This window comes from Schistocerca nitens, chromosome 5 (genome assembly GCF_023898315.1).
Source record: "Schistocerca nitens isolate TAMUIC-IGC-003100 chromosome 5, iqSchNite1.1, whole genome shotgun sequence".
Classification (NCBI taxonomy): Eukaryota; Metazoa; Arthropoda; class Insecta; order Orthoptera; family Acrididae; genus Schistocerca; species Schistocerca nitens.
Window position 1 is genome coordinate 27,483,332 of NC_064618.1, and position 72,089 is coordinate 27,555,420.

Sequence of the window (72,089 nt, forward strand, 5' to 3'; positions counted from 1 at the left end):
TTAAATGTAATGATGCACTATTCCATGTCTTTACTTACAAACTATCTGGAACTGTCATTTAAGAGTTCAACAGAAAGACCTTCATAACTTTAAATCTAATATGAAACTATTTATATAAATCTAATATCATGTTTTTTTAATGCTTGCAACTTGATCCACTACCATTTTAAAACAATATTACTTCTAGCATAGGTTCACTCCCTACCTTCAGATTCATGCAATATGGTCCCAGCTTATTCACTGCCATAAGATATTTTATATGGCCTTAAGACTGACAATTCATATTTATCCTCTGGGCAAAAGATGGAACCACTACTCTTAACTTGAATAATAGCATTATAAAAATGAGGGGCAATGTCATCTCATCAACACATACACTTTCATCATCTACCACAATAGTTCATGGAACGAAGGAAAACAGGGGAAAACATTCATGTAGTCACAAATGTATAGAAGACAATAGAATACAATCTTTATTTGCCTTTCAGAATGTTTTCCATACAATTGGCATCGTCAGTGTGTTCAATACATTTTCTTTAAATTACAATAATTATTATTGTACATAATTGTGCCTATGCAGGGCAAGCAGATATACATGCTAAAGTAATATTGATAATACAACAATTATTCATCCACAATAGTAATAATAATAATAATAATAATAAGAAGAAGAAGAATAAGAATAATAATAATAATACATCATAACAATTAAATATACAATAGTATCAAGATATAATTATGGTACATCTTACGTGTTCATGTAAAAGTCTTTGTTGGTACATTACTGTCACAAACTTTTTTTTTTTAACTCATCAAGTGAGTAATATGGCGTAAATTTGAGCCCAACGTCTATTGTTTGCTTAAAGTTATTCATCAGTAGTTCGATCACAGCCTTTGACAGTTTGTTATAAAATTTCAAGCTAAAGTGTTTATGGCTCTCTTGTGTTAATGTCAGCCTGGTGTATGGTAGGTCTATTTTACTGTTATTTCAAGTATTATGAACATGCACTTCAGATCTTAAATTAAAGTTCTTTACATTCTCTTTAGCATATATCAAACAATTATAAATGTATATACTAGGTAGTGTCGTTATCTTTAGTTCTTTAAAATGATTTTTGCAACTTTGTCTTGGTGCTAGTCCTAAAATGCACCTAACTGCTTTCTTCTGCCACTTGAAGATGGTACTTGAACCCACTGAGTTACCCCAAAGAAGTACCTCATATTGCAGTTGTGAATGGAAAAAAGTAAAGTATGTGGAGATTAGCAGATTTTAATGTGTCTCAGCTTGTGTAATAGAAAGAGAGTTTGAGCAAGTTTCCCACATAGATAATTTGTCTGTCTGTCCCTGTAAGTTTTTGATCTATATGTAGACCTAGTAACTTGACATTTTTTGTGTTCTGTTCAACTGGTTTCAGGGTGAAGTAAATTTCTTCAGTTTTCAATTTGTTTATTGGTTAAAGGTTGGCTCTGCACCAGTCACTGCTCATTTCAGTTACTACTTTGTTGTATTCTATGACATCTTGCAGATTTTTTTCCATCTGTTATTAGTGTCATATCATCAGCATATAGCATTGTATTGTATTGTATTGTATTGCATTGTATTTTTTATTGGTCCTGTTGTCTACATAGCAGCTTATGCATAAGACATTGGACAAGTCAAAGTTATAAATATACAGACTGAAAGTCATTACAAGGCATACATATTTAAGGTTACAATAATACACTTTACACGTAAGTATTTATATAACACATTTCATAAATTTAAATATTCTTCAATGGAGTAAAAGAAGTGATGCTGTAAATATGACTTTAGAGATTTTCCAAATGTATTGACCTCAGTCATAGCTTTTATGCTTTCAGGAAGTTTGTTATAAAGCTTAACTCCCATGTGAAAAGTACCTTTTTGGCACAGTGCTGTGCTGATTTGAGTCATATATAAGTTTCTGTTTTGTCTGGTAAAGTGCTCATGTATTTCACAGTTTTTTTGCAGTCTCCGGTCCTTGCCTATTACATTTAATTTAAAGAACAAAAGGGTTTCCATAATGTATACACATGGTAATGGAGGAATACCAGATTTCTTAAACAGGGGTTTAGAAGAGTCTCTAGGCTTGCACCCAAACAAGGTTCTAATGGCCCTTTTTTGTAGTTTAAAAGTGCTATTAGCTGTTTTAGAGTTTCCCCAGCAGGCGACCACATATCTAAGATGAGAATGAAAGTACGCATGATATGCATTCAATACTGTTTTCTCACTACGTACATTGTTGCATGGCATATAATTTGAGACGTCATTGATGTAAACAATGAACAGGAAAGGGCCAAGCACTCAGCCTTGTGGAATTCCTCTCTTTACTTTCATGACTTTTGATAGTTTGTTTTCACTAATTGTACCCTATTGCTTAAGTATGATTGAAAACATTGTAACGGTTTATCTACAATACCATAATGTTCTAGTTTTTTTTATCATTATTTCATGTGTGACTGAGTCAAAAACTTTTGTTAAATCCAACAGTGTAGCACAAGTGAGTTTCTTGTTTTCATATCCTTCATATATATTACTAAGGAGGCATTCAACTGCTTTGGTTGTCGATAGTTCAGATCGAAAGCTAAACTGATTCTTACTCAATAATTTATTACTTTCAAAATAATTGTAAATTTGGATATGTATGCAGTTTTCTATTACTTTTGATATAATGGGAACAACTGATATAGGTGTATAATTTTTGGCATTTTTCTGTCACCTTTCTTATAGATTGGGAGTGTAACTGTCATTTTCAGACATTCAGGGAATACTCCTACTTCAAGTATGCGATTCATCAGATATGTTAGTGGCATTAAGATTGCAGTGGCTATGTGTTTAACAATTCTGTTACTAAGCCCATAATAGTCCTCTGTTTTTGAGTTTTTAAGTTTCTTTATAGATTTGATAATGTGGCCGGAGGTGATTTTTGACCAAGATAATTTCTTGGTTGCTGGTGCTTGTTGTTTAAGAAGGGTTACAGCAGCTGAAATATTATCAGAATTATTTTTACCAAAAGAAGAAGAAGAAGAATGAGAGCTGGCACAATTTATAAAATATTCGTTAAGGATGTTGCAATCTATAGGCACTGTGGCTTCCTGTTTGCTCATATTGATTTCACTTTTTATTATATTCCAAGCTGCTTGACAGGCATTTTTTGAGCCTGCAATATATTCATCATTTACTTTACATTTAGCTGATTTTATTTCATATCTACACAACTTCTTAAGGGTCACATAGTGTTTCCTGGCTTCGTCATTTTTATCACTATTATTTTTTAGTATAAGTAGCAGTGTGCTCATTTGCTTGAGCTCTGGAGTGTACCACTTGTTAGAGTACTGAGGTTTTTTTCTGTTGTTAGGGGTGCATTTTTTGTGATAAGTGGACAGTGACTATCCACTGCATTTTTAATGATATATAAAAACATAGAGAAACATTCATTAAGACTTTTTATATTGTGTAGAGTATTTGACCAATCTACCACCTTCAGTCCCCCCCATGAACCATGGACCTTGCCGTTGGTGGGGAGGCTTGCGTGCCTCAGCGATACAGATAGCCGTACCATAGGTACAACCACAACGGAGGGGTATCTGTTGAGAGGCCAGACAAATGTGTGGTTCCTGAAGAGGGGCAGCAGCCTTTTCAGTAGTTGCAAGGGCAACAGTCTGGATGATTGACTGATCTGGCCTTGTAACAATAACCAAAACGACCTTGCTGTGCTGGTACTGCGAACGGCTGAAAGCAAGGGGAAACTACGGCCGTAATTTTTCCCGAGGGCATGCAGCTTTATTGTATGATTAAATGATGATGGCGTCCTCTTGGGTAAAATATTCCGGAGGTAAAATAGTCCCCCATTCGGATCTCCGGGCGGGGACTACTCAAGAGGATGTCGTTATCAGCAGAAAGAAAACTGGCGTTCTACGGATCGGAGTGTGGAATGTCAGGTCCCTTAATCGGGCAGGTAGGTTAGAAAATTTGAAAAGGGAAATGGATAGGTTGAAGTTAGATATAGTGGGAATTAGTGAAGTTCGGTGGCAGGAGGAACAAGACTTATGATCAGGCGACTACAGGGTTATAAACACAAAGTCAAATAGGGGTAATGCAGGAGTAGGTTTAATAATGAATAGGAAAATAGGAACGCGGGTAAGCTACTACAAACAGCTTAGTGAACGCATTATTGTGGCCAAGATAGATACGAAGCCCACACCTACTACAGTAGGACAAGTTTATATGCCAACTAGCTCTGCAGATGATGAAGAAATTGATGAAATGTATGATGAAATAAAAGAAACTATTCAGATAGTGAAGGGAGACGAAAATTTAATAGTCATGGGTGACTGGAATTCGAGTGTAGGAAAAGGGAGAGAAGGAAACGTAGTAGGTGAATATGGATTGGGGGTAAGAAATGAAAGAGGAAGCCGCCTTGTAGAATTTTGCACAGAGCACAACTTAATCATAGCTAACACTTGGTTCAAGAATCATAAAAGAAGGTTGTATACCTGGAAGAATCCTTGAGATACTAAAAGGTATCAGATAGGTTATATAATGGTAAGAGAGAGATTTAGGAACCAGGTTTTAAATTGTAAGACATTTCCAGGGGCAGATGTGGATTCTGACCACAATATATTGGTTATGAACTGCAGATTGAAACTGAAGAAACTGCGAAAAGTTGGGAATTTAAGGAGATGGGACCTGGATAAGCTGAAAGAACCAGAGGTTGTACAGAGTTTCAGGGAGAGCATAAGGGAACAATTGACAGGAATGGGGGAAAGAAATACAGTAGAAGAAGAATGGGAGCTTTGAGGGATGAAGTAGTGAAGGCAGCAGAGGATCAAGTAGGTAAAAAGACGAGGGCTAGTAGAAATCCTTGGGTAACAGAAGAAATATTGAATTTAATTGATGAAAGGAGAAAATATAAAAATGCAGTAAATGAAGCAGGCAAAAAGGAATACAAACGTCTCAAAAATGAGATCAACAGGAAGTGCAAAATGGCTAAGCAGGGATGGCTAGAGGACAAATGTAAGGATGTAGAGGCTTGTCTCACTAGGGGTAAGATAGATACTGCCTACAGGAAAATTAAAAAGACCTTTGGTGATAAGAGAACCACTTGTATGAACATCAAGAGCTCAGATGGAAACCCAGTTCTAAGCAAAGAAGGGAAAGCAGAAAGGTGGAAGGAGTATATAGAGGGTCTATACAAGGGCGATGTACTTGAGGATAATATTATGGAAATGGAAGAGGATGTGGATGAAGATGAAATGGGAGATACGATACTGCGTGAAGAGTTTGACAGAGCACTGAAAGACCTGAGGCGAAACAAGGCCCCCATAGTAGACAACATTCCATTGGAACTACTGACGGCCTTGGGAGAGCCAGTCCTGACAAAACTCTACCATCTGGTGAGCAAGATGTATGAAACAGGCGAAATACCCTCAGAGTTCAAGAAGAATATAATAATTCCAATCCCAAAGAAAGCAGATGTTGACAGATGTGAGAATTACCGAACAATCAGTTTAATAAGCCACAGCTGCAAAATACTAACACGAATTCTTTACAGACGAATGGAAAAGCTAGTAGAAGCCGACCTCGGGGAAGATCAGTTTGGATTCCGTAGAAATACTGGTACACGTGAGGCAATACTGACCTTACGACTTATCTTAGAAGAAAGATTAAGGAAAGGCAAACCTACGTTTCTAGCATTTGTAGACTTAGAGAAAGCTTTTGACAATGTTGACTGGAATACTCTCTTTCAAATTCTAAAGGTGGCAGGGGTAAAATACAGGGACCTATTTGCAGTTTGTACAGAAACCACATGGCAGTTATAAGAGTCGAGGGACATGAAAGGGAAGCAGTGGTTGGGGAGGGAGTAAGACAGGGTTGTAGCCTCTCCCCGATGTTATTCAATCTGTATATTGAGCAAGCAGTAAAGGAAACAAAAGAAAGATTCGGAGTAGGTATTAAAATCCATGGAGAAGAAATAAAAACTTTGAGGTTCGCCGATGACATTGTAATTCTGTCAGAGACAGCAAAGGACTTGGAAGAACAGTTGAACAGAATGGATGGTGTCTTGAAGGGAGGATATAAGATGAACATCAACAAAAGCAAAATGAGGGTAATGGAATGTGGTCGAATTAAGTCGGGTGATGCTGAGGGAATTAGATTAGGAAATGAGACACTTAAAGTAGTAAAGGAGTTTTGCTATTTGGGAACAAAGTAACTGATGATGGTCGAAGTAGAGAAGATATATTATGTAGACTGGCAATGGCAAGGAAAGCGTTTATGAAGAAGAGAAATTTGTTAACATCGAGTATAGATTTAAGTGTCAGGAAGTCGTTTCTGAAAGTATTTGTATGGAGTGTAGCCATGTATAGAAGTGAAACATGGACGGTAAATAGTTTGGACAAGAAGAGAATAGAAGCTTTCGAAATGTGGTGCTACAGAAGAATGCTGAAGATTAGATGGGTAGATCACATAACTAATGAGGAGGTACTGAGTAGGATTGGGGAGAAGAGGAGTTTGTGGCACAACTTGACCAGAAGAAGGGATCGGTTGGTAGGGCATGTTCTGAGGCATCAAGGGATCACCAATTTAGTATTGGAGGGCAGCGTGGAGGGTAAAAATCGTAGGGGGAGACCAAGAGATGAATACACCAAGCAGATTCAGAAGGATGTAGGTTGCAGTAGGTACTGGGAGATGAAGAAGCTTGCACAGGATAGAGTAGCATGGAGAGCTGCATCAAACCAGTCTCAGGACTGAAGACCACAACAACAACAACCACCTTCAGTTCATGTTTCAATTGTACAATATTGCTCTCTTTTAGTATTCTGAATGATACTAACTGTTTAGTTTTCTCTGGGTTCATACTGCCCATTCTGACCCATATCCCATCATGATCAGATAACTCTAACTTAATCACATCATGCTTTAGTTGATCCTGATTTACATTATTATTACATTGTCAAGACATGAATCTAGTCTAGTAGGTTTTTCGTTTATACAGTAACCTTTAGGCGGTTAACTATGTCATTTACATTTTTTCTACTTTCCCTTATATCTATATTGAAGTCACCTGCAATAAAAATTTTGTGATTTTTGTGTTTAGTGAATAATTTGATTAGTGAATGTAGTTTATCTATAAGAACTTCCTTATCAGACGCTGGTGTACGGTACACAGAAGCGATGATAATTTTTTAGGTATGCAATACTATGGCTGCTACTTCAAATACACCTTCAATGCAATGTTTGTGTAGGTCTATCACTGAATGCTGCAGATTTAAGTTTTCTTTTAAGGGGCTCCGGAAAGTCTCAAAATCATGAAAAGTTCAATTTTTACTTTTTTGCGTTTTCTGAATCTGCAGACTATTACCTTTTAATAGATATATAATTTATTCAATTCCGAAGACTACAACTATTTTTAAATTTTTTTTGAAATGTGTTCTACATGGGCGTGACCCACTGTGGCGCTGTTAAACTGCTGTCAAATGGTGTTATTATTAACGTCCGTGTTCATCAGGTACATTTTAGTGATGTGAGATAAAGTATGTGTTGTGGCTAACCTGTGATGGTTCAATATATATCACTGGTGTGATTGTCGATTGTTTTATGTTTATTTACTCTGTCGTTATCTCGAAAATATTCGTAATTAATTCTGTTTCTTGAGTCTCTGTTTTGTTGAAGTATAATAATGAGTAAAAGTAAAGTTATTAGAAATCCTCTGAAGGCTTTTAAGAAAAGGAGAAATGTTGGAAAGCCAAAGGTATGTGTTATTACTGTAAACAATAAAGACGATGAAAATCCCCAACATAGCTTGTGTCCCAAAGAAGAAGACAGTTGGTGTAAATATAACAAAGGATTGCTAACTGGTGAAGTGTACACTCATAAGCATAGTCTGCCTCATGCAATAATGGAGGTGATAAAACCTATTTTCAGAGACTTAGCAGCACCTGAACTGTTGAAAAAGTGTATTCACGGAAAAACTCAAAACCCCAATGAAAGTGTAAATAGTGTTATATGGTCGAGAATCCCCAAGACTGTATTTGTTGGAATAGAAACACTTCACTTTGGTGTGTATGATGCTGTTGCGACTTTCAATGATGGCAACATTGTAAGGTGCAAGGCATTTAGAAATATGGGAATGAAGATAGGTTCTAACATGGTACGAGCGATGCTTGCTTTAGACAAGGAACGCCTTCGGGCTGCAGACAGGGCTGTAAAGAGTCTAGAAATACAAGCAAGAGTAAACGGGAGGAGGAACAAGAGGAAGCTGGAGGAGGAGTTTGCAGAGGATGAAGATAATCCATCCTATGGACCTGGAATGCACTAAAAAGTTAATCCAATCTTTGTCGCTCGATTCCCAAAACTTTTATTTTCTCATACTAATTACATGTTTTCTAAGGATCTTCCAAACATATTTGTTTCAAACTTTCAGTAAATTTACACAGTACCTTCTGCATAATTTAACACAGCCTTTTTCCAAAAAACTGTATATTTTTGAATATATAAATAAAAAATTGCAAAAAAATGTTGTGAATTTTCATTACAATTGAAAGAAAATCATCTTTAATAACTGAACTAAAATTTTGTAAAATCCCTGTGTTAAGTTGTAGCCCATATTCCAATAAATAATCTGTAAAAAGTTCAACTTCCTACCTCAAATACTTTGTGAGGAAAGATGTAATTTATAAGCGTTATTTTAACATTGCAAGTATAGGGCGTTCCGGAGCCCCTTAAGTAGATTGCAACTCCACCATGTGAAATATTTGTTCTACAATATTTTGTGGCTAATATGTAGCCATAAGGTACACATAAATCTATTTCTGAGTCATGCAACCAATGCTCATTAATACACAGTATGCTACAGTTAATTTCGTCTGCCAAGTACTGTAACTCATTAAGCTTATGTCTTAGGGATTGTACATTAACATGGAATAACATTAAATCATTTTTGTTACTGGGAGGAATATTTGTTGTTTTTTCTGTTGCATTATCTTTATTGTCCCTTGCAAACTGTTGTGACCAAATCCAACTTGTGTTAGATTTGGTCACTACTGGGAGTTTCCCCGTACCATATCTTTGAACTGAATCCTATAAATTGTTTTATTAGCAGAGCTTAATTTTTCTCTTACACTCCCAAGTATTTTTTTGCTTAGAAGTGACTTTTCTAAGCCATTTAGATGTTGACCATGGCTAGTATGACAAGCTCTGTTTCAGTGACAAGGTTTGCTAAGGGGCACAATTGTGGTGTGGCAGCAGTCTGAAATATCATTCATGTCAACCACTGTTACATTTTTGAAATGTTTACATACTGAATCATAGAGGTTATTTGCTTTTTTAATTTCGTTGTTCACAGGTGATTGTTCTATTAGATCATAACGTTGAGTTATTTTAGCGACTATTACATTGGTATGTGTTAGCTTACCCAGTGACTCTTTCAGTGCTTTTGTTGCTGCAACTGTTTCATTGTGATACACATCGTTAGCACCTCCTATAATTACGGCATAGTCGTTTGATGATAGATTCTTGCATTCTTCTTCAACACTGTCAATAACTTGGCTTAATCTTGCATTAGGTTTTACTAGTCCCTGAATTTTGAACCTTCCTGCTGCATCATCTGTTTTCAGTTTTACATCTAACCCTCTTCCGAAACTGTCTGAGAAAACTTTTAGGTTATTATAGTGTTTATTTTTTCGTAGTACCTTTGTGTTCGTTTCATGAGATTGTTTTATCACAGTTTTGTTAGGGGTATGTCTTCTTTGGACTGTCACTTGATGATCACTGTCATTGTTCACATGAGTTAGAGCTGAGTATCTATTCTCATGTTCAGGGATTGTACAAAGATTAAGGTAACTATTCACTTTTGTGTAGTTTGTTACCTTACGAGGCGGTCGAGGCATAATCCATCCTGTGCTGCTTTTATGAAAATGTGTTTGCCCTGTGGACTAGGGCGGTGTTTCGTTATTTAGAGTGTCCATTGTTGTTGTAATTCTCTATGGTAAACTTCCTGTTGGCTTATAGCATTGGATCTTGTCCTACATTCCTCACATTTCCAGTTTGTCAACAATTTCATGTCTTCTATAAGGGATGCATCAACTTTTCCACATCTAAAGTGAAATAGTATACAGCATTTGTTGCACTTCACACAGCTTTTCACATTTTTCTTGCATCTGTTACAATGAGATGAAATTTCATTAATTGAATCTTGGGTGCTAGGATCTAGTCTTTTATCAGTGCGAGTTGCACTATGATTTTCTGTTATCATATACAAAAGTTCATCACATTTGTATTTTAATATATGTATTTCTTCTATTAATGCCATAATACTTTCGTTTTTACAGTCCTTTTTAAGTTTAATATTCAATTAATTTTGATTACATTTTACATATAAACATATTTTCCATTTTGAAGTCGAATTTGCACATTGACAATGAAATATTGTTTTACATTTCACACGTTATTCCTTTGTAAGCTCGCTTTTCACAGTAGCAATAACCGGAATCGAGAAATACGTTCATATCACTGTTGTAGGACGTGGTTGCTATGCAGGCAATGTCTTTATAGCGTTTTTCTATGTCCTTAGTCTTTATTTCGGTTGTTTTTCCGGCAATATGACACACCAAACACATATTATTATGGTTAACACTGAATTGTTTGCACTTTTCACACATTTTCTCACAATTTCTTTGTTTACTAACAGGAATATCACACTCGCGATTTACTTCAGCCGCCATCTTGACTCAAATGTTTGTGCAGTGGTAGGAGGGAGTGTCATGAAGAGCTTATTAAAAATCCAGATGGGTGGATTGTGAGCATGGAGATAGGGGACGAGTGGGGGTTTACAGGTCACTGGCCAGAGAGGCTGGAGACAGTGGCCGTGTGTGTGTGTGTGTGTGTGTGTGTGAGAGAGAGAGAGAGAGAGAGAGAGAGAGAGAGAGTGAGAGAGAGAGGTGTGCTTGCTTGTGCTTCTTTCCTGAAGAAGGGTTTGGATGAAAGATTATATGCAACTGTCTTTTTATCATCCCCGTTTGCAACTCAATGTGTCATTTTTACAGTAAGTAGCAACTTGATCCACAACCATTTTAAAACAATATTACATCTAGCATAGGTTCACTCCCTACCTTCAGATTCCTGCAATATGGTCCCAGCTTATTCATAATATTGTCCACTTTTGTTTTTCTCTTTTTCTTCATTCTCTCAAAAACAGCAGCTTCTAGTGAAAATGTTTCTCAGTACAAAATTAAACTACAGTATATTTCCTGCAAGAAAGGTACTATTTATTTTTTCTTTTTGAGCAATATTTTCCGCATTGCAAGGGATGGATAAATTGCAGATTATTTAAGATAGTGTTTTAATGGCATGCAATTAATGTACGAGGGCTGTTTATTTATTTATTTTTTTTTTTCATCTTCCGATTGGCTGTAAATAAATGAAAAATGTACAGAAAACAATAATTTTATTATCAAAAGTACAGTAAAGTCTTAACTTATTTTTCTACATAATCGCCAAAACGATTGAGGTACTTGTCACACCGTGACACAAGCTTTTCAATGCCTTCCTCGAAGAATGTTGCCGACATTGAGGACAGGTAAGTCTTCACAGCGTCCTGAAGTTCTTCGTTAGTAGCGAAGCGCTGCCCACCTAACCATGACTTCAGTTCTCGGAACAGGTGATAATCACTTGGTGCTAGGTCCGGGCTGTACGGTGGATGTTCAAAAACTTCCCATTTAAACTTTTTGAGGAGGTCTTTTGTCATGTTGGCAGTGTGTGGTTGGGTGTTGTCATGGAGCAAAACAACGCCAGATGAAAGCATTCCTATGTGTTTGTTTTGAATGGCTCTGCAGAGACAACGTAAAGTTTCACAATAAACTTCCTCGATTATCGTCGTACCTTGCTCCATAAAGTCCCCCAGCAGCACTCCTTTATGGTCCCAAAACACAGTGGCTATTGTTTTTCTTTTCATCAGTGGTGAATGTTTAAACTTTTTTTGGCTTGCTTGGGGAAGCTGCGTGCATCCACTGTTTTGATTGTTGCTTTGTTTCAGGACTGTCATAGAGGACCCACGTTTCACTGCCGGTAACAATCGACTTCAAAAAACGTTTCCCTCATTGGCATAATGTGTGAGAAACGATAATGCTGATGCCATCCTTTGCGTTTTGTGGTCGGTATTCAGCATTTTTGGGATTTAACGTGCACACAATTTCCGATAGCCTAGATCTTGAGTCACAATTGTATACAAAGCCGACCTTGAAATGTCTGGAAATTCATCAGATAGTTTGCTAATTGTAAACCTTCGTTTGCATCTCACTGCCTGATCAACATGCTCAACGAGGCCTACAGTGGCGACAGACTTGCGACCTAGACCACCTTCATCATGGATGTCTGTTCGTCCTTCTTTAAATTTTCGACACCATTCCCGAACACTACCATCACTCATAACGTTGTTGCCATACGCGTTGCTCATTCTGCAATGGATTTCCGCAGCAGTACATCCTTCTCCTTGCAGAAAACGGATTACACTTCGTAACTCACATTTGGCGGGAGCATCGAGCGTAGCGGCCATGTTTACATGGACGTAGCTCAACTACAACTGACACACTGCAGCTGAAAACGGCAGAGGTTGTGGTGGGGGAGCTCAACAATCGCATGATGCGCAGGTCCGGCCCCTCCCTACCTCTTACTAGCTTAGGTGGACGATCGGAGGTTGAAAAAAAAAAAAAAAAAAAAAAAAAAAAAAAAAAAAAAAAAAAAAAAAACAGCACTCATATGTTGTTAAATGAAGGCGGTTAAGAATGAATATTAAATGTGTGAACACAATCTAAATGTGAGGGAAGGTACATTATCAGATTTTGGTCATGCATTTCCCTACTTCGCAGATTTGCAAGCTGGCAAACCTATCAAGGTGATTCCCAACTTTTTCTGCCACACTACATCACAAAAAGAAACTACAGAGTATTTCACAAAGTTACCTACCCTGCCACAGCTTGCCTTGTGAATCACTGGTGATGCAGCGTGCACACACACCCAGGGGTATTTATTTTCTACAAAATGCATTATGACAACATGGAATACAGATATGAGTTACCATTGGCACTAACACAAGAAAAAGATATGGACAGAATCTACACCGAAGCGCAGAAGAAACTGGCATAGCATGCATATTCAAATACAGAGATATGTACACAGGCAGAATATGGTGCGGTGGTTGGCAACACCTACATAAGACAACAAGTGTCTGGTGCAGTTGTTAGTTTGGTTACTGCTGATACAACAGCAGGTTATCAAGATTTAATTGAGTTTGAATGTGGCATAATAGTTGGCACATGAACGATGGGACTCAGCATCTCTGAGGTGGCGAAGAATTGGGGATTTTCCCATATCACCATTTCACAAGTGTACCGTGAATATCAGGAATCTGGTAAAACTTCAAATCTCTGAAATTGCTATGGCCAGAGAAGTATCCTGCAAGAACAGGACCAATGACGACCGAAGATAACCATTCAACGTGACAGAAGTGCAACCCTTCCACAAATTGCTGCAGATGTCAATGATTAGTCATTAGCAAGTGTAAGCGTGTGACACATTCAATGAAACATCATCGATATGGGCTTTGTGTGCCGCAGGAGCACTCCTGTAGCCTTGATGACTACATGACAAAAAGCTTTACACCTCGCTTAGCCTGTCAACACTGACATTGGACTGTTGACGATTGGAAACATGTTGCCTGGTCTGACGAGTCTCATTTCAAATTGTGTCGAGTGGATGGATGTGTGCAGGTATGGAGACAACCCCATGAATCCGTGAACCCTACATGTCTGCAGGGGGATGTTCAAGCTGGTGGGAGCTCTGTAATGGTGTGGGGCGTGTGCAGCTGGAGTGATATGAGACCCCTGATATGTCTAGATATGACTGTGGCAGGTAACACATATGTAAGCATCCTGTCTGATCATCTGCAACCAATCATGTCCATTCCACATTCCAACGGATTTGGGCAATTCCAGCAGGACAATGCGACATCCCGTATGTCCAGAGTGTCTCCAGGAACAGTCTTCTGAGTTTAAACACTTCTGCTGGCCACAAAGCTCCCCAGACATGAACATTATTGAGCGTACCTGGGATGCCTTGCAACATGCTGTTCAGAAGAGATCTCCACCCTCTTGTATCCTTACGGATTTATGGACAGCTGTGAAGGATTCATGGCGTCATTTCCCTCAAGCACTATTTCAGGCATTAGTTGAGTCCATGCCATGTCATGTTGCACTTCTGCATCCTTGGGAGGGGAAGGGGGGGGGGCTACACAATATTAGGCAGGTGTACCAGTTTCTTTGGCTCTTCAATGCACGTAAATCTTGCTACAGGGCAATGATTCTTTGTCATCCCATACAGCAGCTGTAACGTTCTTCTTGGAAAATCGTCCAGAAAAAATGATTTCACAGGCCCCATGTTTGTACGGTGGATTTACTATCAGTTTATTCAGTGTAATTGTTGAGCGAGCTATTATGAAAAAATAAAATTACTCTACAGCAGAAGGTGTCAAACATCTACCACATCCCCACTATCACTTACTGGAATACTTTTCACAACATGAGGAATGTCAAATGCATCACTCCAGCCTCAGCTCTCCCAACATCTGAAGAGATCGAGAGGCTTACATCGGCTCCCTCTGTAACAGAAGTAGGTCACCTAGGAGTTATGGAACTTAAAATATTTCAGTGTAAGTCAAGCAAGCATTACAGAAGATTACTGTTCCAGATTTGAATGTGGTCACCTGTGGATGAACGGAAGTAATGCCACTGAGCACAGTGCACTTTAAAAATGCCAGTAATTCCTGTATGAAAGAGATTAACACAGCCTACTCATAATGTATTTAATGACGAGAGAAATGCAGTAACTTTCTGGTCATTCATTACTTCATCAACAAGTGACTACAACAGGGTTACATGGCTTTACAATATTGGTACATAGAAAACTAATGAGGAAATGGGAGAGTAAAATTCTCTAATTTCAAACAGTCGGCTTTACTCAATTATGAGGAAGTATCAACAGCTGCCAACTGGGAAGTGTAAACAGTTCGACACTGTTACTTAGTCAGGAAGACAGCAACCTCGACACTCTTGAGTGAGACTGCAAGTGAGCTTGGCAGAAAATTGTTAGAAGAGTGCAGAGCGAATTGCCTTTGTAATTTTATGTAAGAGATACTAGGTAGGTTGCAACATTACCTGGTATGGGTTCAAAAAAGCAATAAAGACACTGTAACAGATTGGTTAAGCAAATGTAGTAGGCTGCAGACTTTTGACAACTTGAGAAAAGCTGACAACATGAGAAAAGCAGAACTAATTTGGTCATTACAAAAGATGGCATTGAGTAAAGCCTCTCCTCAGTGGCATAACTACTCCAATGCTACTAGCCTACACTTGATCAATAGGACTGATGGCTTTCATATCGTTCACAATCAATTCTCTGGTTATGGTATGCTAACATCTTGTGTGTGAGATTGCTCTAGTGCTGGTACTGTACTTGCTCCCTCAAGAGAAGATTGGTGACCTGTAACCATGGATAATGAAACCAGCATACATTACTGGAATCAGCACAACAGCCAGCACAGATGGGAAGTCCAGGTGTCTGCCAACATGACTCCTGCCCAGAGCAGAAGCTGCCCTGAAACTACAGTATAAAGTGAGTCTGATGGCCTATGGTACTGGCAGGCCAGATTCGGCATTCAGCACAACATCCAAGCATCTGACATCATGGTCCACCTGATGGGATAATGCAGGCACTGATTTGGGAGGGATTGAATACTCCCTGAAACAGTTAAATGAATCAAACACACAGATCACTGTCACCACCATCTCTAAGCAGGACTACCAATGGAGCATGCCTACCTCGCCAGCAGCAGCAAACTGCAGCACAAGCGGGTTATCAACTTCAACTCCAAGCTGATACAGTGCTCTCAGCATCCTTGAATATGCTGCTGGATTCAGCAGATTATTCTCCTAGTTACGTAACCACCAGCACTCACAGAAGACACAGCGACTTGTATTCTGAGTAATAACTGGAATAATCTTGAATATTATTTTATTATATCTTATGATGCCACACAGGTCCTTAGTCTCCATCCTGAAAAAACAGTAGGAGGTTCCAGCCCAGGTGACCACAACAATACACTGTCAATGACAGACAGCAGCAAGATCATTTAGCATTTAAATTCCTTTCCCACCAACACCGCATTAAGTCACTAACAACATCACACTTCTGTGCCTTGTCTATAGGAAAGTATTTTAGAAAAAAGTTCACTTAACAATTGTAAAAAAGTTTTTGTCCACTAACATAAGATAACTAGACAGAAAATGCTGGGGAGGTATAGTTTGCTGCAAACTGAAAAGCAAGCAGTGCTCATGGTGGAGAAAGTTGTCTTCCCTGGAAGAATGCTACAACTCCCATACAGGATGACCAAGTATCAATTTCGCCTCTAGCAGTGTAGAAGTGTGTGGAAAGATTTATGAAGAATTTGCCCATATCCTTTTCTTGCATTGGTATTATTACTAACTTACATCTGTAACACTAGTTAACGCACTTTGTGGAAGATAAACACTTCCTGAGACTGTTTTCATTCTGCATTGTCAGTGATTCATGAGGCAAGCAGTCGAAATGTTGGTATAACTTTGTAAAACACCTCTTGTGTTGTAGTGAAATACAGAGAGCAGGGACTTGCATGCTCACTCATCAGTTTGCAGACTGCAAAGGAGGGAAGTGCATGACTACAATCTCTCAACCTAACTCCCCTCACGCGACCAACACCACCCCCCACCACCCGTCCACTCCTCCCTCATCTGCTGAACACAATTTATTCTTAATTTGGTTTTCAGCAATGCTGGAGCTTCGCTCTGTTCAGGGGCAATATCATTTAATGGAGTGATGGTTGATATTATGTCCACACTGCTGTGTTCTGCCACAGGAGTCTTTGAAAGGCAGTAAGTGGTGTTTTGTTTGCATTCCTTTTTATACACCATTGTGACGATGTACTCCTGAAGCCTCAGTGCCACCTCATCAATCGACTTGACAGAACTTCCAGGGTTGTCACCCAGCACAGAGAATGGTGATCTGTCACAATGGTGAATGGTTTGTGAAATTAATATGGCTGGAGCTTGTTGAAGGCCCACACAACTGCAACACACTGTTTCTTTGTTGTGGAACAGCTCTTGTCAGACTTGGGAGAGTACTCTGGAAGTATAAACTAGAGTTCTTTCAGCACTTACCTGAATTTGCACTAGAACTGCCCCATCCCAAAATCACTAGCATTGGTATGAAATTCTGTTTCAGCACTCTCGTCATAAAATGTTAGAACCAGAGAAAATTATTTTATCCATTTTGGTTGGAGAACACCACAGCTGTTTTCGTGCATTAAACTTAGGAAATACTGCAACCAGTCAAAAGATTTCTTGAAATTACCATTACTAGTTTCGGGTCTGAGCCCGCTGTCAGATGGTAGCATTGACTTCTTGCAAGGTTTACATCTGTGTCCTAAAATCTAACAAAATGTTGATATATTTCAGGACACGAATGTAAAAATTTTGTTATATTTTAGGACGTAAACGTATAAATTGCAAGAAATCAATGCTATCATATGACGATCGCTCAGGCCCAAAACTAGTGATGGTATATTAAAATCATTTCAAGAAAACTTGTGGCTGGTTGCAATATTTACTACAGTGTAATTTACTAAACTAAATGTTCGTGTTGCCTTATGGACAAGGAAAGGTCTTTCTTACATCTCATTACAGGAAACTGGCATCTCCCTGCAGTAGTTTTTGCAAGGGATCAGAAAAGTCTTTTATGAATCACCGGTAGTATGAGAACATTCGAAGCCAACCTTCTTTCATCATGAACATGCCAAGGACTCAGAAAATATGTGACTGCTCTTCTTTTTTCTGGTTTGGGACAGACTCCATCATCCATCACTAGGTTCTCCAATATTCTTATTTCTTGGGTGATGAAGAGGCACGGTGTCAGATTCATGTGGAGGCACATAGTCTGAACACATTTCAACATAATTGTCAGTCGGTTTAGATGTTCTTCAAATCGAAGATGTCATCCAGAGAGCAAAGACACAATGTCCATTTAATGCATCAAAGCAGGTTGTCTATCATATGCTAAAAGGTGGCTGGAACATTACATAGGCCAAAAAGCATAGCTTTGAACTCACAGCGGCCATCACAATTTATGAAGGCAGTCTTTTCCTGTCAGCCTCATCAACTACTATTTGCCCATATCCTGTCTCCATGTCCACAGTTGAGAAATACTTTGCTCCTTTTGATCATTTCACGGTCTCATCAGTGCTTCCAATGGATAGACAATGTTCTTCATGATTTTGTTCAGTCATCAGTAGTTGACACAGAAATGCCATGTGCCATTCTTTTTCTTCACAAAGGCAACTAGCGAGAAGCAAGAACTCTCTGAAGATTCAATGATGTTGGCTGGAGCATTTTCTGTGCTTCCTCCCAGATTATCTATTGTTCAGCAGGCGACACTCTATATGAGTGCTGGTTAGCTGGTGAATGATCCCCAAAATTGATATGGTGTTTTATCATGGGCCACTTGGTCTATATTTTCTCCGCTCCAGACTTCAAAGCATCCGAAAACTGACACAGAATGGTTATTATTCACTGAAGTTGTTCCCCGCTCAGGCCAGATCCTATTGGAAACTAGACGGTAGCTTCCTCTCCTGCATTGTCTGTGGTGGCAGGGAGCATAATGTTTCCCCAAAGTCATTAAGCTGCCGCCAAGTTTGCCTGTCACTACAGACATATATATGGGGATGAGTCGTGGCTTCTCATAACAGTCAGTGATCCAAAGTTATCTTTGACCACTCACAATGATTTTGATCACTGCTGGAATGCAGTGTTGTTTTGTAGCCTGAGTAGCTTTTTGCAAACAATGAAAGCTTCACAGTGTAATTGTGCATCTTGATTGATGTCTAGACCTCTTCTTGTTGACAATGGCAGGATAACAATGCCTTCAATGGCAAACAGCTTCCCAGAGCAATTTTTGGTATGTATGGTTGTTGGAATACTTTAGTAAATCTGAATCTTTGATCCTCCATGGTCTGTTATTATTTGTGGTGCCAGCAAACAAGTTCCATGTGAGAATAACATTATGATTATATTCTGCTAAAATGACAAATTTCAAAAGTTATGTTCTGTCTTTTGAAATTTGTCATTTTATGTTCTGTCCCTACCCCCATGAACCATGAACCTTGAGGATATAAAATGTAGACTGGCAATGGCAAGGAAAGCGTTTCTGAAGAAGAGAAATTTGTTAACATCGAGTATAGATTTAATTGTCAGGAAGTCGTTTCTGAAAGTATTTGTATGGAGTGTAGCCACGTATGGAAGTGAAACGTGGACGATAAATAGTTTGGACAAGAAGAGAAAAGAAGCTTTGGAAATGTGGTGCTACAGAAGAATGCTGAAGATTAGATGGGTAGATCACATAACTAATGAGGAGGTATTGAATCGAATTTGGGGAGAAAAGGAGTTTGTGGCACAAGTTGACTAGAAGAAGGGATCAGTTGGTAGGACATGTTCTGAGGCATCGAGGGATCACAAATTTAGCATTGCAGGCAGCGTGGAGGGTAAAAATTGTAGAGAGAGACCAAGAGATGAATACACTAAGCAGATTCAGAAGGATGTAGGTTGCAGTAAGTACTGGGAGATGAAGAAGCTTCCACAGGGTAGAGTAGCATGGAGAGCTGCATCAAACCAGTCTCAGGACTGAAGACAACAACAACATGTTCTGTCATTGATAGTTATTCTTGCAATACATATTCCTGTCAGCTTGACGTATATCCTGTTTGCAACCTTCAAAAAACTGCTTTCATGTCTTCTATAGCAGATGACAATAAATATTCAATGTTACAGAAAAAACAGTACCTAAGTTGACTGGTGCCTGCACTAGTTGGGCATCAATGTGATATCCTGTCATCTTGGTAATTGTGTTCCATGGAAGCTTTTCACCTGTGATGGCCTCACCTCCATCGATGGTCGCCTTTCTTAGTCCTCCTGAATTTAGTGGCTAGGCAAACAGTTGGTACCTATGTATGATGATTGGGAATGGCTATGGCACATTTGGAGTGGCCTTATCCAGTGTATAGTGATGACGTTCAGCCCACAGATTGACTACAAACATCGGCAGTTGATTGGCATGAAGAGGGCTGTTGTGATGGTTGAAACCTTGTGGCAAATAGGTTGTCAAACCCTAGTCCTCTTTCTTTGCAGTAGTGTACAACATGTCTAGGCAATCCACAGTGGAAACAGATGGTGTGTTGTCTTCTGTCCTCCAAATGTCAGTGATACTGCGGGGCATTTTACTTGGTGACGGAGTTGGTTGTATCTGCATTTGTAGGATGCTAGGTTGTCATTTTATGGTGGCAGCAGAAGTCCAAGTTGGCCGAGTGTGTTTGACTGGTCATGGAGACTGATGAAACAGATCTATACACCTCTTCCTCAACATTTTCTATTACATCCTGACATACCAGGTCAATTTTCAAGGCTGATATCTCCTGTGTACTCGGTTCAACATTTCTGTTTGCCACAAACTGCTGTATCTTTTCTCTTACTATTTGGCATATGAGAAAGACAAGCTCGCAGTGGTCTTCCACAGTTTCCGTAAGGGTTATATTCGACAGTTGGTCAGTTGTCCGATTCTTTTCTGTCACACTTCCTTGATTCGATGGCACCACTCCATGAACTCCTTTATAATTGTGACCTCTTTTACCTTTACATACCTTCTGTGAGACCTTCCATCAAGTACGAGATTTTGTAGGATTCTGTCCTGTTAGGATTCTGGATGTGGCCTAGTGCCGAAACATTCTGTATGTACAACTGAGTCATTTCTTCATGATACCAAGTCCTGTTCTGCTACACAGCCTTGCTGCTGATTGTCACCAAATGTTTCCTTCAGTTTGGCCTGGAATTTGTCCCTTTTACCGAGTGTCTCTTTGTTGTTCTCGAACATCTACTGGGCTGTGTAATTCAAGAAGTACTACGCATTTGCCAAACACATCTTCCACCAGTTGTATCTGGTTACTCGGTTAAATCCTTTCAGCCATTTCATTGTATCCTGGCCAGTAGCCATGGAGAATGCTGATGGATGCCTGATGTGCAGATAACTTACTGGTGGCTTGGCATTCATTTGTCTCCCAAATACACGGAGCATGAGAATGATGCACTGCTTGTATTGTGGCTCCTGTCTGGGTATGTGATGGCTTTCGTACTGCCTGATTGGAGCCATGGTGATGCAGATGTTTTGAAGTACTCAGCATTTCCACTAAACAATGTCACATTGTAACCACACTCAAGTCCAAATCCGAAAGATAGGACATCAGTGAAATACAATGCCTGGCACTGAAAGCACATTTACTGAGAACACTAACACAAACTCAGAACAGAACTGAACTGGATGGAAAGTCCAATTACTTTTACAGGCATCAAATATTACAGAAAGCTGGTATTTATACAACCATTGATGGCACCAGGCTAGTGGCAATATTATGACATTGGTAAAGTTGATTGTTGACATCATCATCATCAGAACCATTTTCCAGTGTTTAAAATTTAATTACAAGATGAAATGAGATAAAGTGCCACAAATGTTACTACAGCATATCTTACTCAATGAATATTTAATTTTGACATTACCAATTTTAAAAAGTGGGGTTCAAAACATTAAACATATAAAATGTGATTAAATAAATGAATGAAATTACTGAAGTTGTGATTGCTACAAGGTCACTCCATAGAAATTTCAATCAAACTAGATAAGTATTAATAAATTTCGATAAATTAACAGCTTTGCTTTTAGAAACATATGAGAGATGTTATTACGGCAAGAATTTTGTTTGCTTTCTGATAGGATACAGCATCAATTAGAAACTAGTACCTTAGTACAGGAGATAGAAAGTACAATATTGAAACACACAGCCACCAGCTATCAGAGAGAAAAATAAATCAGAAATTTGCTCAGTTATCTAATGTTCATCAAACATTGCATTATATTAAAAATAAAGTACACCAGCTCAAAGCTGAACTATAGCCCGTAAACAGCACAGTGGTATGCATTAAGAGCAGTGATGTAGAGTAACTGGAATACAGTATACAATGCAACTATCAAACAAACGTGCTACTGTAGAACTATCTTAAAGGTGGGGGGCAGGGGTGAGGTATGCTAGTAACTGCTGTAATCACCAATTATAGTTACAGATAACACTTTTTTTTCACACTTAAACATCCTTGGTATACAGGGTGAGTCACCTAACATTACCACTGGAAACACCTCCCAAACCACAGCAAACACTGAATAACCAAATCCGCAGACCGAAAGTGAGGAGAGAGGCTGGTGTAATTGGTTAATACAAACCATTGAGAAATGCATGGAAATATAATTTTCAACACATACTTAAGTTTTTTTAAATGGAAACCTGTTTTTTTTTAGCAAGACTGAAAATAGAAAAATATACTTAATCAATGTCATTTCTTACACTGTAAAATGTTAATTACAACCAGAGTAATTTATAACGTAAAACTGATGATTGAGTAACTCCTCAGCAGTTCAATCGTGTGTATTGTAGAGAACCGAGTTAATTAGGGATACAAAAAGAACAGTGATGTAACATAGGTACAGAAGAGATATGAACAGCACGTTACGTCCACATGCTAACATTTCAATTAGTCTTTTTCTCTTAAGAGTACTGTACGAAACTGACTTGTTAGAAGAAAATGTACATTAACATGAGAATGTAGTTAAACTTACAAATTTGTTTTTTGTTATCAAATACAGAATGTAAAAGAATGTGTCCTGACATTTAAGGCCAATAAATGCTCAAAGTGGTGCCCACAATTTGCTGCACACATTTGTAATATACCACATAATGAATGTCTTACACAATACAGTACATCTGGTGTTATGTTACCACAGGCTGCCTCAATATGATGTTTCATATCCTCTGGGGTTGTAGGCACATCATGATACACGTTCTTCTTTAATGTACCCTGCAGAAAGAAGTCTAAATGTGTAAGATCAGGACAATGGGCTGTCCAATTTATGCATCTGCCATGTCCTATGAAATGCCCATCGAACATTCTGTCAAGGGTCAGCCTAGTGTTCATTGCAGAATGTGCAGGAGCACTGTCATGTTGATACCACATACATCTACGCGTTTCCAGCAGGACATTTTCTAGCAATGTTGGCAGATCATTTTGTAGTAACTCAATGTATTTTGCAGCTATTTGGGTACCTTCAATGAAGTGAGGACCAATGAGACGGTCATTAATTACTCCGCACCTTAAGTTTACATTCCACGGTCGCTAACGGTCGAAGCCAGTGAGGATTGTCCACGGAGCAGTAATGCGTGTTTCTTAAATTCACTGCAATGCGGTTTGTGAAACCTGCTTTATCGATAAACAAGTAGTGCTGCAACACATTCTCTGCCCATTGACAGAAATTGACTAAATTATTAAAGTCATCTCCATGTAATTGCTGATGCAGCAACACATGATACGGGTGAAATTTGTGACGAAGTATGCACATTACACTACTTTGACTCATTGCACTGCCTCTTGCGATGTTACATGAACTCATGTATGGGTTCATGGCAACAGCAGCTAACACACCAATTGTGCCTGCTTCTCCTGTGATGGGTTTGTTACAGACCCAATGGCATGTTATGACCACACCTGTTCATACAATTGTTTGCAGATGTTTTCAAATGAGCGGCACGTCGGATGATCTCTGTCCAGATAGCTTTCTGCATACAACCTTAAGGCTGCAGCTGCATTTTGTCTACACTCACCATAATGAGTATCATCTCTACCTTTTCAGAGTTAGAATAAACCATTTTCACAGTTCTTACAACAGTGTACATACTGTTATACTCACAACTTTCTGTTGTTCCTACTGTGCGTACTTCTGTTCATACTTGTGTACAGTACACTATCACAGACATCTGGTAATACAGTGTACTACAGTTATTCTGAGTACAAGGACTAATTCAGCAAGTGCTACGTGCAGACGCTGAGGCAGCCAAACTTGTAAACATTGTAGCCTTTGTAAACATACCCCTACAGATCTTATTTGTTACACCACACGACTGAATGTCTAAGGTTTCAAGCCTCAACTTCATGTTACAAATTACTCCAGATGTACTTAACATTTTGTAATGTAACCAATGGCATTGGTTAAGCATTTGTCTCTATTTTCAGTTGTGCTAAAAATAATAAAAAGTTTCCATTTAAAAAAAAGAAAAAAACAAAAACAAAAGTATGTGTTGAAAATCATAATTCCGTTCATTTCTAAATGGTTTGTATTGACCAATTCTACTAGCCCCTCCCCTCACTTTCGGTCAGTGTTTGTGTGGTCTGGGAGGTGTTTCCAGTGGTCTTCTCGACAGGATCAGCTGCAGGCATACTTCGCACTGTTAACCAGGGGGTATTTAAGAAACTAACAGCAGTCAGTGTGAAAGATGCCAGTTTGGCTGGCCAACTACATGCTACACTTCTGTAACTTCCCAGCAACATCAATTAATGGTGTGTGCACATCCCTTTGCAAGATCCATCCCCTTTCTTGTTTCCACTAGACAAAAAGAAGGAGGGCTGTACAGCTGTTAAGAAAGTTGATAATCATGTGGCACCTACGATTCTCTAACTCTTCTAAAGACACTTGTGTCATTCTTTCAGCACTACAGTGCCAAAAGTGTTCAGATATGAATCAGGGTACATATTTTAGTACATATTATTATTTATTAATTGTTGTTTTAGTGAAGAGGTATATTTTTAATGATTTTAAATTAGATTCTGTGTAAATGTGAAGTAGGGTTGCTGAAGCAATATGGACGAAGTAGCAGGCTCCTCAAAAGATACAAAACACATCAATTGTAAATGTGTACTGAAAAGTATGTGGACACATCCATTTGAAGGTCTTGATTCTGATGGGAAAAGTGACACGATGAAACAGGGATGCCGTACACCAAATCTTCCACATGTAAATATAGTAACTAAAAATTATGTCAGACATTTCCAAGGATCTTGGTACTCCTCTTATAAATGGTTATGTGATTGTAAACAGACACAAAAATTGTACTGCTGGCTATGTGTTTTGCTCTCTTCCAACGAGTTATGGACAAAAAAATGGCATGAGTGACATGATCAATTTCAACAACTTGAGGATACGGCGCAGAAACTCCAAGGACCATATTACTACATTTGTACAGGCACTCATTAAATTTGGCAGTTCAAGGATAGATTTTTGTTTAAACAATACCTTACTATTAGATGTTCAGAAGCATAATGAATCTTATGTTCAAAATACACAGTTGTAAACCAGACTTTCTCACCTTGTTTTGTTATTGAACAAAAAACAATTGTGCAAGTCGGTGGAACGACAAGTGTCATTCTATGACTCCACAATTGAAGTTTTTGATAAGAAGGATTGAAGAACAGACCTCAAATATAGACAAAACTGAGAGTGCCAGCACTTTTAATATCATCCTTATTCTAGCAGATACAATAGCAGGTACCTTCCAAGTATCTGGTATCACTCAGTAGACCTAATCTTTATGATGTTGTGCCTTGTACTTCAATACACAGCATAGGGCATTTTTTGGTGCAATACTAGGGTGTGATAAGATGGATTTAATCATAAACAATAACATAATAACAATGACAATAATAATTATTATTATAACAACAGTACCATTATTTGGATAACTGTAAACAGCAACAGCAACAACAACAATAATAATTATGAGAACAATACTGTTACATTTAATGATTTTTTAAAAGCAAGTACAATTATGAATAACTCACACCTTGCCACTGGTGGGGTATCATGTAATTATATTAGAAATGGCACACATTTTAAAAGTAGAGAACACCTGATCACAGTTAATGCTGGTAAACATTTGAGCTGGAAGCCGCTGAACTGAAATTCTGGACATCAATAAGAAGTTAATCACTCTGTGTATGTACTGCTCACCTACTGGTAATTTGGGCACTTACTTTAAGAAATTAATTGAAGTCCTGGAAATAACGTCAACTTCCAAATCTAACACAATAATATATGGAGACACAAGTGTTCAGGGCAAAATTAGTACTATTTTCACAAATATTTTGAACTTTTGGCATGGCAAAAATGGCAAACACTGCTAGTAAGGTATCAAAAAAGTAACACTGCTTTTTGGTTATGTACTTACAGATATTGACAGGAAAAATTGTAAAGTATTCATAAGAGCTCTTAGGCTTTTGTACCATTACTGTCAGGTAATAAAACTAAAGAAAGGCTTGGTAAAACCAACAAAATCGCAGGTCTACAAAAGGATTTTGAGTGTAAAATACATACTTTTCTACGGCATTAGCAAAACAAACCTCAGGTGAAGTATATAGGGAAAACAATGTAGATGATAAGTTCACTAAATTCTGTGCACTGTTTAAATTAATTTTTGAGGAGACATTTCCAAAAGCAGCCACTTCAACCAGCAGCAGGGGGTCCCACTCAAACCTCCCTGATTTCAAAGACCCAGGAAAAAAAACCACAGTAGATACGAAATCTGAAAGAATTTATTTATTTATCATCAATACACCTCTACATGTGAACCATTTGTAGCACAAAAAACATTGGGTTCATATTCAATTTCTTGCCAAGTTCTTTGTAACATTTCCTCTGTTACTGATACGATGTCGCAACATAGGAATATCGTCCACTTTGATCGCATACACATGGTCCTTCACGAATCCCCACATGAAGAAATCAAGTGGCGTAATGTCAGGTGAACATGGTGGCCAGGCAATGGGTCCTCCGCGACCGATCCAACAACTGGGAAATTTCCTATTCAGGAACTTGTGAACAGGCATTGACCAATGTGGCAGAGCTCCTTCTTGTTGAAAAATTATGTTGGGTTGCAAGTCTTGTAACTGAGGGTACACAAACTGCTCCAACATGTCCAGATACACTGATCCATTCACTGTGTGTTTGGCAAAGAAGAATGGTCCAGCAATCCTGTCATGCATTAGCCCGCACCAGACATTTAGTTTAGGGCTGTCACGAACAAGTTCAATGGCAACATGCGAATTTTGCGAACCCCAAATCCGGCATATCAATACGCTGCAGCATATCTGCAGCAAATTATTGTTGGCGTGGTTGGCATTCGGCATCAGATATTGCAGAATTTGCACTCTGTAAGCAAGCATACAAAGACGCTGGTGAACTACATGATTCAATGTTGATCGAGGTACATCAAGTTGCCTATGTAGCGGCTCCACTATTTAGGATAGGGAAAGTTAGTTTTGTGCGATATTCGGAGCACGAGTTACAGCCAGGTGCAGGACGGATTGCAGTAAGTTACGCATATCAGCAGTTGTGAAGGCAAATAGAGGCCACATGGGCGTAGAACTGCCAGAGAGGGTGAACACAGCAGTTTCCATGGTGCAAGTCACAGGCAGAAGAGGGCCACTGCCCAACCTAAGTGTTATGCATATGTGATGCAAAGTGGTGAGCTTGGCAAAACAGAGGCGCACAGCTGAGTATAAATAGGTGCCATTTCTAACGAGATTCATTCTCCTGGACGGCGAGGTGTGTCACACCGCCGGCTACAGGCAGCAACAGATGGGGTGCTAGCGCCCAGTCCATGGCGGGTCATTGGTTCGACCCTCTGAGGCTGACGTGGGGTCCGCAGCCAGCCAGCGGTGGGTCACTCTTCAGCTCACTACCGCAGGCAGTCACCTCGGCTCCCAACACATGCAGGAGACTTCCCGAGGCGAGGGCTGCAGATTCGGACGCCGGATAGTGGGCGCTTGTTCGTCGCCGCGATTTCAGCCACACCGGTGTGGAGAAGGACACAGCTGGCCACCCGCAGCTCACACCGAGCAGTGCTGAGTCGGCTGCTTGTCCAGCCATCCTGACATCATCGGACCTCAGCGGGCCGGCCAAGGCCAGCACGACACAGCGTTGCATTGCACAGGCTGCTGGGGTGCTTCCTCAGCATTGCTGGGACCTGTCATGCAGACCGAGGTGAGAGGAGCACTGTAGTGGAAACAAATAAATCATTTGGAAAGTACTCCCCAAGTTTTAATACAGCACCTCCTGGCACCTGCCCACTACATTTGGTGTTTTCCCACTACATTTGGTCATCCTGATACATTCAGTGGCAGAAGCTGCCACAACACCTAGATGCTTGACGAATTGACTTACGTGGGTTTCTGAAAAATGTTTGTCGGATGTCCTCCACTGTCTCTTCTGAAACTGTAGCGTGCACCGCCAGAATGTTTCAGAACACTTCCTGTTGCCAGAAACTTCCTATTCCATTCCTTAATTGTTTTCACATCAGGTGGATCACATTCATACACACGATGATAATTTCTCTGCACAGTTATCTGCAGTTTTGTTTCTGCAAACCACACTACTGCTTGTGTGCACTGCTGTGGAGCTGCCATTTTCACTTTATGGGACCATGCTGCACTCTGGCAACGTTACTTGGCACTTCTGACGCGGGAAAATAAATTCTTTGAGACGCTCTACAATGTGGTGCATTTTTCATTGTCATTTCTGCTATGGTTTTTCTCTCCTGGGTCCTTGAAATCAGGGAGGTTTGAGTAGGACACCTTGTAGATGGATAACTGTGGGTATTAGAAACTCCTCCCAAACACTTAAATGTATCATTTCTTTACAGAAGAACTACACTAATCCAAAGTTCCTAACTTACTGTCACAGGTACAAAATGATATACAGGGTATGCTACTTGCTACAAAAGTGTCATCCAATGACAAAAATGTATCAAGCTGAAAGACAATGGGAAAGACAATGAATTGTCTCACTGAATTGTGTTTCCCATCTGCTTTTCACAGCCCCCCTCCCACCACTGTTACATACAATGCACTAGCTTTTCATACTTATTAACTTGTGCACGATGTTTTAGTAGTAATCTCTGTCTTGCATATTACCCTGACTTCCACCCTTAAGCACTTAGATTTTCAAATCTCGTCTGATGCAGTCCCCAAAAGTCGGTCTTTCCTTCTCATCCCGTACAGTAAGTCTCCCCTAACCCATGGTTCTGGGTGACTTTTCCTAGACCTCTCCAGTCCTTTTCCTTCACCCTTCTTCCTTCCCCTGCAACCCTTCTACCTGAAGGAGGAGCCACTGGCTCCAAAAGCTTGCAAATTACAACAGTCTTTTACTCATGTCTTTTGTAAGAACATGAAACACTTACAGCCATCCTTAAGATGGCATTTTCTTACAACAGTGAACAAATACTAATGTCCTGTCATTTTCTTGAGTTCAATACCTTATTCATCATGGGAGGGATGCTGACTCAGTTTTCCCAACGGACTGAAGAGAGTACATGGAGATGTGTGGAGTATAGCAGCATATTTATAGATTTAGAATCAGTTTTCAAAAGAAGTGCAAGGGGCAGAGAAGCATGTTCATGGTCATGAAGTCACTAGCAGATGTCTATAGTGTGTGCAGAGATAGGGCAGAGATATGAGAAGAAACAGTGCAAAACTGTTTTTTGTATTATAACTTATGTTGTGTAAACTGTGTATGAACAATAGAACTATGTACAATAGGAAGCAACTGATGAGGCAGTACAGTTGTTAAGACACTGACCTCATATTTGGGAGGATGAAGTTTGCCCTGCCCGGCAATTCTGATTTAGGTTTTCCTAAAATATTTCAGGCAAATGCTTGGCAGTTTCTTCAGCAAGGCCATGGCTGATCACCTGTCATACCCTCGTAAAAATGTTCTTATATATTCTACGTGTATGTATACAGCAAAGGAATAGGGAGAGCTGTTGAATGGAATGGCCATTGCCTTGGAAAGCAGTTATAAGATGGACATCAAGAAAAGTAAACCAAGGGTAATGGAATGTGGTCAAATTAAGTCCACCAATTTTGAAGAAATTTGATTAGGCAATGAGACACTATAAGTAATAGATGATGACTCTTGCTACTTGAGTAGCAAAATGCGGCCAAAGTTTTCTGAAAAAGAGGAATTCGTTAATATCTAATGTAAATTTAAGTGTTAGGAAGTTTTTTCTCGAGGTATTTGTCTTGAGGGTAGCCTTTTATGGAAGTAAAACATCAACAACAAGCAGTTCACACAATAAGAGAGCAGAAGCTTTTGAAATGTATTGAATCAAACTGGGAGGGAGAAAGAGTCAGTTTGGTATGGAGGCAAGTGTTGTGTGTGTGTTAGTGTGGGGGGGGGGGGGGGGGGTGTAAACCTGTAGAGGAAGACAAAAGGGATGAACACCATAAGCAGGTTCAAATCAATGTAGGCTGCAGCAGTTATTCAAAGACGAAGAGACTAGCAAAGGACAGACTGATGTAGAGAACTGCATCGAATCAATCTTTTTACTGAAAATCACAACAATGCGTATATTTGGGCTATTTATTTTCACTGTATTATGATGAAAAATTCTATGTCATTGTGGGTTTATTCCTGGGTGAATAAATAAACAAATAAATAAATAAATAAAAATTGCATGTTCTAATTTTTTGTTGAATAGATACATTTTGCTCTTCTTGTTATTATCTCAGATTTAAACTGAAAACAGAAAAATTTCAAGATCTGGCAAGTGAATTTCATAGCCACAAATTGTCTCTGAAAATGATTCAGAAGAAGTAGTCAAACAAAAATTAATCATAAATTGTAACATAAAGAAACATACCCGAAATAGAGTGATGAGCTTCTGTGTGTAATCTGGATAGTTACGAATGATATATTGGTCCTGAAGACAATCTGCAGCTGATCTGAACCATTTTTCTTTCAAGGTTCGGCTGTACTCTTCAAATCCTTCCATTATATTTTCTGGCTTCTCTGAAAGTATTTTATTTATCAAAGCACTCAAATGGTCATACCTAAAACACAGTACATCCCAAAAACATGTCAGTAGTTAGTAATCCACAGAGACAATTCGTGTAATTATATCATAACAAAGAAAGATGTTGCTTGCTTCATTAAGTGTGCTATAGATTTTTGTTGAATGGTTTTATTAACATTCCTGATGTAATATGCCAACATAAATTTCTTTATTTTGGACAGTTTAATGGCAACAGAAATTTTGAGTGTTTAAGCTCCAGGAAACAATATCAGGAAAAGGATAGTTCACATTGCTGGAAATGGTGGTCATGTGTGTGTGAGGTATGCTTGCTTTTGTGAATGTGATATCTTTTCTGAGGAAGGCTTTGGCTGAAGCCTAAATGTGTAGCAGTCTTTTTGTTGTGCCTGTCTGTAACTCAACGTGTCATTTTTATGATGAGTACCGTACCAATCTCTCTGTTTCTTAATTCTGTTGAATTCATTTAAAGTCGGTCCAGGTTTGTTGAACTTTTCCCCCTTCAACTTCAGTAGCTAAAATTTGTGCAGCACTAATTTAGTTATTTGTTTATTATTAACTATCCACTGATAATGTACATGATATGCTTCATGAATTACATATACATTTTTGGACACCTCCATATGCGATCTATTCCTACATACATACACTTATACATATGCAACATAATATATCACATATACATATCTTACTAAAAGTGAGTTCATACCTCACTGACAGACCAAAAAACAAAACAAAATTGCAAATGTCAATCACTGGAAAATGAAATACACAGTGTCATCTTGGTCACTACACATGTTGAAAATGAAGGGCATGAATTTCACATTATGTCTTTGTTTCCAAAAATTTCTTTATCAATGTAATAAAATTTTGTTTCAGCTTGGCTTTCAGTCCCATTACTGATTTGACATTTTTTTTTCTTTTTTCCAAACTCTGGTGGAAGATGATTGAATATTTGTATTCCCATATTCTTCACTGTCTTCACATAATTTTGTATTGTGTGACGTAATCTATAAGTGACTTTTGTTTCTTTTATCAAAGGAGTGGTGACTGAGGTTTTTGTTTTGGGATGCTAAATGCTGCAATGTGAAAAAAGTCAAATTAATTACATACAGACATGCTAAGGGCAGGATTTTAAACTGTTTAAAAAGTGGCCTACGGTGTCCACACTTCTGTTTAAAGGAGAGTATTCTCATTGCTTGCTTCCGTTATTTAAAAATGGTAATAGATTCAGAGATATTTCCTCTGAAAATCAGGCCATAGCCAACAACAAACTCAAATAGGGTATGGTGCACAATATTTAAAGTGTCTACATTAGTTATGTCTCATACTGATCATAGTGAGAACTATACTATGCTACGCATTTCTGACAGCTGGTCTGCAGGGAAATTGCTAGCATATTGTGTCACATGCAATTCAAAAAATTGGATGTCATTTACTGTGCAGATGTTGTTTCCACAAGTATGCACATCAGGACAGGATCAAGTGACCATTTTCTTGTGTAGAATCTTATGGTTACTGTCTTTTGTATATGTATCACTAGGCAGTTTGCCTCAAACTAAGACTGTGGGTTAATGTTCCTCCGGACTACTTCTCAGTGTGTGTCCTCACTGACAGTTGTTTCATCTGGACACTGGAATGAATTAACTTTGGGTATGTGTTCTGGAGGGTCATTTATGAACAGTGTAAAGTGGACAAAACAAAGAACAAAAACCTTTGGGACACCGTAACTCGCACCTGGTATTTTTGACCTGTAAGATGTAGCTCCCTTAGAGTTCCTGATTTCAACAAACTGCCTCCTGCTCTGCAACCAGTTGTGAACAGTGCCTGGAACTATTTGTTGTTCAAGTTTGTGAATAAGATATGCATGGTTAACAATGTCAAATGTTTTTTATTGATCAAAAAGTATGCGTACTAACAGGATGGTTGTGACCTTCCTTTGACTATTACTCATATGATGACACCCAAAAATGTGACCCCAGATGAAAATATCTAGAAAGGTAAAATATGTTATTTGACAACTGGAGATTTAAGGTGTACAAAACACCTTGTAGCTTATGGAAATTTGAGGACGAAAAAAAAGAGTAGTACTTTATATGAAGACTTAACCACTAAAAAGCTTTGCACAAGATGGTGTTACAGTTATTTGATGCTTACCAAACAACCAATTTCTAAACAATGTTTGGACTGTTTTAAAAATAATGTAACTCATTTTATTTGCTGATTTGTTGCTGGTGATGAGCGAGGTAATCATCATTTCACACCATAAACAGCAATCGAAGCAGTGGGCAGAAACTCATGGCCCTGTACCAAAAACATTGACTTCATCAAATAGAATGGTTATGATCTTTCTGGGATTTGAATGATTTCTTCTTATTGACTGACAAAGAAGAATATTTATTTTTCATTTTTCATCAGGACAATGCACCTATCCACAAAAGTGTGGGAAAGTGCTATGATATGACTAAGTGTCATACTAGAGCACTCACGATCTCATTACAGCCTCATTTTGCCAAATGTGATGACACGAGTGGGGACAATCCACCCATCACCACACATGAAGATGGCTCTCACTAGTTTTAGCTTCAAGAGATCGATAGGGCCGGAGTACAGACACCGAGTCGCATGACTGCCAGGAGGTGTAATTTAGATAGCAAACCCTTTTGTTTCTTGGCCACTTTAAATAAGAGCATATGGGAAATCAGTTGCACATAATTACATTAAGAATACCATCATGTGCTATTCTATTTTTGTTTCGTTACCTAACTGTGAACTCATATGTAAATTTGGGATATGTCTACAATGGACTTGCCATTTATTTTGGAATTTACTGGCTCACAACTTCCAGCCTCCAGCCTCATACCAGTTGTGAATATTCTCAATAGCAGTTTAAACTTTACTCCAAACACTGCATAGTGGTACTGAACTATCATGAGTATATATAACAATTTTTACCACCAGTGGGATACAAAATAAAACTTATCTTGACGGCAGTTTGGTGCCTCTGACAGGAATTATTCTAAGACTGTTGTAAGAACATGTCTCAATTTCTGTCATTTGTTTGATACTTATGTCCTTGAAACCCTGATAATGGGGTTGCCACTACCTGTTTGATAAGACACCAGTGTCCAAGGTGCAGTGGCTCTGTACATGGAAAGGAGCAACCAGGGAGAACTACGGCTGCTACACTTGTGCACCTTCGCAGCATTCTGCCTCTCACTGAAACTGAAACTGAGCCATCATAGCACACTTCACCATTTTGGAAGCTTGTTGTGCACCTCAAGTGCAAAAGGGGAAGCAACTGTCTGCAGTTCAAGCATGGAAATAAGGGTACCACACTTAGAAAAAAAGCAGCATGAGGAACAAGAATCACCTTGCATGAAGTCTGCATGTGAGGTGTCATTTGTTGACTCTTTCTTTCAAGACATAGTACTTCAGTTGGCTCCTGATCCAGAAGTATACATGTCAGCACTCAAACTAGGCAGTCCACCATTATAAGATATCACAAAGACTGCAAATGAGTGCCTCATGGCTCAACTGTAAGTAGGAGATCCAGCAACCACAGCATGCAACATGTCACACCTCGGAACAGTCTACGGCACTCCCTCGACATCTGTGGCATAGACTACTGTTATGTCCAGACTGCTGCACAACAAGACTAGTGTGACTTTGAGTGTAATATTGAGAATTGCACACACAACAAATAGAGATGCTGCCTGTTATGACTTGGCAAGACAGCCAAGCCACTATGAGGTGAAACCGAAAGGCACGCGTTAAAGCTCACGCAGGCTGGCGTGAGGTCTGGAAAATGACAAGGTCTTTATAGTAGCAAATAAAGTACGTAGCTTCTGGAATACTTAACTTTAATCCATAATGGGAGAACATCGGTCTGACGGTACGTGCATCACAAGATTAATAGTAAATGATAATGGCGCCTTGCTAGGTCGTAGCAAATGACGTAGCTGAAGGCTATGCTAACTATTGTCTCGGCAAATGAGAGCATAATTTGTCAGTGAACCATCGCTAGCAAAGTCGGCTGTACTACTGGGACGAGTGCTAGGAAGTCTCTCTAGACCTGCCGTGTGGCGGCGCTCGGTCTGCAATCACTGATAGTGGCGACACGCGGGTCCGATGTATACTAGCGGACCGCGGCCGATTTAAAGGCTACCACCTAGCAAGTGTGGTGTCTGGCGGTGACACCACACTGCCATTACCTCAGTGCTATACTGTGGTTGCTGTAACATGAAAAATAAGTGATGCCAGGAACAGCAATTGCAAATATGTTCCATTAGATGAAGGGTGACATCTGGAAAAAGGTCAACAGTATAGTGTGTGCTTCAGACAGAAAACATACAGAGTTTGCCCAATGGAAACAAGATAGTAGTATTCTTGTTTATTTACCTCAACCATGAGAAAATGTTTATGCTCAGTCAAACAAAAACATAGTACAGACACTGTCATGGAAACATGTGTTCACAGGATAATAGCTAGTTGTGTAGCTTATCATTAATTTCTGTAACTTTTTCAAAGAGTGCTGTAGTTTTATTTTAATAATTAACTACTATTTAGGGAATACACTTCGTCCACATGTCCTGTTCCTTGTACTGTCATCAGTATGTGTATATCAATGTATTGAATTAAAATGAAGTTACAATAGCCTCCAAAAAAGTTTTATAGGCACCCATAAATGTATATTAATATATATATATATATATCTAAAAAGAAAGATGATGAGACTTACCAAACAAAAGCGCTGGCAGGTCGATAGACACACAAACAAACACAAATATACACACAAAATTCAAGCTTTCGCAACAAACTGTTGCCTCATCAGGAAAGAGGGAAGGAGAGGGAAAGACGAAAGGATGTGGGTTTTAAGGGAGAGGGTAAGGAGTCATTCCAATCCCGGGAGCGGAAAGACTTACCTTAGGGGGAAAAAAGGACAGGTATACACTCGCACACACACACATATCCATCCACACATACAGACACAAGCAGACATATTTAAAGACAAAGAGTTTGGGCAGAGATGTCAGTCGAGGTGGAAGAGTAGTGGCAAAGAAGTTGTTGAGAGACAGGTGAGGTATGAGTGGCGGCAACTTGAAATTAGCGGAGATTGAGGCCTGGCGGATAACGAGAAGAGAGGATATACTGAAGGGCAAGTTCCCATCTCCGGAGTTCGGATAGGTTGGTGTTGGTGGGAAGTATCCAGATAACCCGGACGGTGTAACACTGTGCCAAGATGTGCTGGCTGTGCACCAAGGCATGTTTAGCCACAGGGTGATCCTCATTACCAACAAACACTGTCTGCCTGTGTCCATTCATGCGAATGGACAGTTTGTTGCTGGTCATTCCCACATAGAACGCATCACAGTGTAGGCAGGTCAGTTGGTAAATCACGTGGGTGCTTTCACACGTGGCTCTGCCTTTGATCGTGTACACCTTCCGGGTTACAGGACTGGAGTAGGTGGTGGTGGGAGGGTGCATGGGACAGGTTTTGCACCGGGGGCGGTTACAAGGATAGGAGCCAGAGGGTAGGGAAGGTGGTTTGGGGATTTCATAGGGATGAACTAACAGGTTACGAAGGTTAGGTGGACGGCGGAAAGACACTCTTGGCGGAGTGGGGAGGATTTCATGAAGGATGGATCTCATTTCAGGGCAGGATTTGAGGAAGTCGTATCCCTGCTGGAGAGCCACATTCAGAGTCTGGTCCAGTCCCGGAAAGTATCCTGTCACAAGTGGGGCACTTTTGTGGTTCTTCTGTGGGGGATTCTGGGTTTGAGGGGATGAGGAAGTGGCTCTGGTTATTTGCTTCTGTACCAGGCCGGGAGGGTAGTTGCGGGATGAGAAAGCTGTTGTCAGGTTGTTGGTGTAATGTTTCAGGGATTCCGGACTGGAGCAGATTCGTTTGCCACGAAGACCTAGGCTGTAGGGAAGGGACCGTTTGATGTGGAATGGGTGGCAGCTGTCATAATGGAGGTACTGTTGCTTGTTGGTGGGTTTGATGTGGACGGACGTGTGAAGTTGGCCATTGGACAGGTGGAGGTCAACGTCAAGGAAAGTGGCATGGGATTTGGAGTAGGACCAGGTGAATCTGATGGAACCAAAGGAGTTGAGGTTGGAGAGGAAATTCTGGAGTTCTTCTTCACTGTGAGTCCAGATCATGAAGATGTCATCAATAAATCTGTACCAAACTTTGGGTTGGCAGACCTGGGTAACCAAGAAGGCTTCCTCTAAGCGACCCATGAATAGGTTGGCATACGAGGGGGCCATCCTGGTACCCATGGCTGTTCCCTTTAATTGTTGGTATGTCTGGCCTTCAAAAGTGAAGAAGTTGTGGGTCAGGATGAAGCTGGTTAAGGTGATGAGGAAAGAGGTTTTAGGTAGGGTGGCAGGTGATCGGCGTGAAAGGAAATGCTCCATCGCAGCGAGGCCCTGGACGTGCGGAATATTTGTGTATAAGGAAGTGGCATCAATGGTTACAAGGATGGTTTCCGGGGGTAACAGATTGGGTAAGGATTCCAGGCGTTCAAGGAAGTGGTTGGTGTCTTTGATGAAGGATGGGAGACTGCATGTAATGGGTTGAAGGTGTTGATCTACGTAGGCAGAGATACGTTCTGTGGGGGCTTGGTAACCAGCTACAATGGGGCGGCCGGGATGATTGGGTTTGTGGATTTTAGGAAGAAGGTAGAAGGTTGGGGTGCGGGGTGTCGGTGGGGTCAGGAGGTTGATGGAGTCAGGTGAAAGGTTTTGCAGGGGGCCTAAGGTTCTGAGGATTCCTTGAAGCTCCGCCTGGACATCGGGAATGGGGTTACCTTGGCAAACTTTGTATGTGGTGTTGTCTGAAAGCTGACGCAGTCCCTCAGCCACATACTCCCGACGATCAAGTACCACGGTCGTGGAACCCTTGTCCGCCGGAAGAATGACGATGGATCGGTCAGCCTTCAGATCACGGATAGCCTGGGCTTCAGCAGTGGTGATGTTGGGTGTAGGATTAAGGTTTTTTAAGAAGGATTGAGATGCAAGGCTGGAAGTCAGAAATTCCTGGAAGGTTTGGAGAGGGTGATTTTGAGGAAGAGGAGGTGGGTCCCGCTGTGACGGAGGACGGAACTGTTCCAGGCAGGGTTCAATTTGGATGGTGTCTTGGGGAGTTGGATCATTAGGAGTAGGATTAGGATCATTTTTCTTCGTGGCAAAGTGATATTTCCAGCAGAGAGTACGGGTGTAGGACAGTAAATCTTTGACGAGGGCTGTTTGGTTGAATCTGGGAGTGGGGCTGAAGGTGAGGCCTTTGGATAGGACAGAGGTTTCGGATTGGGAGAGAGGTTTGGAGGAAAGGTTAACTACTGAATTAGGGTGTTGTGGTTCCAGATTGTGTTGAAAGGAATTTTGAGGTTTTGGAGGGAGTGGAGCTGGAAGTGGGAGATTGAGTAGATGGGAGAGACTGGGTTTGTGTGCAATGAGAGGTGGTTGAGGTTTGCTGGAAAGGTTGTGAAGGGTGAGTGAGTTGCCTTTCCGGAGGTGGGAAACCAGGAGATTGGATAGTTTTTTGAGGTGGAGGGTGGCATGCTGTTCTAATTTACGGTTGGCCTGTAGGAGGATGCTCTGAACAGCCGGTGTGGATGTGGGAGAGGAAAGATTAAGGACTTTTATTAAGGATAGGAGTTGACGGGTGTGTTCATTGGCTGAGTTGATGTGTAGGTGAAGGATTAGGTGGGTGAGGGCAATGGATTGTTCAGTTTGGAACTGGTATAGGGACTGATGGAAGGAAGGGTTGCAGCCAGAGATGGGAACTTTAAGTGTGAGGCCTTTGGGGGTAATGCCAAATGTCAGACAAGCCTGAGAAAATAGAATATGAGAGCGTAATCTGGCTAGGGCGAAGGCATGTCTGCGGAGGGAATGTAAATAAAACTTAATGGGGTCGTTGTGGGGGTGTTGTGCGGGTGACATGGTACTAGAAGGTCGAAAGTGTAACGTGAGGCTGAAATGAAAATGAATGTAAAAATATGTGGGGAGAGATAAAGGTGAAGTAGAAAGCAAATGGAGATCTGGTGTGAAAAGAGGCGAAAAGGGGTTGGTTGGAGCTGGGTTATGTTGATCCTGTGGTGAAATGGTGTAGGTAGAAAACGATGTGAATAAAGGTTAGGTGGTTGTGTTGCCGCCAAAACACGTTAAAGGGTGGAGAAATTCGGGAAAATTTCGAAAAAACTACGTGAGGATGTATTAAAAGTAGTGGTATGGTGGTGGCAGATTATGGAAATGAGGCTAACAATTGTCTGGTGGAGAAATAATAACGTTAAAACCTGTGGGAAGCGGCTAAAAATGATCGGTGACGTGAAAAAACGGAAATCGAAATAAAGCAAAAGTTATTAAAACTAGCCGAAAAGGTTGATTAATAGCTGAAAGGAACTGTTTGTGAACTAGAAACGGTGGATTTTATAGCAGTAGCGGAAGAAAAAATTTTTGTTATGGTTTGGAAGTGGGTTACGTATTATTACGTATTGTTGAGTATATATCGGCGGGATAAAATTGTATAGTGGATTACGGTAAAAAGGAGAAGGTGAATACAAAGGGAAACTACTGGCAAAAACAGAAGGAGGAAATAAGACGACAGAAAAGACTTCGAAATGTAGCAGTGACAATAACAAACGTCATTGTTGGGTTCAAATTAATGATATGAATATAACAGAGGGAAACATTCCACGTGGAAAAAATATATCTAAAAAGAAAGATGATGAGACTTACCAAACAAAAGCGCTGGCAGGTCGATAGACACACAAACAAACACAAATATACACACAAAATTCAAGCTTTCGCAACAAACTGTTGCCTCATCAGGAAAGAGGGAAGGAGAGGGAAAGACGAAAGGATGTGGGTTTTAAGGGAGAGGGTAAGGAGTCATTCCAATCCCGGGAGCGGAAAGACTTACCTTAGGGGGAAAAAAGGACAGGTATACACTCGCACACACACACATATCCATCCACACATACAGACACAAGCAGACATATTTAAAGACAAAGAGTTTGGGCAGAGATGTCAGTCGAGGTGGAAGAGTAGTGGCAAAGAAGTTGTTGAGAGACAGGTGAGGTATGAGTGGCGGCAACTTGAAATTAGCGGAGATTGAGGCCTGGCGGATAACGAGAAGAGAGGATATACTGAAGGGCAAGTTCCCATCTCCGGAGTTCGGATAGGTTGGTGTTGGTGGGAAGTATCCAGATAACCCGGACGGTGTAACACTGTGCCAAGATGTGCTGGCTGTGCACCAAGGCATGTTTAGCCACAGGGTGATCCTCATTACCAACAAACACTGTCTGCCTGTGTCCATTCATGCGAATGGACAGTTTGTTGCTGGTCATTCCCACATAGAACGCATCACAGTGTAGGCAGGTCAGTTGGTAAATCACGTGGGTGCTTTCACACGTGGCTCTGCCTTTGATCGTGTACACCTTCCGGGTTACAGGACTGGAGTAGGTGGTGGTGGGAGGGTGCATGGGACAGGTTTTGCACCGGGGGCGGTTACAAGGATAGGAGCCAGAGGGTAGGGAAGGTGGTTTGGGGATTTCATAGGGATGAACTAACAGGTTACGAAGGTTAGGTGGACGGCGGAAAGACACTCTTGGCGGAGTGGGGAGGATTTCATGAAGGATGGATCTCATTTCAGGGCAGGATTTGAGGAAGTCGTATCCCTGCTGGAGAGCCACATTCAGAGTCTGGTCCAGTCCCGGAAAGTATCCTGTCACAAGTGGGGCACTTTTGTGGTTCTTCTGTGGGGGATTCTGGGTTTGAGGGGATGAGGAAGTGGCTCTGGTTATTTGCTTCTGTACCAGGCCGGGAGGGTAGTTGCGGGATGAGAAAGCTGTTGTCAGGTTGTTGGTGTAATGTTTCAGGGATTCCGGACTGGAGCAGATTCGTTTGCCACGAAGACCTAGGCTGTAGGGAAGGGACCGTTTGATGTGGAATGGGTGGCAGCTGTCATAATGGAGGTACTGTTGCTTGTTGGTGGGTTTGATGTGGACGGACGTGTGAAGTTGGCCATTGGACAGGTGGAGGTCAACGTCAAGGAAAGTGGCATGGGATTTGGAGTAGGACCAGGTGAATCTGATGGAACCAAAGGAGTTGAGGTTGGAGAGGAAATTCTGGAGTTCTTCTTCACTGTGAGTCCAGATCATGAAGATGTCATCAATAAATCTGTACCAAACTTTGGGTTGGCAGACCTGGGTAACCAAGAAGGCTTCCTCTAAGCGACCCATGAATAGGTTGGCATACGAGGGGGCCATCCTGGTACCCACAAACCCAGTCTCTCCCATCTACTCAATCTCCCACTTCCAGCTCCACTCCCTCCAAAACCTCAAAATTCCTTTCAACACAATCTGGAACCACAACACCCTAATTCAGTAGTTAACCTTTCCTCCAAACCTCTCTCCCAATCCGAAACCTCTGTCCTATCCAAAGGCCTCACCTTCAGCCCCACTCCCAGATTCAACCAAACAGCCCTCGTCAAAGATTTACTGTCCTACACCCGTACTCTCTGCTGGAAATATCACTTTGCCACGAAGAAAAATGATCCTAATCCTACTCCTAATGATCCAACTCCCCAAGACACCATCCAAATTGAACCCTGCCTGGAACAGTTCCGTCTTCCGTCACAGCGGGACCCACCTCCTCTTCCTCAAAATCACCCTCTCCAAACCTTCCAGGAATTTCTGACTTCCAGCCTTGCATCTCAATCCTTCTTAAAAAACCTTAATCCTACACCCAACATCACCACTGCTGAAGCCCAGGCTATCCGTGATCTGAAGGCTGACCGATCCATCGTCATTCTTCCGGCGGACAAGGGTTCCACGACCGTGGTACTTGATCGTCGGGAGTATGTGGCTGAGGGACTGCGTCAGCTTTCAGACAACACCACATACAAAGTTTGCCAAGGTAACCCCATTCCCGATGTCCAGGCGGAGCTTCAAGGAATCCTCAGAACCTTAGGCCCCCTGCAAAACCTTCCACCTGACTCCATCAACCTCCTGACCCCACCGACACCCCGCACCCCAACCTTCTACCTTCTTCCTAAAATCCACAAACCCAATCATCCCGGCCGCCCCATTGTAGCTGGTTACCAAGCCCCCACAGAACGTATCTCTGCCTACGTAGATGAACACCTTCAACCCATTACATGCAGTCTCCCATCCTTCATCAAAGACACCAACCACTTCCTTGAACGCCTGGAATCCTTACCCAATCTGTTACCCCCGGAAACCATCCTTGTAACCATTGATGCCACTTCCTTATACACAAATATTCCGCACGTCCAGGGCCTCGCTGCGATGGAGCATTTCCTTTCACGCCGATCACCTGCCACCCTACCTAAAACCTCTTTCCTCATCACCTTAACCAGCTTCATCCTGACCCACAACTTCTTCACTTTTGAAGGCCAGACATACCAACAATTAAAGGGAACAGCCATGGGTACCAGGATGGCCCCCTCGTATGCCAACCTATTCATGGGTCGCTTAGAGGAAGCCTTCTTGGTTACCCAGGTCTGCCAACCCAAAGTTTGGTACAGATTTATTGATGACATCTTCATGATCTGGACTCACAGTGAAGAAGAACTCCAGAATTTCCTCTCCAACCTCAACTCCTTTGGTTCCATCAGATTCACCTGGTCCTACTCCAAATCCCATGCCACTTTCCTTGACGTTGACCTCCACCTGTCCAATGGCCAACTTCACACGTCCGTCCACATCAAACCCACCAACAAGCAACAGTACCTCCATTATGACAGCTGCCACCCATTCCACATCAAACGGTCCCTTCCCTACAGCCTAGGTCTTCGTGGCAAACGAATCTGCTCCAGTCCGGAATCCCTGAAACATTACACCAACAACCTGACAACAGCTTTCTCATCCCGCAACTACCCTCCCGGCCTGGTACAGAAGCAAATAACCAGAGCCACTTCCTCATCCCCTCAAACCCAGAATCCCCCACAGAAGAACCACAAAAGTGCCCCACTTGTGACAGGATACTTTCCGGGACTGGACCAGACTCTGAATGTGGCTCTCCAGCAGGGATACGACTTCCTCAAATCCTGCCCTGAAATGAGATCCATCCTTCATGAAATCCTCCCCACTCCGCCAAGAGTGTCTTTCCGCCGTCCACCTAACCTTCGTAACCTGTTAGTTCATCCCTATGAAATCCCCAAACCACCTTCCCTACCCTCTGGCTCCTATCCTTGTAACCGCCCCCGGTGCAAAACCTGTCCCATGCACCCTCCCACCACCACCTACTCCAGTCCTGTAACCCGGAAGGTGTACACGATCAAAGGCAGAGCCACGTGTGAAAGCACCCACGTGATTTACCAACTGACCTGCCTACACTGTGATGCGTTCTATGTGGGAATGACCAGCAACAAACTGTCCATTCGCATGAATGGACACAGGCAGACAGTGTTTGTTGGTAATGAGGATCACCCTGTGGCTAAACATGCCTTGGTGCACAGCCAGCACATCTTGGCACAGTGTTACACCGTCCGGGTTATCTGGATACTTCCCACCAACACCAACCTATCCGAACTCCGGAGATGGGAACTTGCCCTTCAGTATATCCTCTCTTCTCGTTATCCGCCAGGCCTCAATCTCCGCTAATTTCAAGTTGCCGCCACTCATACCTCACCTGTCTCTCAACAACTTCTTTGCCACTACTCTTCCACCTCGACTGACATCTCTGCCCAAACTCTTTGTCTTTAAATATGTCTGCTTGTGTCTGTATGTGTGGATGGATATGTGTGTGTGTGCGAGTGTATACCTGTCCTTTTTTCCCCCTAAGGTAAGTCTTTCCGCTCCCGGGATTGGAATGACTCCTTACCCTCTCCCTTAAAACCCACATCCTTTCGTCTTTCCCTCTCCTTCCCTCTTTCCTGATGAGGCAACAGTTTGTTGCGAAAGCTTGAATTTTGTGTGTATATTTGTGTTTGTTTGTGTGTCTATCGACCTGCCAGCGCTTTTGTTTGGTAAGTCTCATCATCTTTCTTTTTAGATATATTTTTTCCACGTGGAATGTTTCCCTCTGTTATATTCATATCATTAATTTGAACCCAACAATGACGTTTGTTATTGTCACTGCTACATTTCGAAGTCTTTTCTGTCGTCTTATTTCCTCCTTCTGTTTTTGCCAGTAGTTTCCCTTTGTATTCACCTTCTCCTTTTTACCGTAATCCACTATACAATTTTATCCCGCCGATATATACTCAACAATACGTAATAATACGTAACCCACTTCCAAACCATAACAAAAATTTTTTCTTCCGCTACTGCTATAAAATCCACCGTTTCTAGTTCACAAACAGTTCCTTTCAGCTATTAATCAACCTTTTCGGCTAGTTTTAATAACTTTTGCTTTATTTCGATTTCCGTTTTTTCACGTCACCGATCATTTTTAGCCGCTTCCCACAGGTTTTAACGTTATTATTTCTCCACCAGACAATTGTTAGCCTCATTTCCATAATCTGCCACCACCATACCACTACTTTTAATACATCCTCACGTAGTTTTTTCGAAATTTTCCCGAATTTCTCCACCCTTTAACGTGTTTTGGCGGCAACACAACCACCTAACCTTTATTCACATCGTTTTCTACCTACACCATTTCACCACAGGATCAACATAACCCAGCTCCAACCAACCCCTTTTCGCCTCTTTTCACACCAGATCTCCATTTGCTTTCTACTTCACCTTTATCTCTCCCCACATATTTTTACATTCATTTTCATTTCAGCCTCACGTTACACTTTCGACCTTCTAGTACCATGTCACCCGCACAACACCCCCACAACGACCCCATTAAGTTTTATTTACATTCCCTCCGCAGACATGCCTTCGCCCTAGCCAGATTACGCTCTCATATTCTATTTTCTCAGGCTTGTCTGACATTTGGCATTACCCCCAAAGGCCTCACACTTAAAGTTCCCATCTCTGGCTGCAACCCTTCCTTCCATCAGTCCCTATACCAGTTCCAAACTGAACAATCCATTGCCCTCACCCACCTAATCCTTCACCTACACATCAACTCAGCCAATGAACACACCCGTCAACTCCTATCCTTAATAAAAGTCCTTAATCTTTCCTCTCCCACATCCACACCGGCTGTTCAGAGCATCCTCCTACAGGCCAACCGTAAATTAGAACAGCATGCCACCCTCCACCTCAAAAAACTATCCAATCTCCTGGTTTCCCACCTCCGGAAAGGCAACTCACTCACCCTTCACAACCTTTCCAGCAAACCTCAACCACCTCTCATTGCACACAAACCCAGTCTCTCCCATCTACTCAATCTCCCACTTCCAGCTCCACTCCCTCCAAAACCTCAAAATTCCTTTCAACACAATCTGGAACCACAACACCCTAATTCAGTAGTTAACCTTTCCTCCAAACCTCTCTCCCAATCCGAAACCTCTGTCCTATCCAAAGGCCTCACCTTCAGCCCCACTCCCAGATTCAACCAAACAGCCCTCGTCAAAGATTTACTGTCCTACACCCGTACTCTCTGCTGGAAATATCACTTTGCCACGAAGAAAAATGATCCTAATCCTACTCCTAATGATCCAACTCCCCAAGACACCATCCAAATTGAACCCTGCCTGGAACAGTTCCGTCCTCCGTCACAGCGGGACCCACCTCCTCTTCCTCAAAATCACCCTCTCCAAACCTTCCAGGAATTTCTGACTTCCAGCCTTGCATCTCAATCCTTCTTAAAAAACCTTAATCCTACACCCAACATCACCACTGCTGAAGCCCAGGCTATCCGTGATCTGAAGGCTGACCGATCCATCGTCATTCTTCCGGCGGACAAGGGTTCCACGACCGTGGTACTTGATCGTCGGGAGTATGTGGCTGAGGGACTGCGTCAGCTTTCAGACAACACCACATACAAAGTTTGCCAAGGTAACCCCATTCCCGATGTCCAGGCGGAGCTTCAAGGAATCCTCAGAACCTTAGGCCCCCTGCAAAACCTTTCACCTGACTCCATCAACCTCCTGACCCCACCGACACCCCGCACCCCAACCTTCTACCTTCTTCCTAAAATCCACAAACCCAATCATCCCGGCCGCCCCATTGTAGCTGGTTACCAAGCCCCCACAGAACGTATCTCTGCCTACGTAGATGAACACCTTCAACCCATTACATGCAGTCTCCCATCCTTCATCAAAGACACCAACCACTTCCTTGAACGCCTGGAATCCTTACCCAATCTGTTACCCCCGGAAACCATCCTTGTAACCATTGATGCCACTTCCTTATACACAAATATTCCGCACGTCCAGGGCCTCGCTGCGATGGAGCATTTCCTTTCACGCCGATCACCTGCCACCCTACCTAAAACCTCTTTCCTCATCACCTTAACCAGCTTCATCCTGACCCACAACTTCTTCACTTTTGAAGGCCAGACATACCAACAATTAAAGGGAACAGCCATGGGTACCAGGATGGCCCCCTCGTATGCCAACCTATTCATGGGTCGCTTAGAGGAAGCCTTCTTGGTTACCCAGGTCTGCCAACCCAAAGTTTGGTACAGATTTATTGATGACATCTTCATGATCTGGACTCACAGTGAAGAAGAACTCCAGAATTTCCTCTCCAACCTCAACTCCTTTGGTTCCATCAGATTCACCTGGTCCTACTCCAAATCCCATGCCACTTTCCTTGACGTTGACCTCCACCTGTCCAATGGCCAACTTCACACGTCCGTCCACATCAAACCCACCAACAAGCAACAGTACCTCCATTATGACAGCTGCCACCCATTCCACATCAAACGGTCCCTTCCCTACAGCCTAGGTCTTCGTGGCAAACGAATCTGCTCCAGTCCGGAATCCCTGAAACATTACACCAACAACCTGACAACAGCTTTCTCATCCCGCAACTACCCTCCCGGCCTGGTACAGAAGCAAATAACCAGAGCCACTTCCTCATCCCCTCAAACCCAGAATCCCCCACAGAAGAACCACAAAAGTGCCCCACTTGTGACAGGATACTTTCCGGGACTGGACCAGACTCTGAATGTGGCTCTCCAGCAGGGATACGACTTCCTCAAATCCTGCCCTGAAATGAGATCCATCCTTCATGAAATCCTCCCCACTCCGCCAAGAGTGTCTTTCCGCCGTCCACCTAACCTTCGTAACCTGTTAGTTCATCCCTATGAAATCCCCAAACCACCTTCCCTACCCTCTGGCTCCTATCCTTGTAACCGCCCCCGGTGCAAAACCTGTCCCATGCACCCTCCCACCACCACCTACTCCAGTCCTGTAACCCGGAAGGTGTACACGATCAAAGGCAGAGCCACGTGTGAAAGCACCCACGTGATTTACCAACTGACCTGCCTACACTGTGATGCGTTCTATGTGGGAATGACCAGCAACAAACTGTCCATTCGCATGAATGGACACAGGCAGACAGTGTTTGTTGGTAATGAGGATCACCCTGTGGCTAAACATGCCTTGGTGCACAGCCAGCACATCTTGGCACAGTGTTACACCGTCCGGGTTATCTGGATACTTCCCACCAACACCAACCTATCCGAACTCCGGAGATGGGAACTTGCCCTTCAGTATATCCTCTCTTCTCGTTATCCGCCAGGCCTCAATCTCCGCTAATTTCAAGTTGCCGCCACTCATACCTCACCTGTCTCTCAACAACTTCTTTGCCACTACTCTTCCACCTCGACTGACATCTCTGCCCAAACTCTTTGTCTTTAAATATGTCTGCTTGTGTCTGTATGTGTGGATGGATATGTGTGTGTGTGCGAGTGTATACCTGTCCTTTTTTCCCCCTAAGGTAAGTCTTTCCGCTCCCGGGATTGGAATGACTCCTTACCCTCTCCCTTAAAACCCACATCCTTTCGTCTTTCCCTCTCCTTCCCTCTTTCCTGATGAGGCAACAGTTTGTTGCGAAAGCTTGAATTTTGTGTGTATATTTGTGTTTGTTTGTGTGTCTATCGACCTGCCAGCGCTTTTGTTTGGTAAGTCTCATCATCTTTCTTTTTAGATATATTTTTTCCACGTGGAATGTTTCCCTCTGTTATATTCATATCATTAATTTGAACCCAACAATGACGTTTGTTATTGTCACTGCTACATTTCGAAGTCTTTTCTGTCGTCTTATTTCCTCCTTCTGTTTTTGCCAGTAGTTTCCCTTTGTATTCACCTTCTCCTTTTTACCGTAATCCACTATACAATTTTATCCCGCCGATATATACTCAACAATACGTAATAATACGTAACCCACTTCCAAACCATAACAAAAATTTTTTCTTCCGCTACTGCTATAAAATCCACCGTTTCTAGTTCACAAACAGTTCCTTTCAGCTATTAATCAACCTTTTCGGCTAGTTTTAATAACTTTTGCTTTATTTCGATTTCCGTTTTTTCACGTCACCGATCATTTTTAGCCGCTTCCCACAGGTTTTAACGTTATTATTTCTCCACCAGACAATTGTTAGCCTCATTTCCATAATCTGCCACCACCATACCACTACTTTTAATACATCCTCACGTAGTTTTTTCGAAATTTTCCCGAATTTCTCCACCCTTTAACGTGTTTTGGCGGCAACACAACCACCTAACCTTTATTCACATCGTTTTCTACCTACACCATTTCACCACAGGATCAACATAACCCAGCTCCAACCAACCCCTTTTCGCCTCTTTTCACACCAGATCTCCATTTGCTTTCTACTTCACCTTTATCTCTCCCCACATATTTTTACATTCATTTTCATTTCAGCCTCACGTTACACTTTCGACCTTCTAGTACCATGTCACCCGCACAACACCCCCACAACGACCCCATTAAGTTTTATTTACATTCCCTCCGCAGACATGCCTTCGCCCTAGCCAGATTACGCTCTCATATTCTATTTTCTCAGGCTTGTCTGACATTTGGCATTACCCCCAAAGGCCTCACACTTAAAGTTCCCATCTCTGGCTGCAACCCTTCCTTCCATCAGTCCCTATACCAGTTCCAAACTGAACAATCCATTGCCCTCACCCACCTAATCCTTCACCTACACATCAACTCAGCCAATGAACACACCCGTCAACTCCTATCCTTAATAAAAGTCCTTAATCTTTCCTCTCCCACATCCACACCGGCTGTTCAGAGCATCCTCCTACAGGCCAACCGTAAATTAGAACAGCATGCCACCCTCCACCTCAAAAAACTATCCAATCTCCTGGTTTCCCACCTCCGGAAAGGCAACTCACTCACCCTTCACAACCTTTCCAGCAAACCTCAACCACCTCTCATTGCACACAAACCCAGTCTCTCCCATCTACTCAATCTCCCACTTCCAGCTCCACTCCCTCCAAAACCTCAAAATTCCTTTCAACACAATCTGGAACCACAACACCCTAATTCAGTAGTTAACCTTTCCTCCAAACCTCTCTCCCAATCCGAAACCTCTGTCCTATCCAAAGGCCTCACCTTCAGCCCCACTCCCAGATTCAACCAAACAGCCCTCGTCAAAGATTTACTGTCCTACACCCGTACTCTCTGCTGGAAATATCACTTTGCCACGAAGAAAAATGATCCTAATCCTACTCCTAATGATCCAACTCCCCAAGACACCATCCAAATTGAACCCTGCCTGGAACAGTTCCGTCCTCCGTCACAGCGGGACCCACCTCCTCTTCCTCAAAATCACCCTCTCCAAACCTTCCAGGAATTTCTGACTTCCAGCCTTGCATCTCAATCCTTCTTAAAAAACCTTAATCCTACACCCAACATCACCACTGCTGAAGCCCAGGCTATCCGTGATCTGAAGGCTGACCGATCCATCGTCATTCTTCCGGCGGACAAGGGTTCCACGACCGTGGTACTTGATCGTCGGGAGTATGTGGCTGAGGGACTGCGTCAGCTTTCAGACAACACCACATACAAAGTTTGCCAAGGTAACCCCATTCCCGATGTCCAGGCGGAGCTTCAAGGAATCCTCAGAACCTTAGGCCCCCTGCAAAACCTTTCACCTGACTCCATCAACCTCCTGACCCCACCGACACCCCGCACCCCAACCTTCTACCTTCTTCCTAAAATCCACAAACCCAATCATCCCGGCCGCCCCATTGTAGCTGGTTACCAAGCCCCCACAGAACGTATCTCTGCCTACGTAGATCAACACCTTCAACCCATTACATGCAGTCTCCCATCCTTCATCAAAGACACCAACCACTTCCTTGAACGCCTGGAATCCTTACCCAATCTGTTACCCCCGGAAACCATCCTTGTAACCATTGATGCCACTTCCTTATACACAAATATTCCGCACGTCCAGGGCCTCGCTGCGATGGAGCATTTCCTTTCACGCCGATCACCTGCCACCCTACCTAAAACCTCTTTCCTCATCACCTTAACCAGCTTCATCCTGACCCACAACTTCTTCACTTTTGAAGGCCAGACATACCAACAATTAAAGGGAACAGCCATGGGTACCAGGATGGCCCCCTCGTATGCCAACCTATTCATGGGTCGCTTAGAGGAAGCCTTCTTGGTTACCCAGGTCTGCCAACCCAAAGTTTGGTACAGATTTATTGATGACATCTTCATGATCTGGACTCACAGTGAAGAAGAACTCCAGAATTTCCTCTCCAACCTCAACTCCTTTGGTTCCATCAGATTCACCTGGTCCTACTCCAAATCCCATGCCACTTTCCTTGACGTTGACCTCCACCTGTCCAATGGCCAACTTCACACGTCCGTCCACATCAAACCCACCAACAAGCAACAGTACCTCCATTATGACAGCTGCCACCCATTCCACATCAAACGGTCCCTTCCCTACAGCCTAGGTCTTCGTGGCAAACGAATCTGCTCCAGTCCGGAATCCCTGAAACATTACACCAACAACCTGACAACAGCTTTCTCATCCCGCAACTACCCTCCCGGCCTGGTACAGAAGCAAATAACCAGAGCCACTTCCTCATCCCCTCAAACCCAGAATCCCCCACAGAAGAACCACAAAAGTGCCCCACTTGTGACAGGATACTTTCCGGGACTGGACCAGACTCTGAATGTGGCTCTCCAGCAGGGATACGACTTCCTCAAATCCTGCCCTGAAATGAGATCCATCCTTCATGAAATCCTCCCCACTCCGCCAAGAGTGTCTTTCCGCCGTCCACCTAACCTTCGTAACCTGTTAGTTCATCCCTATGAAATCCCCAAACCACCTTCCCTACCCTCTGGCTCCTATCCTTGTAACCGCCCCCGGTGCAAAACCTGTCCCATGCACCCTCCCACCACCACCTACTCCAGTCCTGTAACCCGGAAGGTGTACACGATCAAAGGCAGAGCCACGTGTGAAAGCACCCACGTGATTTACCAACTGACCTGCCTACACTGTGATGCGTTCTATGTGGGAATGACCAGCAACAAACTGTCCATTCGCATGAATGGACACAGGCAGACAGTGTTTGTTGGTAATGAGGATCACCCTGTGGCTAAACATGCCTTGGTGCACAGCCAGCACATCTTGGCACAGTGTTACACCGTCCGGGTTATCTGGATACTTCCCACCAACACCAACCTATCCGAACTCCGGAGATGGGAACTTGCCCTTCAGTATATCCTCTCTTCTCGTTATCCGCCAGGCCTCAATCTCCGCTAATTTCAAGTTGCCGCCACTCATACCTCACCTGTCTCTCAACAACTTCTTTGCCACTACTCTTCCACCTCGACTGACATCTCTGCCCAAACTCTTTGTCTTTAAATATGTCTGCTTGTGTCTGTATGTGTGGATGGATATGTGTGTGTGTGCGAGTGTATACCTGTCCTTTTTTCCCCCTAAGGTAAGTCTTTCCGCTCCCGGGATTGGAATGACTCCTTACCCTCTCCCTTAAAACCCACATCCTTTCGTCTTTCCCTCTCCTTCCCTCTTTCCTGATGAGGCAACAGTTTGTTGCGAAAGCTTGAATTTTGTGTGTATATTTGTGTTTGTTTGTGTGTCTATCGACCTGCCAGCGCTTTTGTTTGGTAAGTCTCATCATCTTTCTTTTTAGATATATTTTTTCCACGTGGAATGTTTCCCTCTGTTATATATATATATATATATATATATATATATATATATATATATATATATATATATATATATATATATATATATATATGCCCAAATTGCTGTGTACGTAGCAACAATGATCAGTCCTCGGTTATATTTGCAAACTCATGCATTCACCATCCTTTGTGCACTGGTACATTCCACTCATATGCAACAACAGAGTCAAGTGACGAGTTTTCAGTTAAATGGGCTGTGGCAGAGACAGACAAATCGAGTCTCTGAGCATACAGAGACAGCAGCGAATTCGGAGATGATGTCATAGGACCCACTGGCAGCGAGAGTACAGAGATCATTTGTAATCTCTACTGTCCACTGAAAAGACAGTCATTTCTGGAGATTCTGACGCAAACTGTCAATATGATTGACTGAGTCCTGCACATTAATCAAGCGATGGTGCAAAAAATTCATGCAAAAGCTCCCTTGAACAGTTCTTTATTTAAAAAGCTAATTACAAACGCCATAATTAGGAGGAAAGAATTCAATTGCAATGTGGTCACAGGGGCTACGGTTTTCTAAGTAATCCCCAGAATTAGACCCACCCTTTCGTAATTTGGTAACATATGGTGACAGTTCAATTTCCCTCCAGGGTCAACTCACAATTGCTCCATCCTATAAGGAGGTTACATAGCTGATAACACTATTTGTGATCAACAGCTGGAAACATTTCCAACCTGGATGCCTTCTCACTGTTTGGATTCTCCATCAATGACAAAGTGCAAGTCATCTCTTACATGTTTCTATTAAGGGACTTGATGCCTTCTTTACAGTATTCACACCTATATTCAAATCTGGCCCAAGGTGCAACACAGATTTCAGAGCTCACATCTCGCAACTACAATGAGGCATCGTTGCTGCCGAGCACATCCCATTTCAACCACATTTACAAGCAGCCACCAAGCAGGAGTTCGATTGATGTCAAGAGACTGAGGTGATGGAGCCAATTAAAAGAAACACTCGGGTAGTAAGTAGTAAAGAAAACAAATTGCTCCCTCTCATGATGTGGAGATTTTAAATAACTAATGCTCTGGTACAAGTGGAAACCTGACCTATACAATACCCAGGAGACCTCCACACAAAGCTTGTCAGATGAGAACATTTTCAAAGAGAAATCACAGATGCATACTTTCAAGTGCCCGTAGATGAAGAGCCATAAAACTTCAAGGTCATCAATATTCAGTTCAGCTTGCACAAATACAGGTGCTTGTCTTCTGATATCTCAACCATGCTTGCAATCTTCCAAAGACATCTGGAACAATTAATCACATATGTTCCCACTTGCATCAGCTATCTACAGAGCTTAACTGTCATAGTAAATACACACCAGCAACATCTATGAAACTTTCCATGCTGCTTACCACATTATGAGATGCAGGGCTGAGCTGCTTAATGGTGTGCTAGCTTTTCCAGGTGGAAGCTGAGTGTGCTTTCATGCAGTTTAAGTATATGCTCCACTCAGTGCCCTGTCTTAAGCCATTTTCACTGCTGTAGCCAATGTTACTAGCTGCACATGCCTCTCCATACAGCAACATTTAGCAATGGCACATGAGAAAGATGGCCATACTGAAAACCCCTAGCATATGCATCAAAAACAGTGATGCCCCCTGAAGGAACTGCTCTTATATAGAGAAAGAAATGATTGCTTTCACAGTTACAAAATTCCACATATACTGTGCTATTCAGGCCCACTGCAGTCTTCTGGAGCAAATGGAGCACACCGCTGAATACCTCCTACACTGAGCACTTTTCCAAATTCACAACAACAAGCCAATAGTGCAAGATGCCAATGTGAGCTCATTACACCTGCCTATCACATTCCTTAATGACAGACCCGGTGTTTGACCAGTGGGGAATATTAAGTTTTCAAATAGATGCAAAAAGGAGATGCACCTCAGAAGGATTTCCTGTAACAGCTGCTCATATTCCAAGGAGGTATATGCGGGTACCCAACCCTACAGCAAGTCTTGCACTATGTACTCCATGGGTGGCCTACACACATATCAAAACACAAAAGTAGACAGCATTGGACCTGGTCAGCATTGGACCTGGTCGCATACCTACTACCAACTAACAGCCATTAATGACGTCCTCATAAAGGACACAGAAGAGGAGATGGACCATACCATCACTGCAGCCACAGAATCTATAACTACTTTACTGGGGAATGTCGTGGGCGAAAGCCCAAACAAGATGAAAAGCTTACTGGCCAGGCTTAAACACAGATATGGAAGCCATGTGTAGCTGCTCAGCTCATGCCCAACATAAGGCACCACCACCCCAGATTTTTGGCCACTGGCCCCCTCCACGCCAATCTACAGCATCCATTTGGACTTGACAGGTCCATTTCTAAGCTTTATGTGGCTGTGTAAATGCCTACTCCAAATGCCCATATGTGGTAGCATGGCATCCACAAAACTAGCAGCAAAAATAAACACATCAAATGACTTTCGTGAGAGTCTGACAATGCGCCCATAGTTCACATCAACCATCAACTGCTTTCAAACAATAGGGTAAGTTTTTAGTCTGCCACTCCACACATACTCCAATAGCGGACTGGATCATATAGATCAGACAATTAAGCAGAAAATGTTGAAAGCAGTGGGAACTACTACCACAACAACAGCACTCACAATTTTCCTGAGCACATACAGGAGGACGCCCATCCAGGACTACAAACACAAATGCTCCTCCATTTCCTGGCCCATCAGTTGAAAGAGCACTCAGGGCAATACCAATCAGAAAATGCAGAGTGGGCATGCTCTTATGGAACAAAAGACACGTGGACCAGCAACTGTAGTGGACAGCCCCAGACAGCAGATCACCTCAGTCTGTCCACATTACCAACCATACCACTGCCACCACCAGTGGTACACACAGACCCACCAAAATATCCCCCCACCCCCCACCCCCCCCACTGCCAGCCTCATAACCACACAGACACAACTTGCAGAAATACCGATGACGAGGACACAAAGATGATCTCCGTGCAACTCCTGCAATTGCCACCGTATCTCAAGCACCTGGTGTAGTGCTAGATGTCCCACATTGCACAATCAGCCACTGGCTTTAAGTGCTTGTAACACAAATACACCACCAGACAATTTCTCAAAATACTGTCCTCCATGCTTTCAACTATATGTGCCATTTCAGGAGGAGCAATCTGAGATCTCAGCCTGTGAGTTTGAAAGCCTGACAGAAAGCAGAGAGCTGGACTTCAGCTACTAAACAGTGTAGTGATAGGCAGCAAGAACTAGTGTCATCAGGTGTGGCAATGCGAGTTGTGGCAGTTGTATATGTACAGCAACTACACAACACAAAACCCAGTTCTGTTTTTACTTCACTAATGTCTTGTTGTTGTACCACACTACTCACCCTCAATCTCTGCTTCAATACGATTCTAATTTTCACGCATTGGATTACTCATCAGCTCTTGTGTATCAGCAATATCATCTCCACTTGTCTGTTTCAGTTGTTCTCTCATCTGTTCCCTTTTGGTGATGGTATGATGGCCCAAACTGGTCCGTCTAACCCCACCAGGATCTCTTGTCACTTCCAGTATTCTGTTGTATCTCTGTCACAATAAATGTCAAAGATACAATGCATGAAGCTTTTGATGGATATGAAATGAAAATCATACTGAAAAAACCAAAGAACTCCTGTGGAAGTAATTTCAGGCATGCCCCAGAGTGCTGTGTTGGGGCCTTCTCAGCAATCTCAGACTTTTCGCTCATGGTGTAGATCTCTATAACAAAATATTATCTGACAAGAAAAAAATGCACAAATAGTCAGTCAGACTTTGATAACATTTCATCTAGTTTCATCTTTTTCATCGTGTTATTCTGTATCTTCAGGGCGTCAGCATGTTAGTGGCAGACAGTGGCTGCATGACCTTCATTTCACCATCCTTTGCTTGCAGGATGGACACTGTGTATCCCATCTGTTTGCATATAGTGTTATCCTGAGAAAATGTGAGAACGTTGTCAAAATGTAATTGAGGCAGGATGTAGGTACCAGCCCAGTATTCACATAGGCAGAACAGTATTCACATAGGCAGAAGTGGGTAACCACCTAAAAATCACATCCAGGTTGGTTGGCACGCTGATCCTTAATGTTAGCCCACTGGGTGGACCCAATCTGAGTCCAGCACATCTCACCAAACGCCAGAAGCAGTGCGCTAACACATGCCTGTCTGGGTGGGTTGATAGGATTTCACAGTGGATATCAAAATAGCCAACTTGGTTCATCTGTTTACAAATGTAAAATTGTACACTTCACAAAATGCAAAAATGTACTGGCCTTCAACAACATTATTAATGAGTCCCTATCGGAATCAGACAGCTACACAAATACCTGGGTGTACTATCTATAGGGATATGAAAGAGAATGACCACATAGGGTCAGTTACAGGTGAGAAGATGGCAGCCTTTGGTTGACTGGTAGGATACTGGAAAATATGGTCAGTCTATAAAAGATATTACTCTCATAAAACTCATGCGACCTATCGTAGAAAACTGCTGCATTATGTGACATCCGTAACATATTGGACTGTTAAGTGATATTGAACATATACAAAGAAGGGCTGAATGAATAGTGACAGGTTTGTCTGACCCATAGATGACAGAAATGCTGAAAAATATGAACTGGCAAATACCTGAAGATGAAATGAAGTGATGGTATGGCATTATCAGCCAGGAGACCGCATCCCGGGTTGAGATGTCAACTACCTCACAAGAGCATACTTACTAAGTTTCAAGAACTAGTACAAAGTGTTTCATCCAGAACTATAATGCAGGCCCCTATGTATGACTCCTACATGAATCGTGAGCAAAGCCTGAATAATTACAGTACATACAAAGGCATTTAACAAGTCATTCATTTAACACACTATATGCATATTGAACTGGAAGAAGCTGTAATATCTGGTGTACCTTCTCTGGTATCGATAGCAACAATGCCACGGAATAGTTTGTCAAGTTGGCACTACGTGTGACACTGCCGACAGCACCATCTAGCTAGTGCTGTTGAGGTCTACGAGCTCCGCGACTGCTTCAGCCCATTTCCTCAGGTGCAGCCAGCAAGGAAACTTTGCTTCAATTTGCTCTCCATACGACGGGTCGAAGACTTCACGTCTGTACAAAGCTATGTATTCTTTTGTGCACCAGTAAACCATTTTTACTCACTGCAGTGCCGATGTATTTTTCCTGCTCCTTCTCCTACCCACACGCCACCTTCCAGGCGGGATACAAAACCTTCTGTAAACCATGGCTTCGCCACAGGAACAGACTTCTCTGCCCGATCTTGTCAATTTTCAGGCTCAGCAAGTGACGCAGCTGCTTGCTACCATAAATGGACTGGTCACGCTACAAACTGCAGCTACTTTGGCACCTCCAACACCGTCGCTGACAGCACTGACATTTCGTGCCTTCAATCCAGACGTTGAACGCTGGCCGGAATACATCGCCCAGCTCGAGGCACACTTCGCAGCCTACAACATACCAGGTACAGAGCGGCTTGCTTTTTTCATTGCCAACGCGGGTGTTGTGTTGTACCGTTTGCTCGTGAAATTGTTTCCCACCACCTGCCCAGAAACTAAAACTTACGACGAAGTGATTGAAGCTTTGAACTCCCACTTCCATAACAGTGTCAATGTGGTAGCTGCACGCTACAAATTCTTTCTTCTCCGGCGTGGCCCTTCTCAGTCTCATAAATCTTGGTTAGCGGACCTACAGGGACTAACTTCTGATTGTGATTTTAATTGCTCATGTGGACGCTCATGCGGATATAATGATTAAAGACGCTATTGCACAGAATGTGGCAGATCACCGCATCCATGAACAAATCCTCAGATTTAAAAACCAGTCTTTGCAGGAAGTAGTGGACTTGCTAGACAGACAAGATACATTAGACATGGCTACTTCCGCGTTCGATGTGACCCCGGGTGTGTGTACTGTTAGCGCGGCACAACACATGTCCACACGGCCAGCACCGCTTGCGTGCATGTAAACATGGTTCAAACCAAGCACCCTCTAAGAAACTGAAATCATGTCCGAACTGCTTTCGTGCCCACCCACGGGACAGTTGCCCATCCCGTCAAGCACAGTGTTATTTTTGTAGTGCGAAAGGACATGTGCAAGCTGTTTGTTGTAAGAGAAACTCTAATTCACAACTTGTCTCCCGTTCGCGTGACTCGCTTGGGCGTCACCACTACAACAACCACCATAATCAGGTTTCACATCAGCCTATGGATGTTACTGCCATTTATTCAAAGCCTTCTGCTTCACGTGCTTCACCAGCTCATCATGTGAATCAAAGACGCTTCCTCTCACATTCAGTGTGATGCGAGGAAACTTTCTGTGACTTTGAACATTTGTGACCGTTCTGTTCGCATGCACCTGGACATTGGTGTGTCAGTTTCTTTACTGAACAAATCAATGTATGACTCGCTTGGATCGCCTCCGCTTCGTCGTTCGCGTTCCACGCTGACTGCATTTACTGGACAGGAAATCTCTGTGCCCGGTGTATGTGCTTTGCAAGCCACGTATGGTACAACGACCCGTACAGTGTCTTTCCATGTGCTCCGCTCTAGTGATGCTACAAACATTTTTGGCATGGACGCATTTGAACTCTTTGGCCTAGCACTTCAGGACAATGTACTTTGCATCAACGCTAGTAATTGCAGACAGTGTTGCTGCACGATGCGATGATTTTGCTGAACTCTTTTCTGATGGCCTTGGTTGTGCCACAGACTTTGCAGCGCATGTAGTAGTTAAGGACCACACCATGCCTGTTTACCAGCACGCACGCCTGTTACCTCACGCACTGCGGGACACCATAGCTGCTGAACTTACACACTTACAAGACAATTGTGTCACTGAACCTGTATCTGCTTCGCCATGGGCTTTGCCTATAGTGTGTGTGAAGAAACCAAATGGTCGGCTCCGTATTTGTGCTGACTTTAAGTCTAAAGTAAATCCCCAGACAGTGGTCGCTACATTTCCCTTACCGCGTCCTGAAGACATATTTGATAAGCTTGGAGTGGGAAATTCTTTCCCATGAATGACATGCGGGATGCCTACTAACAGATCCCGGTCAACGAACCGTCGCAGCGCTATTTTGTGATCAACACCAACCTTGGATTGTTCAAGTTTCGCCGCCTTCCGTTCGGTTATGCTTCAGCTCCTGCTATTTTTCAGCCTTATTTGCAGCAGTTGTGTGCCACTGTCCCTGATTGTTTAAATTATCTGGACACTATAGTTGTATCAGGTCGTACACCTGACAAACATTTGCAGAATTTACGTGCCTTGTTTACTGTTCTTTTGCAGGCAGGACTAAAGTGTAACAGGGACAAGTGTAAATTTTTTCAAACTGAGATTCAGTATTTAGGACATGTGAATAACGGAAAGGGTATCCACCCCTCACCGTCACATCTCAGTGCGATTAGAGACTTGCCAGCACCCAGGAACTTGAAAGAACTTTAGACTGTGTTGGGCAAAATCACTTACTATATTCAGTTCATACCACATGCACCACAGATTGCATCGCCTTCGGCGTAACAACGTTCCCTCTGTTTGGTCCTCGGAATGTGGCGCTGCTTTCCACAAGCACAAATCTGCTTTGTTGAGTGATCACTGTTTGATTCCTTTCAATCCCTCCAAACCAATTGTTTTGGCTGTCAATGAATCTTCTCACGGCATCGGAGAGGTTCTCTCGCACCGCATTAATTGTGTCGATCGCCCAATCGCTTTTGCGTCTAAATTGCTCAATTCTGCCCAGCAAAACTATTCTCAAATCGAGAAGGAAGCTTTAGCTATTGTATATGGAGTGACTAAGTTTCATTATTTTTTGTACGGTCGCAAGTTATATTTGGTAACCGACCATAAGCCTTTGGCGTCGTCGTTCCACCCATCAAAGCCAGTTCCAGCCTGTATGGCACAAAAGTTGCAACATTGGTCTTCGTTTTTGTCCAACTACAATTACGAAATTTTGTTTTGGCCTACGACTCAGCATGGCAATGCTGATGCTTTGTCTTGTCTGCCTATCGGTCCTGACGAAGTGTTCGATTCTTCCGAACTGTCGTGCATGTTTATTGATTCGCAAGATAAGGACTTAGCTGATAGTTTTCCAGTGGATTTTCGTCACATTGCTGCCGCGACAGTCGCTGATGCTTCTTTGCAGATTCTTTGGCAATATATTAGTACTCAATGGCCTCCATCTGCTATGCAAATTCATGATCCACTTGTTCGACATTATTTTGTGCAACGTCACAACTTGTCTGTACACCACGGTGTTATCTTGTTACGCACTGACAAAGATCAGTCTCATGTGGTTGTACCTCGTTCGTTGCAGTCGGAAATCCTCCAATTGCTGCATGCTGGTCATTGGGGTATAGTGCAGAAGAAGCAATTAGCGTGTCGTCACTGCACTGCGCTTCTTTGCGTGGCCATCGCCTACTACGCCTTGGCAGCGTGTTCATATTGATTTTGCAGGTCCTTTCTGGGACACCAGCTGGTTCATAGTTATTTATGCGTACAGCAACTTTCCTTTTGTTGTATCCATGTCTTCTACTACATCTGTGAGTATTCGGGCTTTGACATCTATTTTTTGCTTGGCCGCACCTTATTTGTCATTTCTGGTCCCTCCGGCACTTTCAAGCGACACCAGAACCAGATTCGTTTGTGCCGTCCTAGATTTTCTGCCGCTGGTTGTTTTCCGGCAGAATTGGAGGCTTCGTGGCTTCCACCGCCACAGCCCACAACACCACCGACGGCACCTCTGCTGCGGGCGCGTCTCCAGTCATCGCCGCTGCCGGTCCGGTCACCAGCTCCAGACGGACGCCTCCCGCCGCCACCGCGTTCCTCCGTGGTGCCAGATCTGATGGACGCTGAGGCTGCCACCACGCCGCCGCCGCCGCTCATGGAGGTCGTTGCTCTGCCTCCTCCTCCGAACATACCCAGTAATTGTGCGTGGTCTGGGCAGGTTTTCCACGGCGCGTATTCCTCGCCCCCTTGCGAGCAATTCAGGGTCGCGGGTGGACAGTGTGCCCCGATAGTTCTGCTGTTCGCCCTCTCCGCTGCACCGCCCCTGGGTCCCTCCATCCGCCGTCAGAAACTGTACTCCACGACGGTCCATCATTTCAGGGGGAAGGGATATGGTATCGATAGCAACAATGCCACGGAATAGTTTCTCAAGTTGGCACTACGAGAGACACCGCCGACAGCACCCTCTAGCTGGTGCTGTCGAGGTCTACAAGCTCCACACTGCTTCAGCCCATTTCATCAGGTGCAGCCAGCCAGGGAACTTTGCTTCAATTTGCTCTCCATACGATGGATCGAAGACTTCGTATCTGTACAAAGTTATGTATTCTTTCGTGCACCAGTAAACCATTTTACTAACTGCAGTACTGACATATTTTTCCTGCTCCTTCTCCTACCCACGCGCCACCTTCCAGGTGAGATACAAAACCAGTCATAGTTGAGAGAGCGTAAGAAGAAAATAATAGCTGTCTACAGAGCTGAGACAATACTGGAGCACTCCCATAGAGACGTTTACAAAATCATGTTACTTGATCGATTGAGACAAGAACATGAAGCTGCTGTGCCCAGCCCACTGCAGCTCAACTATAGGTGTTATAGATCAAGATTAATGTATTCCCAACATGTGGGTGAAAATTCTACTTGTTTCTGTCCAGATCGTCTTAAAGCTGCATCAGGGGTGGGACTGCAGCAATAATCATCTTCAAAGTTGTGTCCCAGCAGATACAGTTGTGGTTTGTAACTTTCCAATTACTGAAAATCAAAGCAGACAAATGCGTACTATTGCAAGACACTGTGGGCTGCAAAATGGGCAACATAATCTTGTAGAAACTGCAAATAGTGTCTTAAGTGAGATTTTGAACAGGCGTCTTGCCGCACCATACATCCTGTTTCCTGGACAACCAAATGAACCAACAGATGCCTCTGCAATGGTCAGGCAGTGATCCTTTTATGCGTATCTTTGTATTCTGCTCACAGTACTGTGATCCTCCATAGTGGCGGTACTCAAAACTGGATTTCATAGGTACTTGTGTGAGGTGTTGAAAGAACTTCACAAGTTTTCAACTTTGTGATTGACATTTAAATGAGCAAGTGGTAGGAGTGTTCATAGAACTTTCTCAAATGCCACACATTCACTGTGTTGCCATTTTTATAGGCACATGCTGAGATTTGTGCAGTGCCACTGGCTGCAACACATAGTCCCCCCCCCCTCCTCCCCCCTGACAATGCAATCTGCCCCCCTGACAATGCAATCTGTCAATCTCAAAGCTATTCTATTTGAAATATTAACAAACTCATGAAACTCACATTGCTACCAGAGCATCAATTTTGAGGAATATTTTATTTGAAACATTTTTTGAGTACATGAGAAGAATGATGCCTGTGAAACAATTAAATTGTGCCCGATTTGCGGATTCAAATTCGATTCAAAAATGATTTCAGTAACTTATGATAACTAAAGAATATTAGACAGTGCAGTCTTCAAGAAACAGAAAACCCAAACTGAACTGGAAACTAAAGCCAAGTATATAAAGCAGTGCACTTAAAAAGCTATCAAGAGGGATACAACAAGCGAAGCCGCATACAAACACTTGTGCTTCCCATTTCAGACTATTGCTCAAGTACATGTGACCCACTCCAAATAGGACTATTATTATTGTTATTATTATTATTATTATTTCTTTCTCTTCTCATACGTTATTATTATTATTATTATTATTCATATGGTGTACATGATCATTTTACATTATTCTATAAATGGTTAAATTTATATAAAAATACACATTATAAAAACAAATCTAATGTAAAAAACAGACACTCGAAAATTTTATAACTGAACACCTATGTCTCTTAACCAGTCCACAGATCATGGTGTCACTCAATGCAGTTCGCTGAGTCCACCACAAATTTTCAAAATAAAGTTCCTTCAAGAGGCCACTATGTAGTTTGCACAGTGACCATACAGTCTCATATCGGGTCATCCTTAAACACCCAGTCATAAAAATAGGCACCACATCTTCCATGCCCTGTACGGAATCAATTCAAGGCTGTCCCTAGTTTGCTGGGAAGACATTCACACATTTTATAAGACCAGCAATGAGGCAAGAATTTGCTGGAGGAAACTTGTGCCAAACCTCGCTCCATTCTTGAGACACATCATACATAAGACCTCTGTGTGGGTCACATTGCTGCTGCTCACTGCTACTCTCGCTCGCCGTGCCAACATGCCTGGACGCCCAAAGGGAAGACGAGGAGGACAAGTTGCCGTGATCGTTAGCCTCCTGGGCCAAACGCTTGGGCTGGACAGCAAGCAGAAGATGAAGAAGCCTGTACAGTGCTTCCGCTGTCAGAAGCACAGGCGTACTCGCGTGTTTAAAGTGTGCAAAGTCGCAACTCACGCGCGAGTTCACGAAGCCTAGGGATGCCACCGCTACATGTTCCAACGGCAGCGGCACACACACTGCCAGCCACCATGGCTGCAGTCATCTCAAGAGCTGTGGCCGCGGAATGGGGTGGCACACATGCCGACGGCGAATCATCGCGCAAGAGGAGGTGGTAATGGACCAAGACGCAGTAAACGCTCTGCCTGCATGTCATGCCACTGGCACTTCTGCTCATGTTGGTGCGAGTGGAGGGCCATGCTGCTGCAGTCCAACAGCATTCGCAAGATCGATGATGCTGTTACCAACACAGCTGCCATTCTCAAATCTGCCATGGCAGAGGAGAGGGCTGTACTTCGGGCCGAGGTGGCCGAGGTACGCCTCCAGCTCGCGCAGCTCTTCGCGTTGCTGACCTGCAATTCTCGCAAGGGGTGAGACGTTACGACTGCCACCACCGCCACGCAGATGGACGCTCTCCCGGCTCCTGAGGTAACACAGGGGGCTGTGGGGGTGTTCGCCGAGGTGGGGAATGAGATGTCTGCCCCCTCCTCGAAAGGGGCCGGCCAGCGGAAACAAGATTCTGAGCCAGCTCCACCAGCAACACGAGATGATGTGGCCAAAGGCATCGAACCGCCTGCCTGCCCTCCTGAGGACAAGGCAGAACAGCTGCCGCTGTAAGATGAAGGCACAACTGCTGCGCCCATCCAAGAACAAGACACAGAAGAGGTAGTCAATACGCCGCCACCAGAGACAGAGATGACTGCGCCAGGACAACTGAAGATGGTCACAAAATCATTGCGTGACAAGACATACGCGCATCACAATACCCCATACCTTTTTACCGACTCCAATGTTCCTAAGCCACCTCTACCCCATAAGCCTTATGATTTCGCTTGGGCAATCGCAAATCTAACTGCCGTTGTTCCTAAGAGAGACATGGACCTTATAAACCGTTTCCCTATTTTTATTGAGTATGACTGGCCATGCATAATCACTGCTATTCCAAGAGCTAAGCAGAAGAAGAAAAACAAACATTCCTCTTCCTCGCACCACTAGTTTCCTAGCACCCACAGTATTTTATCCTGTCAAGCTCAGACAAGTTTTAGCTAACTCTTTTAATCCCAGTCAATTTTATCTTATTTCGTGGAGTAAATGTCGACTGACAACAGACTCCGATACTGTAGACCACCTCAGGGGAGGTTGTCCATACCAGGGAGCAGAGAGAGAGAGAGAGTCATATGTAAGAGGCACATCTTGTGTTGGCCACAGTTGTTTTCTGGATGTAAATCTGCTGGCAGATAACTTATATTCTGTAGTGAAGTGAGTTCTGACAAGAAGTACACTTTTGGAAATCTCTTACAGCTGCAAGTTCTTGGGTAATTGACACTGGTTTAAATTGCATAACAGAGGTAGCCATAGAAGTGGTGCTGATTTAGTACTACCACTGATTACTGTCATTGCCCTATTTAGCATAACAACTTTGCACTGTTTTTCCATACTGGAGCACAGAACTCTGCCTTAGCAAACCAAAGCGAATTAACAGCTTGAAAGGTACCTGCATTTGCACCCAATTGTGACAAGGCAAGTGTTATAATAATATCAATTACAGTGTTCACTTTTCTGCTGTATTTTCTAAGTGGGTTTTAAAAGTAAGAGCCCAGCCTAAAATGATTCCCAAGTATTTGGGTATGGGTTATGTTCCAAAGGAACATTCTCTAATACCACATTTAATTTGCAATGCACCACATCGTCATTAAGATAGTAAGCATTTACCTCTGTTTTAGATGGGTTTGGCTTTAATCTCCAGTTCTTGAAATAATCATCCATTATATTTAAATCTGTCGTCAATTTCTTTCTCACTCTTCCAGACTTCCTGCTTGATAAGCTGGTGCTAGTTCATTAGCAAACTGGATCTTTTTAGCATTAATGTTGAGCCCATTACCCATGTAAACACTAAAAAGGATTGGTGACAGCACAAAATCCATGATTCAGCCTTCACCTCAACTACATTTTTCTTCAAGGAATACTTGAAAAAGCCTGTGTTAAGAGTGCCACCCATTTCATTAATCACTATTTTGCCTGATGTAACTTCTGTGAATTTTAGTTGCAGGCCAGGGCACCACACATTACCAAATGCAGATAAACGATGAACAAATGTTACTGCAATCTTTAGTATACGATGTCAGCCTGTTTAGACATTAATGTCAATAATTAATCATAGCAATTACAATTCTTTCATAACCAGCTTGTCAGATTGGAGGCACTTCTTCAATTAATGGTTCGGTTCAATGTAGTTATATCCTTTCTAATAGCTTATAAAGTACACTAACTAGTGAAATAGGTCTGTAATGTGATACTTTGTTGCCATCTTTGCCAGCCTTTTTGAAGCTATTTCTTTTGCACCCCTAAATAATGTGTAAATTGAACAAGTGACGATTGTTAATTATCTAGGGACTGTTATCATCAGCTATAAAGGCTTAACTATGGAAATTAAAAATCAAGTGATAAAGGCAGCAAGAGTACCCAGATGCCTGCAAAATGCTGTATGGAGAAACAAATTTATAACAACTGAGGATAAAATAAAAATATATGAAACAATGACGCATCCTGTTTTGATACATGCAGCAGAAACTAGAGCAGAAATGAAAAAGATAAAATAAAAGTGGAAATGAAGGTACTGAAACAGATCCAAGGAATAACCATGTGTGATGAAAGAACAAATGTGAAGATAAGGGAACAGTGTGGAACACAAAATATAAATAAACAGAGGAAGATCAGAAAAAAATGGAAGGCTCATGTTGAAAGGATGGACCCTTCAAGACTACCTAAAATTTGTAAACATGGACGGTCACATGGTATATGATTACCTGTATGACCACCCAAGAGATGGGACAGCAGTTGGTCCAGCACATCCATGGAATGAATCAAATGATGGAAAATCCAGGATACTATGAACCGGAAAGAAGCCACTCACCATATAGCAGAGATGCGAAGTCACAGATAGGCACAACAAAAAGACTGTCACAAAGCTTTCAGTCAGTAAGGCCTTCATCAAAAATAGACAACACACACACACACACACAAGCACGTGTGTGCCCGCGCAACTGCAGACTCACGCAACTGAAACCACACTGCGAGCAGCAGTACCAGTCATGATGGGAGTGGCGACTGAGTGGGGGTAAGGAGGAGGCTGAGGTGGGGAGAGGGAGGGACAGTATGGTAGGGGTGAGGGGTGGCAGACAGTGAAGTGCTGCAGGGGAGAGGTGGGGAGGGGGGGGGGGAGTAGCAGAAAAGGAGAGAAGTAAAAAGACTGGGTGTGATGGTGGAATGACGGCTGTGTAGTGCTGGAATGGGAACAGGTAAGGGGCTGGATGGGCAAGGACAGTGACTAACGAAGGTTGATGCTAGGAGTATTACAGGAATGTAGGTTGTATTGTAGGGAAAGTTCCCACATGTAAAATTCAGAAAAGCTGGTGTTGGTGAGAAGGATCCATATGGCACAGGCCGTGAAGCAGTCATTGAAATGAAGAATGTCATGTTTGGCAGCACGCTCTGCAACAAGGTGGTCCACTTGTTTCTTGGCCACAGTTTGTCGGTGGCCATTCATGTGGCAGACAGCTTGGTTGTCATGCCCACAGAGAACGCAGCACAGTGGTTGTAGCTTAGCTTGTAGATCACATGACTGGTTTCACAGGTAGCTGTGCCTTTGATGGGATATGTGATGTTTGTGACCGGACTGGAGTATGTGGTGGTGGAAGGATGTATGGGACAGATCTTACATCTATGTCTATTACAGGGATACGAGCCATGAGATAAGGGGTTGGGAGCAGGAGTTGTGAAAGAATGGACGAGTCTATTGCGTAGGTTCAGTAGATGGCAGAATACCACTGTGGGAGTGATGGGAAGGATAGTGGGCAGGACATTTCTCATTTCAGGGCATGACAAGAGGTAGTCAAAACCCTGGCGGAGAATGTAATTCAGTTGCTCCGGTCCTGGGTGGCACTGAGTTACGAGGGGAATGCTCCTCTCCTCTGTGGCCAGATGGTGGGACTTTGAGAGGTGGTGGGAGACTGGAAAGATAAGCCATGGACCTTCCATTTAAACAAACTTCCTGTTAAGCTAGAGATCTGTAACTTTCAACACAGTGCAGGGTAGTATGTTTTCAGTGTGTCTCTGTCTGTTTGGTACAAATTATGCAACAGATTTTAAACTGATTCCTCAATAAGCTAAAGATTTGAATCTCTCAACATAGTTCAGAACTGGATTACTATGAAATATTAATTTGCTTTCTTTTCTGGTGAGTGGTGAAGAGTACTTTGTGTACCACTGCTATTTCGCTGTTTCCCTGTTCCAGTCCCGAATGTTTCACAGTTAAGCCTGCTGTTAAGCTTCTGTGTGTTTTGATTCTCTTTAATTTCTAGGTTTGTCATCATTATGTGAGATATCCAAAAGAGGAAGCAATGTACTGGTTGAAGACAAACAGAAATAAACCTGAAACTAACCACATGTCTCTGTTGTAATTCCATCAAAGTGTTTGAAATCAGACACAAGACTAAAAAGCAGAAAATAGCTACATGAATAAAACCTTTTTAATATAACTCATTTTAAATGGACTAAAAAGTATTTAATAATCACTTCTAGTCCATTACAAATTCCTATCACCACACAGATAGTTTTAAAAATTTGTGCCTGTGAATTTTTGATAGCTATGACAATACGTCAAAACTGAAAATGGAGAGCGTGGGGTGCATGCAATAGATAAAATTAAGGAGTGTAGAGAGTATTTGTCTTCGAGAAAAATCACACAACAGTTTATATCATTTGAAGTGTAATAACACTGTTAGCAACTTTAGATGAACTAACTATTCATGCATCAATTGCTTATTGCATGTATCCCGTGTTTTTCAATTTAAATTTTACAGATATTGTCATAGCTATTAAACATTTACAAGCACATATTTTTTCAGGATTGATGGGGCTAGGAGAAACAGTTTAATACTTTCCAGTCCATTTTAAAAGTATCATATTAAAAAATTTTACTTTTCAAATTTATATTTATTGAAGCTTTATATCTCTTTTCCCGTTGGTTAGCACTCATAACCAATAATTCCTTTTTCAGTAAATGCTGAGGTGATGTGAACATAAACCATATACAATACAGTTTTTTTAATTGCTGAGTTGCGAAAAATATTTTTTCGTGAAAACAATTTTTCATCTTTAGCTATTTTTTTTGAATTTCTTTAATTAATATAGTTTGATAATATGAATAATCCTTGCAGATATTGTTTATTGCACTGAATTCGTCTTGAGGATCACATCTTACTCAGTCATATTATCTGTCCCATTCATATACGTACACTATTCTGATTCATATATACATATAGTTATGTAATAGTTAAGGCTTATTTGTTTTCACCATCGTTATTGGTACATCAGAATGACATGCAGTATTATTTGTTTTTTATATGTAAGCTGTACAAAAAAAATACATTTACATATTTCACACTTTGCACCTTCTTAACAACAATCAAAACATAATCGTGACAGGGTACAGGATACAAACAAATTAGCCTATGTCATATATCAGCTGAACAAGTACATTGTAAAAACCAGTGAACAATACAATACCAGTGTCACAGTACTTGATGTAAACAGATTCCTAAGAAGACAAGATTTCACATGGCAAGGATTGCATGTAAACAAAAAAGGAAAAAAGAAACTATGCAGAGAATTAAAGTATGCAATTACAACCAAAAAGCAGACTACAGTCATGGGAAACAACATAGCAGTAACCACATGCCAGATGTAAAAGAATCTTCTACAGAATCAAAAAACTAGGAAAATGGAAAAACTGGACCATCACATTCCAACAATGAGATTGACCACACTGAACGAAGAAAAATAGAAGCAGATGCAGCATTAACAACAGTATTGGAACAAGCAACATCATCATAATCCCAGTCAACAGGAGAGCCACAGCCACCATTGGCAACAGCAGCAGAGGCACAGTCACCAGTGGCACCAGCATCCCCAGAATCATTATCATCAGAAACACAGGCAACAAGAAAAGAATCAACACCAATAATGGAAAATGCAATATCAACACTGGCGTAAGTAGACAAGACAAGAAGTTCACCACCATGCCATCTGAAGGTGCAGTCAACATTGGAAAACCCATCAAATGGTCGTATACTGAGGAAGAAGAAAGCAGTAGTTACATCCCATCTCAAAGAGTTTTTTTTTGCTGAAGGGCTACAGGAAACCACAGTATGATAAGTACAAGTGTAATGTACTTACATATTAATACAGTCTCTTAAGAAAAAACTTAATGAACTTCAGTATTGGCTGGAAAACTTAAACTACACTGTGATTTCAATAAATGAACACTGGCTTAGCAATGAGGAACGAAAATTGAGTGTACCATTTGGATATCAATTGGCAACCAGCAACTGTAGAACAAGTATTAAACATGGTGGTGTATCTGTATATGTTAAAAATAGTGTGAACCTAATCTATGAAGTTATAGATGTAAGTGGACTGTGCATAGAAGCAAAATTTGAAGCTGTAGCCATAAAGTTGCTAAACCAGGAAATTATGATAGCTTCAGTATATCACCCCCCAAAACACAATGGAGACCTGTTTGTGGAGCTTCTGGAGAAACTGATACTCTTGCTACTCAAATACAAAAATTACAGAATACTAATATTTGGTGATATCAATATAGACATTAGATTCAAGAATCATAGCAAAATCGTTACACCAAACCACGAAATCTAAGAAGCTGGTACATCCCACATCTAAGTACAATAAGAATCATAATGCTACTCTATCATGATAGATCCAAGCACAATAATGCTGACAAGGAAATGTACATCAAAGTGAAAAAGATTTACAGGTCTGAAATCAAGGCAGCTAAGTGAAAAGCAAATGATACATATATACTGAACTCGGTAAATAAATGCAAAGCTGCATGGGAATTTATTAAAACAGAAACTAACAGTGACGATAAAGTACACCAAACACCAGTTCCACGTGATATTCTAAATGAGCATTTGGTCAATCCTCAATCAGATAACAGCACAATGGAGAATGTGGGTAAGGCAGAGGCATTGCTGCCAGAAATGAATAGTAAGCAGACATACAGCTTTCACCGGACTTGTGTAACTGAGAAGATGGTCAATGAATCAAAAGCTAAGCTCAGTAATTCTAGGGCAGAGGATTACTATGGTCTCTCAAATTATGTTATTAAATATACCAGAAATCAAATTGTAATGCCACTGACTAAAATCATCAACCACATTTTAGATGAAGGTAATTATCCAGTATGTTTAAAAAAAATGGCTCTGAGCACTATGGGACTTAACAGCTATGGTCATCAGTCTCCTAGAACTTAGAACTGCTTAAACCTAACTAACCTAAGGACATCACATAACGCCCAGTCATCACGAGGCAGAGAAAATCCCTGACCCCGCCGGGAATCGAACCCGGGAACCCGGACGTGGGAAGCAAGAACGCTACCGCACGACCACGAGCTGCGGACTATGTTTAAAAATATCTGTAGTTAAACCAGTACATAAGAAAGGAGATATAGCCTCACCAGATAACTATCTACCAATATCACTTATACCCATAATATCAAAAATAATAGAATACTGCATGCATAAACAGATGAATCAATATTTTGAACATGATATACTCACCTCCTCACACTATGGTTTCAGATCCAACCTTTCTACAGTCAAAGCAGCTGAGAGTATGGTAGCAAAAATATACAATTGTTTTGAAAATAAAGATCAAGCAGCAGCAGCCGACCAAGTCAGATGCAGCAACAGAGAAGTAACCACTTTTGTATCATTTACGAGTTCCTAACCAGGAGCCAATTTTGTTGTATCATCTGTGTGCTTTAATAGTTTAGTTTCTTGAGTTTCTGTGTGTAAATTTAATATCTAATAGATACAGTTGTTGCGTTTTCATTTGTGTCGGAAAGTAAACCGATTTTGTGACATATTACAAGTTTCTAACCAGGGGCAAATTATTTAGTTTCACATGAGTGCTTCAGTAGTTAGGTTTTTGAATATCTTTGTATTACTAGACACAGTTCATGCGTTCCCGTAAGGGTCTAGAGTAGAGTTGCGCAGCACGTGTCGATAGTCCGTTTATCCGCATAGTTCAGTTTTCACGGTCTTTAGTATCGACAGGGACTGAGATTCTTGTGTGCCGATGGAGCCGCACTGGTGACACTTCGCTCTCAGCTTCAGGCTGTGATGGCTTCGGTTACACAGCTTGGGGCTACAGTGGATGGGCGCCATTGTTGTGGGCCGGCCGTGGGGATCCAATGGACGTCCAGCATGTCAGAGTCCTCCGATCAGTGCCTGACACTATCGCTAAGCTAGATGCAGTCGCCTGTCCTGTTTCAGAGGAAACCACTCAGCCTGCAAGATCCGGGCAATCGCAGAGGGTAGGATTATTTGTAGTTGGGAGCTCCAACGTTAGGCACATTATGGGCCCCCTTAGGGACTTGGCTGACAAGAAGGGTAAGAAAACCAACGTGCACTCCATGTGCATACCGGGTGGAGTCATTGCAGATGTGGAAAGGGTCCTCCTGGATGCCATGAAGAGCACGGGGTGCAGCCAACTGCAGGTGGTTGCTCACATTGGTACCAATGATAGGTGTCACTTTGGATCAGAAGAGA